Source organism: Ornithorhynchus anatinus, chromosome 8, assembly GCF_004115215.2.
Source record: "Ornithorhynchus anatinus isolate Pmale09 chromosome 8, mOrnAna1.pri.v4, whole genome shotgun sequence".
NCBI classification, from domain to species: Eukaryota; Metazoa; Chordata; class Mammalia; order Monotremata; family Ornithorhynchidae; genus Ornithorhynchus; species Ornithorhynchus anatinus.
Genome location: NC_041735.1, coordinates 31,392,048 through 31,464,136, shown reverse-complemented (window position 1 = coordinate 31,464,136; position 72,089 = coordinate 31,392,048). Strand labels below are relative to the sequence as shown.

The 72,089-nt window shown below is 45.9% G+C and overlaps 1 protein-coding gene and 2 pseudogenes across 1 annotated transcript; all 3 read right to left on the bottom strand.

Moving 5' to 3' along the window:
* ORNANAV1R-PS3162 (vomeronasal 1 receptor ornAnaV1R-ps3162 pseudogene) lies at positions 2,927 to 3,883 on the bottom strand (annotated as a pseudogene).
* ORNANAV1R3186 (vomeronasal 1 receptor ornAnaV1R3186) lies at positions 35,356 to 36,189 on the bottom strand. Its single transcript, NM_001253578.1, has one exon. It carries the CDS (start codon positions 36,187 to 36,189, stop codon positions 35,356 to 35,358), a length of 834 nt encoding a protein of 277 aa, NP_001240507.1.
* A 19,049-nt stretch (positions 36,190 to 55,238) lies between these two features.
* ORNANAV1R-PS3763 lies at positions 55,239 to 56,150 on the bottom strand (annotated as a pseudogene).
* Positions 56,151 to 72,089: the final 15,939 nt, after the last annotated feature.

Here is a 72,089-nt window from a genome sequence, read left to right as displayed (position 1 = left end):
GCAACAGAAAATGCAGTGGGTATTAAAGGCAACAAAGTCACTCCAATATGAAACCCCAAATGCTGTTTTTGGGTAGGGAAGGGGCCCACCTCAGCAGTGCAGTTATCCTCTTGGCTATCCTTTTTTTGGACCTTTTATTGGCTTAGTGTTACTACTGATGTTAGTGTAGGCCTTCCTATCCAAGGATCCCCTCCAATAGCCCTAAGGTCCTGGCTCCTGGTTACCAAGCCTAATTATGGGGCTTTTCTATACACTCAATGGCCAAGTGACGAAGACCTAGATGGTAATAACTTGGGCTAAATGAACTAGAAGCAGCGCGATTTAGTGGAAAGAGCCTGGGTTTGGGAGTCAGAGGTCATGAGTTCTAATCCTGTTTCCGCCACTGATCAGCTGTGTGACACCGGGCAAATCACTTCACTTCTCTGTGACTCAGTTTGCTCATCTGTAAAATGGGGATTATGACTGTCAGCCTCACGTGGGACATCCTGATTACCTTGTATCTCCCCCAGCACTTAGAATAGTACTTGGCACATAGTAAGCACTTAACGATTACCACCACTATTATTATTATTAACTAACTTCAAGGCACGGTTTCTTTTCTAATTTGCTTTGAAGTGGGCTCATCTCACTATTCTTCTACTACAGCCCAGCCCACACACTTCGCTCCTCTAATGCCAACCTACTCATCGTACCTCATTCTCAACTATTTAGCCACTGACTTCTCATCCACATCTGGCCTATGGCATGAAATTCCCTCCCTTTCCATAATCGACAGACAATTACTCTCCCCACTTTCAGAGCTTCACTAAGGCACATAATAATAATAATAATGTTGGTATTTGTTAAGCGCTTACTATGTGCCGAGCACTGTTCTAAGCGCTGGGGTAGACAGAGGGGAATCAGGTCGTCCCACGTGGGGCTCACAGTCTTAATCCCCATTTTACAGATGAGGGAACTGAGGCACAGAGAAGTTAAGTGACTTGCCTACAGTCACACAGCCGACAAGTGGCAGAGCTGGGATTCGAACTCATGAGCCCTGACTCCAAAGCCCATGCTCTTTCCACTGAGCCACGCTGCTTCTCACATCTCCTCTAAGGGCCCTTTACTAACTAAACCCTTATTTTCTCTTTTCCCCCTCCCTTCTTGGTCACTCTGAATGGCTCCCTTTATTCACCACTCCCTGCCAACCCAGCCCCACAGCATTTATGTACATATCCACAATTTATTTATATTAATGTCTGTCTCCCCCTCTAGAATATAAATTCACTGAGAGCAGGGAATGAGTCTGTTTATTGTTATATTGTACTATCCCAAGCACTTAGTACAGTGTCCTGCACACAGTAAGCCCTCAATGAATATAATTGAATGCTCTCCACATAGTAAGTGCTAAATAAATACTATTGAATGAAATGACTGGGAGTGTTGGGGAGGACAAACAGGCCCTTAAAGCATTGAAACAGTTGAACATGAAGCAAAAAGAAGAGGCAATATTGAAACTCCAGCAATAAGTTACTAAATAGGAGGGCATAGCTATATAGGAAAGCCAAGAAGGAAAACTGGTGGGCAAGGAAAAGATAAGGGGGTAAGCCACCCGTAAATTCAATCCTGTGGATCAGATCTTCCTGATGATTGAAGCTACAAGCCAATAAGAGGGGAGCAGACAAGCGAGCTAATCACAAGTGAATGTTAATAAAGCTAAGTGACGTTTTTATATTAAATGGAAAGATGAGAGCCCCACCCAAGAGTTCATACACTGATTTAGTATACAGAAAAAAACCATGAAAGAGTAGGGGTGGTGCTTGTGGCAGGGAATGGGAAGTGTTGTGAATGCTGTGACATTTAGGGGAATGGGGAATAATAACAATAATAATAAAAGTATTTGTTAAGTGCTTACTACATGCCAGACACTGTACTAAGAGCTAGGGTGAAGTCAAGCAAATCGAGTTTGACACAGTCCCTGTCCCACGAGAAGCTCACAGTCTCAATCCCTATTTTACAGATAACTGAGACACAGAGATGTTAAGTGACTTACCCAAGCTTACACGGCAGAAAAATGGTGGGGCCAGGATTAATAATAATAATAACAATAATGGTATTTGTTAAGTGCTTACTTTGTGTCAAGCACTGTTCTAAGCACTGGGGTAGATATGAGGTAATCAGGATGTCCCACAAGGGGCTCACAATCTTAACCCCCATTTTACAGATGAAATAACTGAAGCACAGAGCAGTGAAGCGACTTACCCAAAGTCACACAGCAGACAAGTGGTGGAGCTGGGGTTAGAACCCATGTCCTCTGACTCCCAATCCTGGGCTCTTTCCATTAAACCACGCTGCTTCTCCTAACTTATGACCTTCTGACCCCCAGGCCCACTAAGCCATGCATAAAAGACAGAAGGCAGAACTACTCTGGATCAGTCTGTCATCATCAACAGGATGTTGAATAACAGTGTGGAGATTCACTAAGCGATGATCATATTTAGATGCAGATGAGGTAAGTCTTTCTGGACTCAATTCTCACTTCATATCACAACTGGGCACACTCACTAAGTGAACAAAGAACTAGGGGAGATCATTCAAGCTATGTGCATAGTAAAAAGGGACTGTAAACTCATCCTCTAGGCTGTAAGTTCATCCTCTAGACCAATGAGCTTGTTTTGGTCAGGGAATATGTCTATTGTTAGTGTACTCTTCCAAGTGCTTAGTATAGTGCTCTGCATAGAATAAGCACTAAATAAATTATGATTGAATGAATGAAGGGAGCAAATGAAGGCTCCCCACCCAGTTCTCTCCCAAGAGACTCCAGATGTTCTTTTCTCTCTGAGGAATTGGGTGCCAGATAAGTGCAGATATCTGCTTCCTCCCTCTTTCCCTTTCACTGGAATATTTGTTTAGAGACTGTGGGATGAAAGTAGGATGAGAAGCTTTCCTATTGTTCATTTCTGGGATCCAAGAAACTAGCAGCACTTCTCAACTTCTTGAAAGCCCACTGAGGCCAAGGGGCATGAGGATCATTACTGATCAGCGCCAAAGGGCAGAATAAGGAAAAACAAGAACCTAGAAACATGTTAAGATCAAAGAGCATCCCCACATCCTTCCCTAACAAAGTGACAGTAAGATTAATGCCACTGTTGATGCAATAAAAGCAAACAAAGGAAATGACGAGGAATAGGATAGTATGGGTGGCTCTGGACTCTGAGGAGGATTTAGGAGAGAGCCTGGCATGGTGAATGTGCTTAACTCGTTTGCGGTGTTGGTGTAGCACAATCACCATGTAGCCACTAGCCCAACTCATAAGGCATACAAAGAAGATATCTCGCAATGTTATGACTGCTTTAAATTGAATGATGCTTGCATATGTTCCTTGGAGTGTATTTAAACAAGATTTCAGATTGTGAACTCTGACTTGGATAATGATATTTCTGATGGCTACTATATTGAACTTTATGTTCATTTCCACCAAAATGTTGAGAATCCAGAAAAAGACAAAAGATGGGAGGATGTAGTTGGAGATTCTGGGTTTGAGTCGTTTTCACCAGGAATTGCTGAGACTGATTGTGATGGCTTGGAATACACCCAGCGCACAGGTGGTACAGATGGACAGAGCTCTGGCCACTCTCCGGATGAACAAAGTGATCTGATATCCAATGGTACCTCCAAGTGGCTTCCAACCAAAGGCCATCACTATTCCTGAGACACACTGGGTAAGGAGTGTGATTATGTTGGCCATAGTTAGATGCGTAAGGATCAGGTCTCTGGGCTTCCTCCAATGGGGCTGAGCAACAAGGGTGCTGACATATACTAAGAGCAAAGTGGAATTGGCTAGGAGCCCAGTTACACTCTGAAGGAAGAAACAAATTGTGAAGATCAGGTCACTCCACAGCATTTCTTGATTTCTTCAGAACTGTAGAAGTCAAAGTGCCTTCAAAGTGAAATTCAAAAGGGCTTATTATGGTTATATTCTCAAATGATCCTTTTTTTCTGTATGCCATCCCAGCACATTCCCCAGATGCCAGTTCATGGATGAAGCTTTCTGTGAAATGGCATTTGGGAATGGTAATGCTTCATTTTAGTGTCTTAATGAGGTGGGAAACATATTCTTAGCTGTGTTTATTAGTAAACTGTGTTTTTTAGATTGGCGAGCAATTGTTCTTCAGCTTTCCAGAGCAGTCTGACCCTTATGAAGGCAGTAAAGGACCTTTAGATGAAATATACAATATGTTATTCCTAAACCATTATGAACAGATGGATATATATGCCAGTTTCAAGATCAACTCAGAATACATTTTTTTAGATCCTCAAAACTTATAAATGTGCTATGTATTTCTCTCACAGTCCAGGTAGGTTTTCTTTGCACATCACTTTTAATGTTCCCTGAGTAACTCCTCATTTCCCCACCTATTTACCATTGCCTCTGTGTCACCTTTGCACTTGGGTCTGTACCCTTTTTAACTCTTTGATACTGACCACACCCCAGCCCTATAGCACCTGTGAAATATTTCTTATAATCAATCAATCATTTGTATTTACAGAGCTCTTACTACGTGCAGAGTTTGGTCCTACGTGCTTTATTGGCTGCTGTTCACCTTATCCATCTTTGATTGTAATGTCTGCCTTGCCCCCGCCACCAGTCTGTAACCTCCTTGAGCAAAACTATTACATTGTGGTATAGTGTTCTGCTTATGATAAATTCTCAATAGGTATCATTGATTAATTGCTCAAACACAGAGGACTCTGACATTTGACTGTTCATATAAATAATTCATATATTTTGGAATGGAAGGTTGTTTCTTGTACAAATTGGGTATTTAAATGATTTATCTGTCAACTCAATTTTTGTCCTCTAAATCATATTGATTGATTGATTCATTCATTCATTCAATACTATTTATTGAGCCCTTACTATGTGCAGAGCACTGTACTAAGCGTTTGGAATGTAAAATTCGGCAACAGATAGAGACAATCCCTGCCCAGTGATGGGCACACAGTCTAAACGGGGGAGACAGACAGCAAAGCAAAGCCGAATAAAACAAAACAAGACAACAACATCAAGATAAATAGAATCAAGGAGATGTACACCTCATTAACAAAATAAATTGGGTAATAAATAATATATACAAATGAGCAGAGTGCTGAGGGGAGAGAAAGGGGGAAGAGCCATATTTGCAGACATCATCTCTACGCTGGTGTCTTGGATGCTGTATTTTGTAACAAGGTTGGCAGCGGGACTTACATACAGCTTGAGTTTGTCACTCAGTCAGTCAACCCTATTTATTAAGCACTTACTGGGGTGGGAGAAACCACCTACATACAGCTTGAGTTAGTCAGTCAGTCAGTCATTTTTATTAATCCATTATTATTATTAATCGTTTATTGTGTGCAGATCACTTTAGAGACTACAATGTAACAATATGACAGACACATTCCTTGCCCAAAGTGACCTTACAGTATAGTTTGTGGCCAGGAACAGCTAGGGCCAGACTGACATTTGTTTAGGGTAGTCCTCGAGGGGAGCAGGAAGGAGGAGAAGTCCCCTCCATGACCAAGTGGCGTTTTCCGACATGTCTCATACTCACTATCAGTCTTCATCTTGTGGCTAGTTCTTCTGAAAGCAAAGTTTACATTGGGTTTGCTGGGTGGAGGGGGGGAGATGGACAGCCCCTAGAAGCAGAGGGAGTAACACCCTGATTAATGAACACACAGGAGCACGTGCAAACACACACACACACACACACACACACACACACACTCTAGAAATTTTCTAAATCTGGAGCTTCTTAATTTCTGTTTCATGTTATTCCCAAACTTTTAATACCAAACCCCCTTCCCTCCTCTCCCTAGTCCAAATCTGCATAACGACCTCCTCCGGACCAGAAATCAGCAAGGCATTTCCTAGAGGCACCGAGAGGAAGAACTAGAACGGGAGGTGGTAATTAGCATCTATTTGGGTTAATCATTCTCACCATCTATCGGCTAATCGAGAGGACAAGGAAGGTGCCTGGGTGCTTCTGACTTTGTAGAAAGAAGTAGAGGATCTCAGAGGCCATGCTACCTCTTTAGTGTTGCCAACTCTCTGCAATTTAAAGGGCAGCACCCCCTTTAAAAGTCAGTTACACTGGCACTGGCTGTTTTGGGGAGGCGTTTTGTGAAGAACACCATCTTCATAACGTTCCAAGTAACGGTGATGTTGATAGGTTAAAATGGGGCATGATTCTGAGGGTTTGCTGAAGTTGCTCCACCCCAACAAACAAGCCCAAACCAGGGGCTGAAGCCCTATTTAGCCACTGGGTTAAAGCCTAGGTTAGCTCCTGGTTCCCTTACCATTCTTACCCCTTCTTTTCAGTTTGGTTTTTTTTTTTACTGACCTCTCCTTTGTCTCGCCTCCTTTCACTATGGTTATCCCCCAGCTGTCTCTTCTGTGTCTTCTAGACTCACACTTTACACTGCTTCCCCTGGGGAATTCATCTGCTCACCAGGCTTCTGTTATCACCTCAATGCAATGATCCTCAAATCTCTTTCTCTTGCCTGACTTCTCATCTGATCTCAACATGAGCAAGACTGAGCTCCTCATCTTCCCTCCTAAACCCGGTCCTCTCCCAGACTTCTCTATCACCATGGATGGCACGACCATCCTTCCCGTCTCTCAGGCCCGCAATCTCGGTGTCATCCTTGACTCGTCTCTCTCGTTCACCCCACACATCCTATCCATTACCAAGACCTGCCGGTTTCACCTCTACAATATCACCAAGATCCGCCCTTTCCTCTCCACCCAAACGGCTACCTTACTGTTACAGGCTCTCGTTATATCCCGGCTAGACTACTGTGTCAGCCTTCTCTCTGACCTCCCTTCCTCCTCTCTCGCCCCGCTCCAGTCTATTCTTCACTCCGCTGCCCGGCTCATCTTCCTGCAGAAACGATCTGGGCATGTCACTCCCCTTCTTAAACAACTCCAGTGGTTGCCTATCAACCTCCGCTCCAAACAAAAACTCCTCACTCTAGGCTTCAAGGCTCTCCATCACCTTGCCCCTTCCTACCTCTCCTCCCTTCTCTCTTTCTACCACCCACCCCGCACGCTCCGCTCCTCTGCCGCCCACCTCCTCACCGTCCCTCGGTCTCGCCTATCCCGCCATCGACCCCTGGGCCACATCCTCCCGCGGTCCTGGAACACCCTCCCTCCTCACCTCCGCCAAACTGATTCTCTTTCCCTTTTCAAAACCCTACTTAAAACTCACCTCCTCCAAGAGGCCTTCCCAGACTGAGCTCCTCTTCTCCCTCTACTCCCTCTGCCACCCCCCCTTTACCTCTCTGCAGCTAAACCCTCTTTTTCCCCCTTTCCCTCTCCTCCTCCACCTCTCCCTTCCCATCCCCACAGCACTGTACTCATCCGCTCAACTGTATATATTTTCATTACCCTATTTATTTTGTTAATGAATTGTACATCGCCTTGATTCTATTTAGTTGCCATTGTTTTTACGAGATGTTCTTCCCCTTGACTCTGTTTATTGCCATTGTTCTTGTCTGTCCATCTCCCCCGATTAGACCGTAAGCCCGTCAAACGGCAGGGACTGTCTCTATCTGTTGCCGACTTGTTCATCCCAAGCGCTTAGTACAGTGCTCTGCACATAGTAAGCGCTCAATAAATACTATTGAATGAATGAATATATTTCCATTACCCTATTTATTTTGTTAATGAATTGTACATTGCCTTGATTCTATTTAGTTGCCATTGTTTTTACGAGATGTTCTTCCCCTTGACTCTATTTATTGCCATTGCTCTCGTCTGTCCGTCTCTCCCGATTAGACTGTAAGCCTGTCAAACGGCAGGGACTGTCTCTATCTGTTGCCGACTTGTTCATTCCAAGTGCTTAGTACAGTGCTCTGCACATAGTAAGCGCTCAATAAATACTATTGAATGAATCTGCAACTCCTTGTATCCTTGTGCCTTCACAAAATCTCTATTTGGATGTTTTGCCAGCAGTTAAAACTCAACTTGCTAAAAATCAAACTCTTCACCTTCTCCACTAACCTCACTCACCACCCTGATGTTCCCATCTCAGTCAATATGACCTCCATCCTCCATGTCCCAGAAACCTGCTATCTTGATCTCATCCCTTAACTCTTTGCTTTCACTCAGACTTCAAACCTTGCCAGTTTTTCCTGGCCAACATTTCCAAAATCCTACCTAGCACTCCTCACATTCAAATCCAAAATCTGTTCTCCTTCAGGAAGATTTCCCAGATTGATTTCTCAGATCTGTGAGCCATATCATCCAAACTCTAAGACTTTTCAATTTTTGACCACGTGACTAGCACACACATTTTCATGCACACACACATACATATATTTCTGCTTCATTAATTTATTTTTTACCTTTGTATTTGCAAATATTTTCATCTATGCATCCCCCATTAGTGGGTAATCTCCTAGTAGGCATTGATTGTGTCACTTGGTTACTGTATGCTTTCCAAGCCCTAAATTTAGTGCACTTCATTAATTGAGTGCATCATTTGGTGAGCACTCAATAAATGTTGCAACTATTCCTATACTATTACTATCTCAACTATTGATCAGTTTTAATCAAGTAAAACGTTTACATGTAAAGATACTGATTTGGTATTGGAGTGATATGTAAATGCTTTTGTATACTAATTATAACAACTTAAAATAATGTAAAATAAATAATATTTTTAAAACTCAAAACATGCACGTTTACTAACAATTTTAGGAAAAATGTTGTAACACTTCTATACATGTATGTAAATTATATTTTATAAAAGTGATGTTTTGCACTGGGAGACTATTGAATTATTGCTGATAGGGCTATCTATGACATAGGTTGAAAACATACAACACATGTGTGTATTAATGAACAAACCCAAACCCTATCCATTCCCCTAATTTTCCCATCACTGAAGACAGCACCGCCATCATTCCTGTCTCACAAGTTCATAATCTTGATGTTATCCTGGTCACCTTTTCTCTTGTGCATGAGCTGTAAAACACTGCTGGAGGAAATCTAGAAATCAGGCCAACCTTATCTGCTTCAGGTTTATCCCAATTTGATTATTTTCATTTACTGTGGTATTTGTTAAGAGTTTACTATGTGCAAGGCACTGTACTAAGTGCTGGGATGGATACAAACAAATTGAGTTAGATACAGACTCTATCCCATGTAGGGCTCATAGTCTCAATCCCCATTTTAGAGGTGAGAAGAGAAGTAACTTGCACAAGGTCTCAGAGCAGACACATGGCAGAGCTGGGATTCAAACTCATGACTTTCTGATTCTCAGTCCCATGATCTGTGCTCTAACTCTGTGCTCTCCTCTGCTTGCAGAATTATTCCTCCTTCCTCATTGACACCCATACCCATTGCCTTTGCCAGTTTTTGCAGATGTTCACTTTCTCTTCAAACCCCGTTCCCCTCCCCCTCCCCCAGTCTCCCCCATCCCTTGCTTCCAATGACCTGGCCACCTAACTTATTAAGAAAATTGAAATTATCAGACATGAACCCCTTAAAACATCCCCTGCCCCTCCCCAGTCCCTCCCTTTACCCACTCCTTCTTCAACTCTCCCATCTTTCCCAGCAATACTTCAAGATAAGATCTCCTACCTTCTCTCAGAATCCATCTCCCTCCACCTATGCATCCAACGCCATTCCGTTGCCCCCCTCCCTTCTTCCCTTTCTAAATGCCATCTTCAACTGTTTGCTCTCCAATGGCTTCTTCCCCACTGCTTTCAAACATGACCATTTCTCCCCTATGCTAAAAACCCTCTCTTGACCCCACAGCTCCCTCCAGTTATGGCCCATCCTACTATTCCCCTCCAAACTCCTTGAGCGAGATGTCTACACCTGCTTCCTCAAGTTTCTCTCCTCCAGTTCTCTCCTTGACCTCCTCCAATCTGGCTTCTGACCCCTTCATTCCACAGAAACCTCTCTCTCTATGGTCACCAATGATCTTCTTGCCAAATCCAATGACCTCAGTTCCATCCTAATCCTCTTCGACTTCTCAGTTACCTTCAAATCTATAGATCCTCTCCTTCTCCTAGAATCTTAATCCAACCTCAGTTTCATTGACACTGTCCTTTCCTGGTTCTCCTACAATTTCTCTGCTGCTTATTCTCCGTCTCTTTGGCAGGCTCCTCCTACGCCACCCACCTCCTAACTGTGGATGTCCTTCAAGGTTCAGTTCTGGGTTCCTTGCTATACTCCCTCTACACCCACTCCCTTGAAGAACTCATTCACTTTTCATGGCTTCAACTACCACATCTATGTCCAAATCAGCATCTCCAGCCCTGGCCTCTCTCCGTTTATGTAGTCTTACATATCCTCCTGCCTTCAAGACATCTCCACTTGGATGTCCACTTCAAACTTAACTTGTCTAAAACAGAACTTCTTATCTTCCCACCCAAACCCTCCCCTTCACCTGACTTTCCCATCATTATAGACAACACCATAATCCTTCCTGTCTCACAAGTCCATAACTTTGGTGCTATCCTTGGCGTCACTCTCTCATTCAAACCACATATTTAATCCATCACTAAATCCTGTTAATTCAACCTTCACATCACTAAAATCCACCCTTTCCTCTGCATCCAAAATGCTACCACGTTAATCCTATCACTTATCCTAACCCTCTTTGATTACTCATCCTCTTTGCTGATGTCCCTGTCTCCTATATTTCTCCACTCCAGATCATACTTCACTCTGCTGCCCAGATCATTTTTCTACAAAAACGTTCAGTCCATGAGCTTCCAGTGGTTGCCCATCCACCTCCACATCAAACAGAAACTTCTTACAATGGACCTTAAAGCATTCAATCACCTTGCCCCATCCAACTTCACCTCACTACTCTCCTACTACACCCCAGACTAGAAACCTGGCTCCTCTACTGCCCATCCACTCACTGTACCTCAGTATCATCTATCTCACCACCAACCCTTCACCCGAAACCTGCCTCTGGCCTGGAATCCCGTCCCTTTTCATACCCAACAGACAATTACTCTTCCTTCAGAGCTTTACTGAAGGCACATCTCCTCCTGAATAAGCCCTCATTTCCTCTTTTCTCACTCTCTTCTGTGTTGCCCAACCCAACAGCACTTATGTACATATTCGTAATTTATTTATTCTTAGTAATATCTGTCTCCCCTTCTAGATTGTAAGCTCTTCGTGGGAAGGGAACACATCAGTTATATTGTTGTGCTGTACCTTCCCAAGTGATTAATACAGGGCTCTGCACAGAGTAAGCATTCAAAAAGTATGATTAATTGATTGTGATGCCAGATAAACTGTGGAAGTAATTTTCAAAGACTACCCACTTTAAAAAAATCTGGAAAATAGAACCTGAAGAATGAAATCCCACTGGGGTGGATCACAAAGAAAATATTGTTGCTTAAGGGCCCCCATATTTCTCATTCTTCTCTCATAGGGTTTTGAGGCACCCTACTCACTCTACCCCAAACTCCCCTCATCCCCTCTCCTGCCACCACTCTATGGCCAACTCAGGCACCATTCTGAAGCATAGAGGTCACCAGCGACTACTCTACTCCTGAGAACTAAGCACTCTTGCCTATGTTTTCCTCCATCACACGTCTTCCCAGAACCCAGGACTTCTACTCCAGGACCTACCATAGCAGATACCAAGATCTGGGATCTTTACAATATTCAATATATTCTTTATAATGTAAAAACAACAGAACTCCAGGTTACACCACCTTTCACTGGATCAGATATTGTTCCCTCCAGAACACTTAGTACTTCACTGCAGGCATTCTGAGGCTCACCTTCTTCTCCCTCTCATGAGAAGGAGTCTTACTCCTCCAGAGTCTGGGCCACTGGATTTCAAAATCCCAAGGATCCTCTCTGATCCCTCCCGATGCCCTGTGCCTTCTGCCCTCTGTCCATTCACGGTCCACAGTGTGAACTTTCCCTGTGTCCTACTCTCCCAGGCACACCAGCACACATCTTGCCTCAAGTTGGCCAAGGTTCCACTTCTTCCCAATCTGCCCCTCTTCTGCCTCCCTAATCCTTCTCTCTGATAGGTTAGATTTACACTTCAAGGTAGGGAACCAAGAAGTGGCTTCCTGAGCATCCTCCCTTTACTAAGTGGGGGACCAGTGGAATTGATGGCCACAGATGGTCATGAGGATGATACTGTTACCGTCAGAGGGGAGTGTGATAGAAAGTGCATCTTTGAAACACATTTAGATAGAAGTGCCTAATACCCTGAGATTAAACATGCCAGTATGAATTCATATGGGTAGAAAGATGTAAGAGGAGAGAGAGGAATATTGCCTATGGGAAAAATCAATAGTGACTCATATCAATTTGAAATATTATCAAACATCTCAAAAATATCAATATCAATACACAAGAAAGACCTCTGATAACTAAATTTGTGGTCCTTAGATTCTTCCAGTTTTCCAGAAATGACAATATTTAAATGACTAAATCACATTCATTTTCAAAGGCAAAGAATATCTTACAGAATTTTAATGGTTTCTTGTGCCATCAAGACTTCTCTACTTGGATTTTACACTGAAACTTCAAACTTAATATATCCGAAGCAGAATCCTCCATGGTCTTAACCAAAGTCCTGTCTTTCCCCTTACTTTCTATTACTGTGGAGAGCACCAATCAATCATTCAATCATTGGTATTTATTGAGCACTTACTATGTACTAAGTGCTTGGGAGAGTACAGTATAACAGAATAAGCAAACACATTCCCTGCTACATAACCAGCTTATCTTCTAGAGGTGGAGCACCACCATTCTCTCTGTTTCACATGCTGGTACCCTTTGCATTATAATAGACTTATCTCTCCCATTCTACCCATATATTCCATCTGTCACCAGATCCTGACAGTTCTTCCTTCACAGCATAATGATAATAATGATGATTATTATCATTGTACTTGCTAAGCACTTACTATGTGCCCAACACTCTTCTAAACACTGGGCTAGATACAGGTTAATCAGGTTAGACACATGTAAGTCCCTGTCCCACATGGGACTTACAGTCAAAGTAGGAGAGAGAGAATTTTATGGAGGGGATTTAATCTCATTTTGCAGATGCGGTAGCTGAGGCACAGAGAAGTTAAGTGATTTGCCCAAGGTCACACAACAGAAGCTGGGATTAGAACACAGGCCTTCTGAGTCCCAGGCTCACATCTTTCCATTAGGCTATGCTGCTTCTCTTAAGCGGAGCAACATCTGCGAATCTGCTCCTTCACCTCTAACCAAACTGCAAACATGCTGATCTAAGCACTTATCATATCCTGCCTTCACTACTGCTTCAGTCAAGTTCTGTCTCTCCCCTTTTCACTGTACTGTAGAGATCATTTTTTTAAAGCAACAGCTGAATCTATATCTCTTCAAATAGTTCCACCTTTTACCCAGTCACCTTTGCATCCCATAGAAACTCTTTACTGCCATCTTAAAGGCACTCAATCAGTTTGCCCCCTCCAACCTTACCTTGCTGCTCTCCTACTACACTCCAGCCCACTCATTTCATGCTTCCTTGATCTCATTCACCTCATTGCCCATCCCTTGTGCACATCCTCCCTCTGGCCTGAAACTCCCACCCCCATCATATCCAACAGACCTCTACCATCCCTATTTCAAAGCCCTAGTAAAATCATTATTTCCTCCAAGATGCCTTCCCTGACTGAACCCTCACTTCTCTCATTCTCCCTCCCTTCTCTGTTGCCTATCTACTTGACAAATGATATTCACCCCACCCCAAGTTACACAGCACTTGTGTAAGTATCCATCTCTAAATTATTTAAATGACTGCCTCCCCATCTTGTCTAAGCTCCTGGTGGGCAGGTATCATGTCCTACTCTCCCAGTGCTTAGTACAGTATTCAGCATACAGCAAGTATTCAATAAATTATTGAATTCCCTAATTGCTTTTCATCTTTGTCTCCCTCCCCCTCACTAACAATCACAGCCACCATCCAAGATATTTTTAAGAGCTCTCTGTGTTCAGAGAACTGGATATAGAACACAGATATTAACTTGGATTCTTAAACCAAATCTTCTTTGGGAGAAACTCTGAGAAAGGTAGTGGGATTAAGCTGTGCAAAGGGCACCACAGAGTTGGAGAGGAGCAAGTGGATATGTTGACAGCCTAAAAAAATGTATTTCCAATTAGACAGTGGGACTCAATGTTGGGGGAGGGAGGACTCTAGGTTAAAATAGCCTCTCCCTGAGATTTTCTCCTCTGTGTCAACTCACTGAATGTGACACTCAGAAGCAGGATGACCTAGTGGAAAGACCAATAGGCTGGGATTCCAAAGCACCTGGGTTCTAATCCCAGCTCTGCCACTTGTCTGCTGTATGACTTTAGGTTCTCCGTGTTTCAATTTCCTCATCTGTAAAATGACGACTCAGACTGCGAGCCCCATGAGAGACAGGTACTGTGTCCAACCTGTGCCTGGCACTTAGCAATTGCTTAATAAATACCATGGTTGTTATTCTTATCACAGCAGAGGAGAGAAGTTGTGCATTTCAGTCGACACAAAGACCCCATTCTGGAACTTTTCCCCATCTCACCCCTGGCACATAAAGTCCTTGAAAGCAGACTAGATTCACTCTGTTTCTTCCCCTCTCATCCTCTCACCACTGTCTTGTTGTGGACCTCCTCAAGATGGCGATGGTGAGGCCAGCCTCAAGCCTACGTCATGGAATCTGCACCATTGCTATAAAATACCTGCGCCATTACCTGTGCCACGTGGACTGTAAAATGGCCACGCCATGTGAAACTCCTCCACCATGTGCCACTTCAAACTTCGTGCGCCACTCTCGCGCAGACCGGTCGGGTGTCACGGGATCATGAAAGTGCTTACTGATTGGTTACTGTTACTATGTGTGCCTAGCCCCGATTGGGTGCCCTGTGTCAGCAGCGGGTTTCGCCGTACCAATAAAGCTGGCAGGGCGGCCCGGGATCGGGGTGCTGTGGTCACTCATACCCCACTGGGGTGAATGGGCCGCTCGCCACTTTCCTACTCTCCTGTTCTTTGACCCGTTCTCTTGGAGTCTTTCGTCTCTTCATCGACTAAACGAACCCTTTCTAATTTGTCTAATTTTTGTCGATAACAGTTTTGGCGACCACGAAGGGACCCTGTCATGTTGACTGACTGATTCCGCATGAGAAAACGTGGGACGGTGAGTTATCCCCGCTCTGACGAATGCCTACTAGGGAGAAGACTAGTCGACTAAACCCAAACCCCGCTTTTAGGGAAGCCTTGGTAGTCCTTTGGTAGGGAGGCTCTTAAATTTAAATTTTGGTAACGTCGAGGGGTCGAGGACCCGAGTGGACGTTGGGTAACGTCGAGGGGTCGAGGACCCGGGAGGACGTTGGGAAAACTCCTGCGCAGGTGGAGTCGAGGAGGGTCACGGACCCTGGCCGACATGGAATACTGAGAGCCCCAGTGCGGCTGTCCAGTGGGACTGTCCAAGAGTCCTCATCAGTAGGGCTGTCTGGACGAAATGGGGAGTAGTCACCCCGAGCCGGATCGCTGCGTTACCGTGTTTGGGAATAATGGAAGATGGGTTGCCTTCCCCAAAAGAAAAAAGAGAGAGAGAGAAAAAGATTTTTTCGATAACAGTTTTGGCGACCACGGAAAAAGAAAAAAGAGAGAGAGAGAGAGAGAAAAGAACATTTAAAAAAAAAAAGGCAGCGACCAAGCAGAAACTAATTTGGTGCTGCCCAGACTGGAAACGTTTAACTGATGAAAAGGGTCTTTACTTTTGGGCAGAGGGGGTACTTTTGACCCCTCGGCCCTAGAATCGCTTCTTACCTTTCTCTCCCCCCTTCGTAACTTTCCCTGCGCCCGCCGCTGCTCTTCTGGGTCTGCGGGGTCTCCTGTCTCTTGGCCCCTCGGGCCCGAATTTTCCACGTGGAGCGTGTTGTGTCGTGGCCTTGTCTCGGTCCTCGGATGGACCCGGTTATCCGTTCGATTAATGACCAGAACGAGTCGGGGGCTTTGAGAGGGCTATCCACACTGGCTGCTGCCATGTGCTCGCCCCCCCTGCTGCTGCCTGCCTCAGCTGCCCGGGCCTTTTCCTGGGAATGGTGGGACTGGCTGCTCAACTCCTGGGGGCATGGACCCCTTCTCTTTTGTCTTTTCTTTTCCTTGCTGTGAAGTCGCAGCCTCTGAACCTGGGAATGGTGGGACTGCTGCCCAGATCCTGGGGGCATGGACCTCTTATCTTTTGTCTTTCCTTTTCTTTACTGTGTAATCGCAGCCTCTGAATTTTGTGGTGAGATTAAGATAGGTCTAAAGAGAACTCATCTGGCATTCCACCTTCCCACCGCGCCCAAAGCTTTTTTTTGTTTGAAAGATCCACTGTTAATAGGGCTATTAATTCAAAATTGTCATTAAAAAATTTTGGGGAAAAAAAGAAAAAAAAAGGGCAAAACAAATTACCAGCCTTACAGGGGTTTTGAGGATAAAAGTCCTGTTTAATTTAAGAACTACTCTTTAGTTCTCAGGAAGAATTGGAGGGAAAAAAAAATATATTTCTATTAACTAATCTTCTCTGTCCAGGAAAGTGGAAAAACTTCCCCTTTAGAACAGTTCATCTTTCTCGGGAAATGCATTATTGGGTACCAGGCAACCCCTTATGAGGTAGACATTCCTCCTTCCCCTTTCGCCTAACTTGGTGGGTAAATAAACTCAAAGGAAAGTGACTTAATTTTTCTATGTAAAATTTGAAATATTCACAAGATTTTAGAACCAAAATTTGTACATGATCCTTGCCTTTTGAATTAAGAGACAGTCAAATGTTGTAAATTTAAGCATAGAATTGTTATTTAATAGCAAAGCTAACAAAATTTAATTTGCATATTTTGTAATAGGTATTCCGATAGTAGTTGACGGCATAGAGCCTTGGTTTTGTCTGTTTTTTTTTTTTCATCCCACTGTTAATATACTTGTAACTATAACTGTAATGCTGAAAGTTTGGTTTTGGTTTTTTTGTAAGTTCAATTCAGGTGCCAAATGAGATTTTATCCTAAACAATGGGAATAAGGAAATTATATGGGATTTTTAAATGTACATAGGTCTGATAAGCCAATTTGGGAAAAGAATGGGGTGAAATTGGAATTGTAGAATCTAATCATTTGACCTTCCTCTTTGAACCAAACTAATTGAATGTAAATGTTCCCAACTTTATAACCTTTGGAAGTACAGCAGTTGATTGAAATTGTATACTTTTTTTAAAGGTGCAGGTGCAGTTTCTTCAAGTTGTTTGTATAGCAAAATCTTCACTTCCTGAGCTTTGACAAGCCTGTTTATTCAGGAAGAGGTTGGGTACTGTCCTTAGTGGAATATTCACAAGGAGAAACTGCATTTGCATTAAGCATTACTGTAAGTTTGAAATGTATAGTCTTACCACAGAGCTTTTAGTTTAATCTAAACAAAGTTCATGTGGTGGTGTTAGAAAAATTCTTGAAATGCAAAGCTGAATAATTTTTGAAAGGCAAAGATGAGTATCTTAACCTGCACTACTTTGTAGTTGTACAAAAAGCTGTTTGGGAAGAAAGGTTTGGTAATTTTCATGTGTGTGGGTATGCTTTCTGATAAGGTGGGTTCAGCAATTCTGTCTTTGAGGCGGGGTAGGGTATTCCATTTTTCCTGGGAGCATTAGGTTTCTGTTGCTCCTGAATCCCTGAACTCGGCCTTCTCACCAAACTCTTATATGCCCTTCTGACAGCCGGGACCCCAGATCCCCTCCCATGGGATACCGAGACCCGGCAAGCTTTCGATCCTTTACGTTCTGCATTAGGAACTGCCCCTTACCTTGGGCTCCCTGATTATTCAAAACCTTTCCACCTGTTTGTGCCTGAGTGGGTTGGCGTGGTGTGTGGGAACTCAGATGTGTGGGTGGAACACCCCCTTTCTCCTGCCAAGTGAAACCACTAGGTTGACACCCCAAGCCAGGAATTCAGAAGATGCCCCTTGTCCCCATGCCAATCAAATAAGGTGTGGTGGAGGGTGGGGGTCGGGATTGGACAAGCAGAAGCTGGGAGCTGGAATGGCCTGGGAGGGCAGGTAATAAATACCTGCTCCCACTGACCTTTGGGATAGCAGCCCAGGACTTACAGCAGCCTCTCAAATGTCACCCCTGCCCAGAGTGTGGGATGCCCACTCTGGCTGCATTAAGAGAGGGGTCTTTGGATGGGTGAGTGTTCATGGGAGGGGCTAGGTGCTTCGCTACAGGAGGGTAATGCATAACTGACTTCCTCCCAAGTGAAAAGCATTCGTGGACAGGAGCTAGGTGCTTTTCCACGTGTGAGCAACACATAAGTAGATTCTTCCAAGGTGGGAAACGTGTGGACAGGAGCAAGGTGTTTCTCCACGTGCAAGCAATGCTAAATATACTCCTTCTGATAGGGATGCCCCAATACAATGAAATAATCATATTCTCCTGAAAGGGAAATTCAATTCACTGCATCCAGAATAATTAAATAATTATATCCTTCCCAAAAGGGAAGTTTAATTTGCCTCACAGAATAAATCTGTATGACTCAGCACTTGACTCTGGCCTCTTTCTCTCACCACTCTGATTCCTGAACCCTTTCCCAGGCAACAGGGGGCAGAAGGACACCAGCAGTTGCAGGGAGGCAGAGGAAGAGCTAGGCAAAGTTGATGATGATGAGGGTGATGATGATGTTGATGATGACAAAAGTGTTATTTGTTTAGAGCTTACAAGTGCAGGAGCAATGTGTTCACAAGGAAAACCCAGAGGCAATAACTGAGCATCAACCTGGAGTGCATTGGCTGCTGTACCAGACATCAGGTCATTCAGGACACTGGTGTGAGGAAATCTATTCTGCAGCCTCAGTCATTTCCTAGAGCCAAAGAGTTAGATTCTGCAGCCTCTGTCTGGTCTTCGTTGATTATTTGGTAGAATTATCACCTGACACAAGAGACTCTGGTTCAATTCCTAGTCAAGGCAATGATTTTTTTCTGAAATAAAGGTCCAGCTTCCCTGAGCCCCTATGGGGGGGAGGAGAGGGTGGATACTGATTTTACCTAGTCTCTCTAGATTTTCTTGGGCCAAGGACTGTTCCCAGCAGAAGCAGACTCCTCCCATGACCACAGTTACTTCAAAGACACAATGGATGGAATTGCTGCAGGGAGATTAGTTCCAGACAGTGAGAATCAACCCTGTCACATTGTCATCCCCCAGTAAAATTAGGCCCTAGTTCATTGTGGGGATCCCAGCTTTAGCAGCAACAGACATCCCAAAATAAAATCCATTAGCCCAGCAGGGAACCTTCTCTTAGAAATCGTGTTCCTATTCTTTGTTCTCACTTTTTTCTTGAAGGTTTCCATCCCAGCATGGCTTCGTGGAAAGAGCAAGGGCTTGGGAGTCAGAGTTCATGGCCACTTGCTCTGCCACTTGTCTGCTGTGTGACCTGGGGCAAACCACTTGACTTCTCTGTGCCTCAGTTACCTCATCAATAAAAGGGAGATGAAGACTGTGAGCCCCACATGGGACAATCCGATTACTCTGTATCGACCCCAGTGCTTAGAACAGTGCTTGGCACAGAGTAAGTGCTTAACAAACACGATAATAATTACTATTATTTCCCTCAGGAATTTTAGGATTTTAATGTCAGAACCTAGCCCTGCCCTTTCATTGTCTTGTCTTGTCTTGTCTTGTCTTGTCTTGTCTTGTCTTGTCTTGTCTTCCAGACTCTAGCTCAAGACATTGTTTGCCTCCATCAGTCTGATGTCTCAGTGCTTCAGGTTTGAAGTTTGCTATCTTTTATGCAACTGGAATGTTACATCAAGCTCCTCGTGGCATTTCTATAATCTCTGGAAAGGAAGTGATGTGAATCATTCCATCCTTGTCACTCCCATTCTCAAGATGTAGGGAGTTTATCTGCTCCTGGCTTAATACTGTCGCTCAAACTGCAGGACAATCCTGGCCCACGGACAATGTCCACATCATCTTCATGCCCAGCCTGGTCTAATGTGTTTTCCTTTGCACATTTCCTCATATCCAGCTGGTATCTGAGGTGCAACACCAATATTCTGGGCTTTTTGCTGTTCACATCTTTGTTTCCATTCAGCAGTGAAAGAGAAACAAAGCAGAATGAGTGAACCAGATGAAGCTTACCCTGTAATGCAGTTCACAAACACACTGACTTCCTTACTGGCAGGCTGGTGTACTGGCAGGCTGGTGTATTGAGCTGACCTAGGGACCCTGAAGCACTTTTGTTTATCAAGAAAGCAATCACCCATACTTACTATTCTGCCCTTCTGCCTGCTGAGCTCTTAGTTCCCAGTCTCTGGACTGTGAGCTCACTGTGAGCAGGGAATGTGTCTTTTGTTATATTGTACTCTCCCAAGTGCTTAGTACAGTGTGTTGCACACAGTAAGTGCTCGATGAATATGATTGAATGAATGAACAGTCTGATCCATCAACTACGCTCTTGTATGTTACATGAGCCTGGCATGACTATTCAAATGTGTCTCTTGCAATGTATCATTAATTTTGCCCCTGCACGTCTGGTTGCCTTGGTGAGGCTACAAGAGAATCAAGCATCTTACTGCTGCTGTCAATCCTATCTATCTATCTGAGTCTAGGGTAGCTCAGTTGGGAGAATGGAAGACTAGGGTGGTTTAACCCTGGACAGTTGAAGGTTACTGGTTTGGCTCTAACTTGAAGGATTCTCCAATTTTGTTTTTCTCTCAGGTTAGGTTTAGGAATGAAAGGGAAAATATTGAGAAGGATAACCTGTGACAGACATGGTGGAGAAAAGGTAGTGACAGGTTTACTATGGCAAAGCAAGTTAGGAAGCTAGGCTAAGATGGGCAACTAAAAATACCCAAGGAGGATAAAGTAGAAATATAAATCTAGCACATGCATTCTTTGTGGGAACTGTGAGAGTGAGCACAAGTGCAGTAAAGAAATTAGGACATAAGTCTCCATAGGTCCTTTCCCTCTCTGGCTCCAACAATTTGGGTTTAGCTGCGCGCTGTGGGGATGGATATTCTAGCTGTATTGTTGTCCTTGTGGTCCAAGGTGATTCCTCAGTCTAGAGAGGGGGATCTAATATGTTAATGTCTCCCCTCTCCTACTTCTGCCCCTGTTTATTCTGTGGCACATGGCGAGATCCTGAGTCGCTGCCTCTTTGGCGCATCTCCACAATGCTCAGCAGGTGACTCCATGCTCCCATGCGGTGTCCCCAGCCCCCTACCTGTCCTGTGGCTCAGCTCTGCTCTCTGACCAGCTCCGCTGGACCAGGACGAGCGCCTCATCTCAGACACACAGCGCAACACCGAGTTGTTGTGGGGTGCATCCCCCATCTCCAGTCCTGGAATGCAGCCCGCAGTGGTTCTTGAAGCTGTTGACACTACAGAACACCTCCACTCCTACCCTGTTGCAACTTTGAATTGACCCTAGCCCCCTGTATTTCCCCAACTCCTTGGCATTTTGGTGGTAGCCCCTGGTCTTCCACTCCCCCCCCCACCAAGTCCACATGGCTTCAAGATGGAGGATCAAGCCACAATACAGATATCAATGGACAGTAGGAGGAGAGACTAAGAGTGATGAATGGGAACCATTGGAGGCCAAGGGATGTCAACTTCCTGCTCAACTGCCAATGAGAAGCCACAAAACCCAACGGACAGCACAAAGACTAATGAGCGTTTGGCTTCTGTAGAGCATTTTCAGGAGGGCCAAGGGTAGTTGACTGGGTCAGCCAGGGGAGAGTTTAGAAAAATGACTTTATCTATTTAAAACCCTGCCTATGTAAACAGCCTGAGTTCGGTATCTGGACCACTCAGTACCTGAACTGATGGTCGTGTGCTGAACTCTCCTGGAAGGAAATGAGATTAAAGGTGCTTGACTTGGAGTGAGCTGTGGTCTCTGTCTTCTCTATGCTACACCTCCCTGGAGCAGTAGTATCTTTGGCGTAGTTGGCAGTGAACACTGGTACATCTGGCAGCTAACAGGAGGATGGAGCCTCTGGGACTTACATTTGAAATTGCAGAACACATGCACGAAATGCCCTTAAGATACAGTGAGTGCCCTGTCAGCAACCCCAAACGGGTTTTTTTGTGGGTTTTTTTAAGTTTTTATTGAGCGCTTACTATGTGCCTCGCGCTGTTCTAAGCGCTGGGGTAGATACAAGATTATCAAGTTGTCCTACCTGGGGCTCACAGTCTTCATCCCCATTTTACAGATGAGGTAACTGAGGCCCAGAGAAGTTAAGTAACTTGCCCAAAGTCACCCAGCTGACAAGTGGCAGAGCAGGATTTAGAACCCATGACCTCTGACTCCCAAGTCCGGGCTCTTTCCACTGAGCCACGCTGCTTCTCGCTGCATCTCGTTGGTGGCTTACCCTTTGGGAATGGGCAGAGGGGCTTGTGATCGAAAGGCGAAGGCAAAAAAGGAATTGGAGTGGTTAAAGTAGTGGTACTCCAAGCTTTTTTGGGTGGGACCCACAGTCCCTACGGAGGAAAGTGAATGATTTACAAGCACATATAACTCCTTTGAGGGTGTAGTTGAACAACAGAGGGTACTGATTCAGTTCTCAGTAACAACAGTATCAACTACCACTAAGGAGGCAAATCAGGGCAGGAGGGAGGTAGAGAATAAACGGAGGTTAGATTTGGAACTTCACAGGATGAGGGAGGAGTTGAGGATCCTGAGTGGGAAGAAACCCGAGGTGGGGATTTATCCAAATACACAGGAGGCCCTATGTTGTGCCTCTGCCCCAGTAGAGGCTTCGTACCCATCTACGACCAGTTCCCAAGGAATCCCGAGGTTCCTCTCCTGCCATTCAGTAATGGGGTTGGATTGGAGAACTTGACATGTCACCAGGCATGATGGGGGTATGAACGTAAGAAGTGGGACTCAGCTCTCCCCAGTTCATACCTGCTTGAGGGATGCTGAGGCATGTGCAAGTACTGATGGCCAGTCAGACAAGCAGAAACCCTCCACCACAGTCACCAAGAGGTGGTGGTCACATGCCTCTCGCTGCAGAAGAGGGAAGCTCTATCTAAGGAATTAAGGGCATCTCCTGGAGACTGGAATACCCTCAAATGTTGGTTGGTAAGGGGAAGACAAGCAATGGCAGAATACAGTTCTACCAACCAGGACAAATTGTGGATGGCTTTGTTAGGACCTAAGATGGCAGGTGTCTTGGGGGGCGGGGTTGCCCCAAACACAATAGAAATGATGAGAAAAACATGGTTTGGAATATGTAGCCTAAGTGCTGGAGTACAGAGAATGAGACTGCAAGAGGGGGACCATTCTCAGGCCCTGGTGGAAAGAATTTAGATGTGTGTTTGAATATCGGAAGATATTCGATCAGAGTCAGCAGAGATCATACCACACTGCCCAGAGGAAGGGAGGGTGGGTTCACTGGGCCAAACAGACTGGGGGTAATGCCTCATGGAAACATGGTCCAGCCTTAACGACCCGAAATTTAGGAGGTAAATGGAAATACAAAGTGGAGACTTGATAGCAAAATAATTACATAGCGGGATAAGACAGGGGTTTGGTGAGAAAGAAAATGGTAGAAAAGGAAGTAATGGTGGGAGGGTTGGGATGCACACCAGAGATGTAAATCCAGTTGCAGAATGCACTAACTGAACTTGCTAAGATACAATTACAGGCTGCTGAGAGGCCACAGGAGGACATTGAATGGGCCTGAGGGAGCCAACGTGACTTCCCCAATCAAAATGAGCACTCCTACTGGGAAGCATGAGTGAGAGAAGAGGGGCCCACTATCAGTATAAGGCCTGGAGAGTGGGTCTGTTTCTTAGAGGCATGTAGGACCCATTATTTTGCCAGAAACTAAAAATATTTTAGGTGCGGTGCTGGATAAAGAAGGAGACTAAGCAGTGGATGAGTAAGCATCTGAAATATGCCTGACACGGTCCCCGACCTGCTGCAACCAAAGGGCTGGTGGTAGAAGGGAGTTGTGGACCCCTGGGAGAGGATTCAAAACTATATGGGACCCCTGCCCCAGGTACCCGATGGGAAGAGTTTCACTGATTCATTCAATCATATATATTAAGCACTTAGTGTGTGCAGAGCACTGTACTAAGCACTTGGGAGAGTACAAGACAACAGTAGACACATTCCCTGCCCTTAACAAGCTTACAGTCTAGAAGGGGGGAGACAGACATCAATACAAATAAATAAATTACGGGTATGTATTTATATACATGGGTTGGGGGGCTGGGAGGCGGGAAGAGCAAAGGGAGCAAGTCAGAGTGACACAGAAGGGAGTGGGAGAAGAGGGAAGGGCGGTTGGTGGGCCGGGGGGAGGGGGGATTTAGTCTGGGAAGTCCTCTTAGAGGATATGTGTCTTCAAATAAGACTTTGAACGGTGGGGAGAGTAATTGTCTGTCGGATTTGAGGAGAGAGTGCAATCCAGAACAGAGGCAGGACATGGGTGGAGGTCCGCGGCGAGATAGGTGAGATGGAGGTGGAGTGAGAAGATTAGCACTAGAGAAGCGAAGTGTGTGGGTTGAGTTATAGGAGAGTAGCAAGGTGAGATAGGAGGGGAGAAGGTGATTGAGTAATGTTATGTGTGGCATACCATCCCTAGGAATCCGGACAGGTCGAATGAGCAAATAGAATATTCAAGGATGATTTGCAGAAGCTTTTAACAGGAACAGGAGGCAAGTGGACAGAGCTCCTGCTGCTTTCCGTGATGCATATCAGGAAGAAGGACACTACTACGACCTGGTCAAGTCCATACCAGTTTATGTGTGGACAAAGGATGCCTGGGTGGGAGCACCTATTTCAGGACCCACCAGACCTAAAGTGAGAAGAGCCCACTACAGTCAGCACAAGCCTTCCTGGAACAGATCCACATATTGCAGAATCAGGACAGTTGGTATTTGTTAAGCGCTTACTATGTGCCGAGCACTGTTCTAAGCGCTGGGGTAGACACAGGGGAATCAGGTTGTCCCACGTGGGGCTCACAGTCTTAATCCCCATTTTACAGATGAGGTAACTGAGGCACAGAGAAGTTAGGTGACTTGCCCAAAGTCACACAGCTGACAAGTGGCCGAGCCGGGATTCGAACCCATGAACTCTGACTCCAAAGCCCGTGCTCTTTCCACTGAGCCACGCTGCTTCTCAGGGAGCCTGGCAAGCAGAGACCCTGCAGAACAAAAGGTGACACCCCCCCACGCCCCCACCCCGAGGGAACACCACACCAGCTCCATCCTGGAGAGTAGATAATGGACTCGAAACTAGCATTTACAATCTTTTTCAAAAGGCCCCTTTATGATGATGTGTTGTACTGGCCGTGGGGTTTATGGGTTACTAGGGGTTCCTTGAGAACCTTGGTTTGCCCATGGATCACAGCTGAAAAATGTGCCCCCTGGCAATACCTAGTGAGACTACACTTTACGTGTTGGGTGAACAGAAGCGGAAAGCTAATTAGAACTTTATTAATATGTCTTTTGGAAATGAGGGAAGGGAATTTAGTGTAATATTAGGTTTTGGGATTTATGGGATAGGACTTAGAGTAAAAAGTGAGGGAGTATTACCCTTGCCCTCCTCAGGCTTGCGTTGCAGGGCAGAGAGGTGAATCCCAGGCTGCCTTTAACACAGAGCCCGGTGCCCAGAGCTTCTGCTGCCATGCCGCATCCCCAGAGTGCCATGGTGGCTTTTCCCCACCGCTTCTTGCCCTCCTTAACTCCAAATTACAGTCTGGGTGGAATTGGAAATTCAAGCCACTTTATAATTCCCATGATCCGAAGTGATCTCTCAGTGCAGAGAGAGGACTCTGACTGCTGACACTGCCCTTCCCCTACCACATCCCCGTGTGCCTGTGGCACACCCTGAGAGCCTGAGCCGGAACTGCTTTGGGACACCTCTGTGGTGTTCAGCAGGTGTCCATGTATGCAAGCGGTGCCCCCGACCCCTTACAGTCGTGGGGCCCAGCTCCTCTGTGTGACCAGCTTCAGCTGTCCAGGACTGGCAACTCCTTCTCAGACACAGACCCCAACACTGAGGTCTCATGACAAATCCCCTAGTTCTAGTCCTGGAACTACAGCAGCTCCTGAAGCTGCTGCCATTGCAGAACGACTCCATCCTTGCCCTAACATAGCTTGGGATACTGGCCCGTGTTTCCCCAGTGCCTTGGTATTTTGGGAGTGCCCCCTGCTCCCCTCCCAAACCCAGATCACATGTCTCCAAGGTGGTGGATTGGGCCATGAAGTGATGATCAACGGATCTTTAGAGGAGGGACTAAAAGTGATGAACCGAGCAATGTTCCTGTTCAACTGCCAATTGGAAGTCACGAAACTTGACTGTCAACATGGGGATGAATGAGAGTTCACTCCCATGGGAGCATCTTCGGGAAGACCAAGGGGATCTGACTGTCTCAACAAAGGGCGGGTTTATACAAATGTGTAAGCGGCCTACGCTCAGTATCTGGTCTTCTCAGTATCTGGATCATTGGTCATATGCTGAGACCTCCTGGTTCCTAATTTGGAGCAAGCTTTGGTCTCTGTGTTCTCTATGCTACATCTCTCTGGGAGTGGTAGAATCACCTTCACGGAAAATCCAAGTCAAGTGAAGTCAACGATGTTGGGAGAAGTTATAGTTCAGTTTAGACAACTTTGAGCAAAGAAAATAATAATAATAATAATAGTAATGATAATAGTTAAGCACTTTCTGTGTGCCAGGCACTCTATTGTACAGCACTGGGTGGATGCAAGCAAATCGGGTTGACCACAGTCCCTTGTCCCACAGTCTCAATCCCCATTTCGCAGATGAGTCAACTGAGCCACAGAAGAAGTAAAGTGACTTGCCCAAGGTCACACAGCAGACAAAGATCCAGGATTAGAACTCATGACCTTCTGACTCCCAGGCCCGTGCTTCATCCACTACAGCATGTATATGTAAAGGGTTGGTGGAGACAGAGCGTCAGCTAAGGAATTGGGCCCTATGAACTTTAGGAACTCTGGGTGCAGATTTGGGCACAAAGATTATCCCCTTCTAAATCTCCAATAGCAGCTGCAGAAGGGCCAGGTGCTTCCCACCGGCTCTTCCTCTTTCCATCCTGGCCCAATTCCACAGTTCCTAGTGGCATTCCCAATTTCTGATCTGTTAGGGTGAGGACAAGGGGCCATGGCTAGTCTCTGATAAACTGGATTCCCTTCTCTTTCCTTTGGTTTCACTTTCAAATTGGACTGCTAAATTGTAATTATTCATCTCCTCTCCTCCTCTTAACTTTACAATCCCAGTTGTCAGCACCAGTATACTCCCTACCTCTCAGGGCCATACTCTAGGTATTGTCTATCTGCTACCATTGCCAGAGAGGTATAACATAGAAAACATACGAACAACAGTTAATTTCAGGTCAGGCACCTTTATTCCCACTCACTCATGTTTCCTGCAGACCTGAATTTTTAATCCATTTATCATTTACATATCCCCATCTCAAAATACCCCTAGCTGACATGGCTTCCCCTGTATCTACCCTAGCTAATCCTACCTGTGCAAATCCTTAATGTACCATTCTTAATCCCTGAGTTGTCGGTCTACTTGTGCAACTGCTGATCTGGCAGAATGCTCCTTTTGGTCTCCAGTGCTATGTGTGATACACCTTGAATGTTCCTGCTGGTGTTAGCTAGTCTTCTTAGGTGACTCAAAGCCCGTTACTTGGTTTCTACTTCGTGGCTATATCCACCATCTAGGAACAGCCATTATGTCCTGTTTGAAGTCACTGTGAGGGAAAAGATGATGGGGACACATAGGGGCCTGGGGTTGATACCAAAACTGTGGGTGGGGGCACCATGGAGGAGTGGGGACCTTGGGCTGCTGGAATTGGTCTTGCAGCCCAGCCTGTTTCCAGGGTATTAATAATTTCCATTATGGTTGGGTTTAGGAGAAGGAGGGGGATAATTGGACTGAGGGACAAATAGTGAGACAGAGGAAAAGAGATAGAGAGATAGAGAGAGACAAACTTCTCACTCTAGGCTTCCAGGATCTCCATCACCTTGCCCCCTCCTACCTCTCCTCCCTTCTCTCTTTCTACTCCCCACCCCGCACACTCCGCTCCTTTGCCACCCACCTCCTCACCGTCCACCATTCTTGCCTATCCCGCCGTCGACCCGTGGGCCACATCCTCCCGCTGTCCTGGAATGCCCTCCCTCCTCACCTCCCCCAAACTAATTCTCTTCCCCTCTTCAAAGCCCTACTTAGAGTTCACCTCCTCCAAGAGGCCTTCCCAGACTGAGCTTCCCCTTTTTCCTCTGCTCCCTCTGCTGCTCCTCTACCCCCCCCTTCACCTCCCCTCAGCTAAGCCCCCTTTCCCCCCCTTTCCCTCTGCTCCTCCCCCTCTCCCTTCCCCTCACCTCAGCACTTTGCTCATCCGCTCAATTGTATATATTTTTATTACCCTATTTATTTTGTTAATGAGATGTACATCACCTTGATTCTATTTATTGCTATTGTTTTAATGAGATGTACATGCCCTTGATTCTATGTATTGCTATTATTTTTGTCTGTCTGTCTCGATTAGACTGTAAGCCCATCATTGGACAGGGACTATCTCTACCTGTTGCTGATTTGTACATTCCAAGCATACAATGCTCTGCACATAGTAAGCGCTCAATAAATACTATTGAATGAATGAACAAGGATAGAAATACGAAACACTTCCCCAGGGATTGGGTAGGGAGAGGGAGTGCAGAGATGAGCAGGAGGTGTGGAGATTTCTGGTGGCAGCAGAGGCTCAGGATGCCTGGGTTTTACAGAGTTTAATCAGAGGGGGAGGGGGCGGGGAACATGCGGAAGGTCTGCTGGTGGAGCCTGCCTGCAAAAGTACCATTATCAATTTCTAGTTCTTTTTCAATTCTCACATTCACTTTGTGGAAAAATTCTATCATCTTTTTCTCCACAATGTTTGCCAGTTCTACACCTTTCTCTTAATCAAAAATCTCTAGTGGTTGTCTATCAACCTTCACATGAGGCAAAAACTCCTCACTATTGGCTTCAAAGCTCTCCGTCACCTTGCCCCCTTCCACCTCACCTCCCTCCCTCCCACCTCATCTTCCTCCTCTCCTTCTACAGCTCAGCCCGCACACTCCACTTCTCTGCTGCTACCCTACTCATGGTGCTTCATTCTTGCCGTCCTGGCCATCGACCCCTGGCCCACATCCTACCACTGACCTGGAATGACCTCCCTCCTCACATCCACCAAACCAACTCTCTTCCCCTGTTCAAACCCTACTGAGAACTCACCTCCTCCAGGAAGCCTTCCCAGACTGAGCCCTCCCCTTCCCTCTGCTCCTCCTCCTTATTCCCCCTCCTCCCTCCCTCTGCTCTACCCCGTTCCCCTCCCCACAGGACTTGTGTATATTTGTACCTATTTATTACTCTATTTTATTAATGATGTGTATATATCTATGATTCTATTTATCTATTTTGATGGTATTGATGTCTGTCTACTTGTTTTGTTTCATTTTGTTGTCTGTCTCCCCCTTCTAGCCTGTGAGCCCATTGTTGGGTATAGTTGGTCTCTACTCATTGCCTTATTGTACTTTCCAAGAGCTAAGTACAGTGCTTTGCACACAGTAAGTGCTCAATAAATACTATTGAATGAATGAACAATATGAATATCTAAGTGAATATCATATCCTGTCTAGACTGGTATTCCAGATTTCTCAATGTTTTCCCTGTCTCCTTCCTCCCCTTCTACATTCCTTACTTCATTCTGCAGCCCAGATCAGTTTTTAAAAATGTCATTCTGCCCACATTCCCCCTCCTTTCAACAGTCTTCAGTAGTTATTCAATCCTGTCTACATCAAGGAGAAAGTCCTGACTATTGGCTTCATGACATTCCATTAGCTTTCTTATTAATTCTCTTCTCCCACCATAATCCAGCTCATACTCTTTGTTCCTTACAAGTTTAGTTTCTTACTGCCTCATTTTCAACTCTCCCATCTCTAACAACTTACTCACACTATTCCTTCTCCCTAGAACTCCATTCACCTCCAAACATACCACATAGCAGACTTTCATTCCCTTCTAAAATCCAGCCTTCTCCAAAAAGACTTCCTTGGTTAATTTGTTTTTTCCCCAGGCCATAGCCTTCCAATTACCAGACTTAAGCACTCACAAACCTTATAGAAATTTTGTACATCTCAGTTTTGCATGATCTACTATTTAAACAATTGCTTTACAGATGTCCTTATTTTCAGTGTCACTTTCTTTCCATCTGTAAATTATTTGGGAACTGCCTATTCATTAGATTGTAAGATTCATGAGGGCAGGAACCACATCTTCAATCACTAGTATTTATTGAGCTCCTACTGCATGCAAGTCACTGTACTAAGTGCTTGGGAAAGTACTATAGAATTAGTGGACATGATCCCTGCTCTCACAGAATTTGTGATTTAATAATAATGTTGGTATTTGTTAAGTGCTTTCTATGTGCAGAGCACTGTTCTAAGCGCTGGGGCAATCAGGTTGTCCCATGTGAGGCTCACAGTTAATCCCCATTTTACAGATGAGGTAACTGAAGCACAGAGAAGTTAAGTGACTTGCCCACAGTCACACAGCTGAGCCTGACAGGAGACAGTGGCAGAGCCGGGATTCGAACCCATGACCTCTGACTCCCAAGCCCGGGATCTTTCCACTGAGCCACGCTGCTTCTCTAGAGGGGAAGACAGACACTAAATTGAGTTACAGATAGGAGGAAGCGAAAGAATATAAAGATATGCACATAAGTGCTATAGAAGGGTTGGGAGTAAGTACCCAAGTATTTAGGTAATGTAGATGTTTAAAGTGGCAGCTGGGGGCATATATAAAATACCGAGATGAGAGATTTATTCAGGGAAGACCTCCTGAAAAAGATGCTATTTCAGAAGGGCTTTGGCAATAGAAGAGAGCAGTTGTCTACCAGAAGCATAAAAGTTGGGATGTAGTGGAAGAAGACTGAGATTAAATAGAGGGAAGAAAACTGATTGACTGTCTTGAAGCCAATGGTCAGAAGTATCTGCTTTATGTGTAAGGAAATGGGAAACCATTGGAGATTTTGAGTAAGGAAGCATACATATTATTATGATGTAGAAAAATGATCTGGGCAACGGAGTGAAGTAAGGACTGGAGATCAGGGAGAGACTGGAGGCAAGGACATCAGTGAGGAAGTTGATGCTGTAATCAAACTGGGATGCGACAAGTGTTTGGACCAACCTAGAGACTATTAAATGATGGGGAGGGGTAGTTCATGGAAATGTTTTACAGGAAGAACTGTCAGGATATATCAACAGACTGAAAATGCGTGCTGAAAGAGAGGGAAAAGTCAAAGACTATTCCAAGGTTACAAGTATAAGAGACAAGGAGGACGCCAGTGGTATCAACAGTAATAGGAAAGGTGGAGAAGAGAAATTGGAAAGGAAGATGAGGAATTCAGTTTCTGACCTGTTGCATTTGAAGTATCTTTGGGGCATCCTTATAGAGATGTCCTGGAGGCAAAAAGAAACCTGAGATGGCAGAGGCGAGAGGCCAGGATTAGTGAATCAGATTTGGGAATTATCCTTGTAGAGGTGGTTGAATTTGTGCAAATGGATGAGCTACCCAAGAAAGTGAGTATAGATTGGGAATAGAAGGGGAATACAGAATGGAGTCTTGAGGGACACTCACACACTGGGACGCACAGGAAGAGCTGAGGAAAGAGATTGAAAAGTGACCACAGAGGTCGGAGGAAGACCAGAAGGGAAATTTGGAAGAAAAAGCAAGCTAAATGGTAGTTCCAGGAAAGAGAAGTGATACACAGTCAACAGCAGCTGAGACCCTGAAGAGGATTAAAATGAAGTAGAGTCGATTTAATTTGACCCTATTGAATGCTTCTAAGCACTTAGAAATTGCTAGGTTGGTTATATTTATTTTTGATCGATTGCGTGAAAGGTGGTAAAGATTGGGAGTAAAGGATAGACAAAGAGGAAGACTTATATAGAGCCAGAGGAAGTACAGCTCAAAGAGTGAACAAAAGAAAGTGATAGGAGCAATTAGACACCTTGAACACACATGCGTATGGGCATACCTCTTTAGGAGGATCTTTTACTTGGGATGGCTCTTTAAGGCTGCAATTTTAGCCCTCCACCTCACAGCTTCTCCATAGTGTCTTTTGCTGCTGTTCTCAATACTATTACTGCAAGAAGTGGAATTTACTCTCCAGGGGTTTTGGGTACTGAGGGAGAATTCCATGGCAGCATTCATAGGGAGTAGACTCCAAAGGAGCAGGAGCAAGACTAGGAGAAGGATCAGTTCCTCCTGGAGAATGAGCCAGACTGGGGCACTGTACCGACACATGCCGGCGAGTTGCCCAGATTCTGGAAAAGGTAGCAGACCACGCCAGTCAGGCTTAATCATATATGTATATATGGGTTTATTTGGGGAAGTTACTTACAGGACAGCCCTGGGTGGCAGCAGGGCACAGGAGGGTTTATACCTCTTTGACGGTGGTTGGAACTGGATATTTTTGTATCTTATCAATGACAACTCATGGCATTACTCACGTCTTACCCGACCAGACAACCCCCAAAAACTTGACCAATGTACGGGGCCCCTGGATTTTGTCTGGGTTTTACCTCCCATCCTCGAGTTTGCAGGTGTGCCACGAGGGAGCTCGATACATCCTGTAAACACAGAAGTGCTCTCCGCAGTTAGCATGATGTCAACAATATAACGCACCCAGTGCGCGTCACTATGGAATGCGAAGCTTTCCAAATCTCTGGCCACCAAATTACGGCAAATGGTGGGGCTATGGACATATCCTTGGGAAAGAACTTGGAAAGTCCATTGCCTCCCTTCCCACGTGAAGGCAAAGTGGTCCTGAGACCCGGGGTCTAAGGGTACAGCTGGGTCCAGGGAAAACAAAACACATTACCATGGATTAAGGTACATTCTGTCCCAATGTCCACCAGGGCTAGAACCCACTGCTTAGTGCTGTGGGACCAATAAATCACCATCTCTGCATAGGGGCCTCAGGCCTCCCACCAGGGCCTGCATTTGGGGAAAACCATGGGTCCACTCCTAGGGGAGGGGCCGGGATAAGAACCAGCCCCCCTCTGCCACCACCCCTAGGGGAGGGGCTGGGGTGTGAATCAGCCCTCCTCTGCCACCACCCCAGGGGAGGGGCTGGGATGAGAACCAGCCCTCCTCCGACAGCACCCCCAGAGGAGGGGCTAGGACGAGAACAAGCCCTCCTCCGACCCCCCCCCCCACCTCCTTATACATCGCGGGGGTGAGGAGGAGTCATCGGCAGGGCCGAATCTAAGGGTAGACACTGCTGTAGCGGGCGTAGCCATTGTGCCCAGCTCACTATGACTGCATTAGGTTGTTGATCAATCTTAATCTAAGAGTCGACACTGCTGTGGCGGGCGCAGCCGTCTCGACCCTCTCACTATGACTATATTAGGTTGTTGATCAATCCTTTCTTGCAGGGTTCCCGCACGAAGAAGATCGCTCCACCTCTGTCTAGGGCTGACCCTTACGCTCGCCCCACCCCCGCTCCCGCGTCGGGGTAGGTTCTGGGGCCTGTCGGTCTATCCCGTGGACGGGACCATCCCGCCTTTCCTCCCGTCTGCTCCATCTCGCCTAGATCCGCCCCAGAATCTCGTTGGCGCACTCACAAGCCAGGCGGCTAGAGTCTCTCGCCCTTTCTGTTGGAACCGAAAGGCAAGCTCTATCAGCTCTGCCGGGGCGTACTCCCAAGCGGTTACATTGTCCTCCGTGCCATCCCGATCCCTTCCCCCATCGTCAGCAACGAGCTGTCCCTCAAACCTCGGCGTCACGGTGGGGCGTGCCTTCGGCAGGCACAGACCTGTGCAGGGTCGGTAAACATCCCCAGTTACTCTCACTTTGTCTTCCTCCTCCGTGCCCTCACTGTCCGCCTCCCAGGGCTACCAGGCCTTTGCATCTCACCCTGGGGGCGCAATAAGCATGCGCACCCGCGGGCGGGGCATCCTGCGGCCTTCTAACCGCAGAAACCTATATGCTAAATTCCCTAGTTATCTCCCCTACTCCTCCAGCCTTTCCAATAACTCGGAGGCTAGCAGGGTAGTAGACGTACTCACATCCCGTTCCTGTGCTAATTCGTCTCGTCTCTGAGCTATTTCACTTTCTAGTGCAGTAATGCGGGACTCCACCTGCATTTGTGCCTCCGCAATTAGTCTGACAGTCCACAAGAGGAGCCAGGCCACGACCTCAGCCCCTCAGAGCCATTCCTTCACTGGCGCCGTGCCCGCTGCCTCCATCAGGAGTTTTACTAACCCAGCGGGGATCTTAGGGCCCTCCCCATACTCCCGTGGAGGGCCCCACCCATCAATCAGTTGGGCTGTCTTCGTCCACACAGAAGTGGACGGCCATTCCGGGACTTCCCCAGGCAACGTCCCTTTCCCCATGCTTCCTTTTTCGGAATCCTGCCAACTATGCCAATTGTAACGACACATGTCATCGATTTGCCCAGATTCTGGAAAAGGAAGCAGACCACACCAGTCAGGCTTAATTATATACGTGTGTGTGTGTGTGCGTGTGTGTGGTTTATTTGGGGAAGTTACTTACGGGACATCCCTGGGTGGTGGCAGGACACAGGAGACACCCCATGCCCCCACCTAGCTGGGACTGCCCCTTTTTATATGCCACGTGACATCACGAAAAAGCAAAACAGCTTACATAAGGTGTTTACTTGCCTGGTCTGCGCTTGCCCAGGGCGCATACCCTAACAGCAAAGGTGCAGCAGTGTGCATGACTCGGCCTTGAGACTGTGGAGGGTCAGAGCCGGGGCACAATCACCCCTACAGGCACCACTTCCCAGCTACCCACCACCATTATCACCCAGCACAGTCAAGGAGGAATCAAAAAGCTATTCTCTGGGAGCATGAAGACTTGCTTCTGCCTGGACCTCAGGACTGCTGTGGTAGTCTCTGGACCATGCTACTGAGCAGAAGTAACTGATAGAGGCCAGGAGTAACCATCATTTTTCAGTAACCAACATGTCTGCTAACTCTATTTTATTGAACTCTCACAAGCACTTAGCATAGGGCTCTGCACATAGTAAGTATTCAATAAATGCCATTGATTGATTGATTGATCATGGTGATCTTTCCCAGAACTGGCTTTTTTCAGGTTGATGATGGGTGTTTCTAGCCTGGTTGGAACTGGGCAAGGGAAGGTTTTCCTGCAATTTAGCAGAATGCACTGTGGTGGAGAACAGGATCCTCCACTTATTTTGTGGTAGCAACAACAATCAATTTGTCATGCAGTACAGCCTATAACATTGGTCCATTGCTGCCCCAATTGGGTTTCTCTTCATCAGTAGGATGCCACATGAGGGTAAGAGGCTTCCCTGGAACCCTATGAAGGATCTGTGTGGAAAACAAGAGATTTCCTTTTCCAGAACATCCTTATTCTCCTGTCACTATGAATTAACAGGAATGGACTAAAGGCAGAGAAGGCGAATGACATAACTACATGACTGCTGATCAGCAGAGGAGACTTTTCTTCCCTATTGATTATGACACTCAGCATAATTGTCTGTCGTCCATAAAGGAACACATATAGAGTCACCAGGCCAATCACTCTCTTGGCTGCTCTGACCTCAGGCATTGCCTTAGAGGAGCAGTTGGGCCCATGCAGGTACTGGAACTGCCTATGGTGTCTACGCAGAACTAACACCATGTAACTGCTGGTAACACTCATAAGCCCTACAAAGAACAAATCCCGAAAGGAATACATAACTGTGATTAATACATTGATGTCTGCATTGACACTGACTTTTGAGCAATACTTAAGGTCCAACATGATTCCCAAACTGCTGCTGTTTTGAGGGCTTGTGAAGTTCATCAGAGTATCAAACTCTATTAGCATATTTAGAATCCAAGAGAGCACAAAGAAGCAGAGGATGAATTTAGGTAATTTGGGTTTGAGCCCTGCCCACCAGGAGATTCCAGGACTGATGCTGATAGCTTGGAAGACACTCAGGAGGCAGGTGGTGCAAATGGCAAGGCCCCGGGCTACTCGATATAGATAATTGAGAATTTTACATCCAGTGGCATCCAGGAAATTTCTCCTTCCCCAGGATGACATGGTCTCTGGGATTCCAAGGGAGAGTAAAATTAGGATGTTGGCTAAAGCCAGATGGGTCAGGATAAAGTCTGAGGAGTTGAACCTGGAGCTGGAAGATATCATGTGAGAATAAAATAGGAGGAGAAAGGCATTCACTAATACCCCAATGCTGATCTGTAACAGAAGCATGATCCCACATGAGAATTCGATAGCTTCCATTTTCATGAACTTTCAGTTAGATTCAAAGATGGTCTCCTGCAGGGCCACCTAGGAGGGATGAGAAAGAGAGTTCATTGAAACAGAATATAAACTTAAAATTATCCGACTTCATATGCTATTTAATAGTATTGTCACAATCAGCAGTTTCTCTCAATACAGCAGGAAAACATTAATTCCACAATTTAAGGATTAATAGTGTGGGCTTGCTTAAAAGTGATAAGGGTCAAAGTATTCTTCAATCTCTGCTTTTGATGCTATGTCAGGGTTAGGAGTTCTGTGACCAGAGTTGGAGTTAAAGTATATTTTCTTCCTAAGAAAAATCCAGACACACACCTGGTAGGGATTTTTCATTCATTCATTCATTCATTCATTCATTCAATCAATCGTATTTATTGACAGCTTACTGTGCACAGAGCACTGTACTAAGTGCTTGGAAAGTACAGTTCGGCAACAGATAGAGACAATTCCTACCCCACAATGGGCTCACAGTCTAGAAGGGGGAGACAGACAACAAAACAAAACAAAGAGACAGGATTACAGAGTTTGGGTGACACTGCTCAGACCACAGCCACTATACTCAATACCTTTGAAGAGGTTATTAGTCCTTCAAGACCAATGGTGAGACTTCATCATCATTATCATGATCATTATTATCTTCCCCTAAAATTCTGTTGTACACACTAACCAAAACCAATGACAGTGCCATGAAAGATGCCCTGGTGATAAGGATGTGTCTCTTCCAGAATCTGATGGATGATTTCATGGAATATAGGACAAATCACTTAGTCATTCATATTCAGAAGTTGTGTGGCCTTCATATTATTGTCTGTCTTTCATATTGATGCCTGTCTTCCCTTTTAGATGGTAAGCTTGTGTCTGGTAATTCTGTTGTATTGTACTCTCCCAAGTGCTTAGTAAAGTGCTCTGCACATACTAAGTGCTCAATAAATGCCACTGATTAACTGATTGATTAGTGGCAATGCTTCCAGTGATGTCCAAAACAGAAATCCTAAATTTCCCAACCAAATATTGCCCTCCCCTAAACTGAAGAAAATTCACTGAAGAAAATTCCACCATCCTCCCTGTCTTAGAAGACTGTAACCTTGGTTTTATCATTGTGACTCAATTCTATTCAAACTACATATTCGATTTGTTACTAATCTTCGTAACATCCCTAGAACCTGTCCTTTCTTCTCCCTTCAAACTGCTACACTGCTAATCAAAACATCATTTTCTGCCTTGTTTTCAGCTTCTTCTCTGACTTCTCGGCCTCCGATCTCTCCCCATTGCAGTGCACAGTTCGCTCTGCTAACTGGGTCATTTTTCTAAAAAAATTTTAGACACTGTCTCCCCATTCCTCATAAATTTCCCCTCAATCTGTAAATGTCAGTGTTATTACTTTGTTTAAGAACTGTACTAAGCATTTAGGAGAGTACAATATAAAAGTAGATATGGACAACCCCTGCCCATAAGAAGCTTTACAGACTAGAGGAGAAAACAGACATTTAAATGAATTACACATGGATAGGTAAGTAAGTATGGTGGGGCTGAGGAAAGGGTTGAGAAGATAGAGGAAAGGGGACAAAGGAAGAGTCATCGGGAATATTGGATATTGAAGTCCATTAGATTAGCAGTAGCGTGGCTCAGTGGAAAGAGCCCAGGCTTGGGAGTCAGAGGTCATGAGTTCTAATCCCGGCTCTGCCACTTGTCAGCTGTGTGACCTTGGACAAGTCACTTCACTTCTCTGTGCCTCAGTTCCCTCGTCTGTAAAATGGGGATGAAGTCTGTGAGCCCTGCGTGGGACAACCTGATTGCCTTGTATCTACCCCAGCGCTTAGAACAGTGCTCGGCACATAGTAAGCGCTTAACAAATACCAACATTATTATTATTATCATTGTTATTATTAAGTCCCCATGTGTCAATACTCCCTTTATTCATCCCCCCTCCCAGCCCCAGAGCACTTGTGTACATATCTATAATTCATTTATTAATATTAATGTCTGTCTACTCCTTTTAATGTAAACTCACTGGGGGCAGAGAATGTGTCTGTTTATTGTTGTGTTAAACTCTCACCAGCGCTTAGTATAGTGCTCTGCATACAGTAAGCACTCAATAAATATCATTGACTGATGATGAAGAATGAGAGAAGAATGTGTGAAAGGGAGAGAAATGTGAAAGGGAGAGAAAGGGATCAAAATCCTTCAAAAACTTGGAAGTGGGGCCTCGGAAGAGGTAGATTACTGTTACTAGAATCTGGAGTGCTAATGTCATGGGCTTCGATGGAAGGGAAAGAAAGGGATGGGGGAGGTGGAATAGTGCAAAAGCTGGATTGGGGAGAGAGAACAAAACCAACACCTCCTCCTTTCCCAGTGAGTTTGGGGATTGGATGGAGATGAGATCCCTCTAAAGAGAGCAGCAGAGGAGACCTTGTCATATGGGGAAAGCCAGGTTTCAGTGAGGCAAGGAGGAGCAGTTCTTGGGTCAGGAACAGGTCAAGGATGAAGGGAAATTTTCTCATAATGGAGTGGGGGTTCCACACACCGCACTTGGTTGAGGCCAGGGGCCAGAGGGGGGCTGGGAGGGGAATGTTGGGGGAGGGAACGTCCCCAGTGGAGGACTGGGATGGGCTACCTGGAGAGTGGGGATTGAGGTGTCATGGTGAGGTCAGGGAAGTATAAGGGTTTTAGCTGAGGTTATCAGCAACAATAACTGCCTAATCCAATGGTTCCCTAAGGATATTGTTGAATTATGTGCAGGTCCTTAGGTTCTTGAGAGTGAAGAGGCTAGTGTTTAGGAGTAAAAAGGGGGCTGCGTTGGTGTGAAGGCAAGCAACAGTTGATATGTAAAAATCTGGGTCGTTGTCACCTGGGTGACAGGCTGCCACACCTGATCTATGTTCTCCACTGAGGATATAGGCTGAGCTGCAGGGAAAGGGGGAAGAAGAATAAATGACCCCTTCTTGGCTGCAATTGTTTGGGTACGAAACGTCAGTATCCTGGCGGACAGATGTAGGCAGTGGTACTGATGTCTAATGTCTATGTGGGCAGTGACCATATTTACCAACTCTATCATACTCTTATGCCCCAAGTGCTTAGTACACTTCTCTGTACATAGTAAGTTGTAGAGAAGCAGCGTGGCTCAGTGGAAAGAGCACGGGCTTTGGAGTCAGAGTTCATGGGTTCGAATCCCGGCTCGGCCACTTGTCTGCTGTGTGACTTTGGGCAAGTCACTTAACTTCTCTGTGCCTCAGTTCCCTCATCTGTAAAATGGAGATTAAGACTGTGAGCCCCACATGGGACAACCTGATTCCCCTGTGTCTACCCCAGCGCTTAGAACAGTGCTCGGCACATAGTAAGCGCTTAACAAATACCAACATTATTATTATTATTAGATAATACCATTGATTGACTGATTGACTGATTCAGATAGGAGATAGAAGCTCTTTGCTTCTGTTGCTTTGCTCCCTGCCGCCTCAACCACCAATATGACCACTGAGGCTGCTGTTGGGATCCCTGTGACTCTTCCAGCTCTGGCTCATCTACATGCCCTGCCCATATGGGAGGTGTTATTATTGCTGTGGCAAAAGGTGGCCTGGAGGTTGGCTGAGAGAGAACAGGAATGTTATTATCCCAGGCCATTGTCACTGCAACCCACTACCCCAGGACATATAGCTAAAGAAGAAGGAGTGGGAGGAATTTAGGGGCATGGAGAAATTGCTGGTGTTGGTTGTAAACAAGGAAATATGTTATCAGAATTCCTACATGCTCAGCAACAGCAATATTGCCCACAACAGTTTAATCTTTGCACACAACCACAAAGCAACTCTTTCTCCAAATTTCAACCCGTGTCCTGATTATTCAGTTACTTTATTTGGTCCCCTAAGCCTTAACCTTATTTATCCCAAGTTCCCCCAAACAAACACTAGCCCATTAGTTCCTCTGTGATTGGAATCCTAATTACCTCAGCTCCCAGAGACAAATCATAACCCCTCCGTTCAGAATCCAAAGCTAATCACTTCTCAATGGATTGAGAGAAAATCATGTAGCCTCCCCAAATCCAGACATCTGTATATAGGCCTGAAATCCAATCCCTTGTGAGGACAGTACAGATGAATTAGCCTTACTCCTATTCCTGTTTCCTCCTACTGACCTAGATTTGTGGAAAAAGCAAGTAATTTTGCATAGTCAGAAGGTCAGGAGTTCTCATCCCAGCTCTGCCACTTGCCTGCTGTGTGACTCTGGGCAAGTCACTTCATTTCCCTGAGCCTCAAGTTACCTCATCTGTAAAATGGGGATTGGGACTGTGAGCCCCATGTGGGAGAGGGACTGTGTCCAACCCGAGTTACTTGTATCCACTCCAGTGCTTAGTACAAGTGCCTTGTACTTAGCAAATACTTAACAAATGCCATTATTATTGTTATTATTATTACCATTATTATTATTATGTGCCCCCTGAGTATCTTACAGTTTGCTAGCTCCTCCTGTTCAATTTTCAAAGGTCTTCAGGATCCGGAGAAATCAGAGTTGACCAAGAACCCTCTGCCTAATCCCAGGCTGATTCATTGTAGGAGCAGCCCCAATCCTGGGCCATTGTTTCCCTGGCAATGGTAAATCTCATTCCTCCTGCCTAGTTCATAAGGGGATTTTCTGTTCTAAATCAGAAGCTTAGGGGCAAGGTTCAAGCCTCCTCATGAGAAGGGAGCTTGTTCCTCGGTTTTCCAAATCTCTTCCTTTCCCTCCCAGTCTCCTTGATCCATTAACCAGGATGAGGATATTTGGAGTTAATCGAGACAAATCCATGACAGTTAATCATCAGAGCTGAAGATAATAGGGTCTGGAGATCTCATGGTGTATTGAAAAAGAACTTGTTTCCTGAAAGGACCATTACTTTCATGTAGTTAGAACAATGATTAAAACCATACATAGCATAATATAACTTCATATAACTACCACCAGCTCTATCAGTACCTTTTCTTTAGGGGTGATGCTTTCTGCTCCCCATTATTCACTGCTTATCAAAGGAACTTCAATATTTGTTTATCAATGGGACTTACACATTTTATTTGGCAGAGATTTGAGTCTGTTTCCTGGTTTGTACCTGACTTTCATAATTTAACCCCTGTCTTCCCCAAATTTCTTCTCCATGACTCTCCATGAGCATTTGATAGAAATTTTTTATCTGCCATTCTCCATCTTCAGGCCTGAGTTACATTTCCTGTATCCAGTACATGGATTTTATGATAGGGTCATTCTTCAAAGAAATCTGTGCTGCCATGCAGGTACCTCCCTCTGCCCCAGCCCTCCTTGACAGTCACTTCATAGGAACCCCTAATTAGGCCATCCATGTGGAAACGTTTCCTTGTACATATCAACATTTAAACTTACTCTTTTCAAGAACTTGGGAAAGGTCATCCTGAATAATGTTGACAGGCTTCTGCTCAGTAGGTTCTGCAAATGGGAAGATAGAAGACAAGTGGGAGAAGGTTCTTCTTAGAGTAATATATTACAACATTCATCCTGGAGCCCCAATCTTGTCTTACACTGTCGAGTCCTCTCCGACCCATAGCAACACTATGGACACTTCTCTCCCAGAACACCTAACTTCCATCTGCAATCATTCCAGTAGTGTATCCATAGAGTTTTCTTGGTAAAAACACGGAAATCATTCACCATTGCCTCCTTGAGCGCAGCAAATTTGAGTCGCTGACCTCGACTCTCTCCCATGCCACTGCTGCCCACTACAAGTGAGTTTTGACTTGTAGCAGATTGCCCTCCACTCGCTAGCCACTGGCCAAGCTAGGAATGGTATAACACTGCTTGACTCACCCTCCCATACTCAAGACTGGTAGTCGAGACCGAAACTCTCCAGATGTGACCCCAAGATGTGAAGCCCTAATCAGAAACTTCAAAATCCCCACAGGACTCCCAAATCCTGAAACCTCACTGCCAGAGAGATGGTTTTAATCTACTCACCCATCTCAGTTGCTTCTGCTGTGTGGAAGGGCAACTAACAGACAGACAGAGTCTGTCAGAGCAAAACCCCTCCCTTGGAGGATGAATCAGCATGTGTGGGCCTGAATGAATTTGTGAGCTTTATCTATTCTGAGATGTGGGCTGGGAAATTTCTGGAATTGCCCAGGCTCCCTTCTCTGATCTCCCAAACTCCCAACCCACAAAACTAGAACCCAGAACTCCCTCCCCAATTATAATTGTTAATTGACCCTTAAGCAGCACTGCTGGAGACATATGGCAACATTAGTGTCAAATCTTGCAGAAGCGGGTGCATTCCAGCTCCCATACAAGCATATGAGCTAAAGTTCACTTTCTGTTTTATTCCTTCTCCTCATTACTCGGCTCAGCATGAGAGAGGGAGAGCTGAGAGGGGTAGATTGTAGTGAGAGATCACTTAATAATAATAATAATGTTGGTATTTGTTAAGCGCTTACTATGTGCCGAGCACTGTTCTAAGCACTGGGGTAGTCACAGGGGAATCAGGGTGTCCCACGTGGGGCTCACAGTCTGCACCCCCATTTTACAGATGAGGGAACTGAGGCACCGAGAAGTTAAGTGACTTGCCCAAAGTCACACAGCTGACAAGTGACCGAGGCGGGATTTGAACCCATGACCTCTGACTCCAAAGTCCGTGCTCTTTCCACTGAGCCACGCTGCTTCTCTAACTTCCTCCCCACCGTTACTCCACCATCTTTTTGTGGTACTTAAGTGTTTGCTATGTGCCAAGCACTGTACTAAAAGTAGTGGTGAAATTAAAGATCGTTATGTTGGACATAATTCCTGCCCCAAAGGGGGCTCACAATCTAAGTTGGGTGGAGGAAAATTGAATCCCTATTTTGCAGATGAGGTAACTGAGGCACTTGACTTTGAATGACTTTCCCTAAATCACACATTAGGCATGTGGTGGAGATGGGGTTAGAATCTGCATAAGGGTGTCAAAATGAAACTCAGAATATGCCGTCCTAGACTATCTGGGGGCCGAGGAAGGAAGATCTCATCTCTGGAATCAATCAGTCAATCATATCTATTGTGTACTTATTGTGTGCAGAGCACTAAATTTAAATTTTGGTAGAGTACAGGATAACATAGTTGGTAGACATGTTCCCTGACCACAAGGAGTTTACAGTGTAGGGGGGACCTTACATTCTAAGGGCTCCCAGCAAAAAACTCTGAGTTCCACATTAATGCCCTGGAGAGAGCTGTCTGTATAGAACATCTGCTTCCTCCCCAATTCAGTCTAACAACTTCCAGCAGAGCAGGGACTCGAATGCTGGACTCTGAAATTAAAATCTACCACTCCAGCAGATAAGCTATCTCTGCTCTTGAAAGTAATTTCTTTCATGAGTGTTTCTCTGACTGATCACATGGCTCAGCCTCTGAATTTCTTTATGCATTTTTATCACACTCACCCTTATCCAAGTTGCTCTCAATTTTAAAAGCTGGAGTTGGACTGGAGCCAGAAGAGGACATGTTTTAAAAGGGTGTGGTAAAAGGCCGTGATGTGCATACCCTTGCCACGTTAGAGATACAACCATGTTACTGGCCTACTGTGAGACTGTGGATGTCACTTAACCTATTGGCCTCAGTTTCCTTATTTGTAAAGTAGGAAGATCATACCGGCTCTCGGTATAGGAAAAGGGACTAAATTTGATCTAATTTCTTGCATCTGTTAAGCAGTTTATACAGTGTAACTGCTAAGTAAACAAAGCAGAACAAATTTATTTCATTTAGAGGTAAGAATCGGCTTAGTAATTACATGTCCCTGGGATCTATTTAAGGTCATATTTTCTGATATTTAAAAATAATGATAGAATAAAAATAATTACAGTATATGTTCAGCCCTTACTATGAGCCAGGCACTTTTCTAAATGCTGGGTGGAAATTGGGTTGGACACAGTAGCTATCCCTTGTGAGGCTCACAGCCTCCATCCCCATTTTACAGGTGAGGTAACCGAGGTCCAGAGAAGTGAAACAAGCTGGGAATAGAACCTATGACCTTCTGAGCTCCAGGCCCGTTCTGCTTTTAGAAACCCTTGGGTGCAAGCTAGAGCCAAGATGTACTTCCCGACTGAAAAGACCAACCCTGTGACTGGTGAAGAAATAACAAAACTACCTATGCTAATAACAGGGTAGGGAGAGAAATAAGTGAAAAGAACATAATTCATTATAGAAATACATACTACAGAATATCATATAAATGTAACCACTATGATAAAATTGTTCCATCCACACAGCTCAAGGTGGTAGAACTAAACTTGGGGGAAGCTTCTTGAAAGAGGTGGAATTTTTCAGGTGACCTTAGAAGATTGGGAAGACTGTAGTTTAGCAAATTTCAAGGGGTTTTTGGTCAGAGGGAGGTGTGAGCAATAGGTCAGATGCGAGAGGGTTGAGAGCAAGGCACACTGAGAAGGTGAATTTAGGAGAAGCAGAGAGCTTCTCCCAAGTTCATTCTGATCACTTCAATACATCCAGGTCATTCATTCATTTATTCATTCATCCACTCAAAATTAATGTGAGTTGATTTTTATATTTCATGTTTGGTGGGAAATAAAAGGGTTAATGCTGAGATGTCCCTGATGGGAGGGCTGTTTCTAGGGTTTAAAAGGTAAAAGGTTGAAAGTATTTCACTCTTAGTAACTGCCAATAATGCAGGAGCCTTAATTTAATGGTGGAGGGTCTTGGACTCCATCCTCTCCTGGTTCTCCTCTTATCTTTCTGACCGTTCATTCTCGGTTTCCTTCACAGGCTCCTCCTCCCCCTCCCATCCTCTAACTGTAGGAGTTCCTCAAGAGTCAGTTCTTAACCCTCTTCTGTTCTCCATCTACATTAACTCCCTTGGTGAACTCATTTGCTCCCACGGCTTCAACTATCATCTCTATGCAGATGACACCCAAATCTACATCTCCTCCCCTGTTCTCTCCCCCTCCCTTCAGACTCGTATCTCCTCCCGTCTCCAGGAAGTCTCCACCTGGATGTCTGCCCGCCACCTAAAACTCAACATGTCCAAAACTGAGCTCCTTATCTTCCCTCCCAAGGCCTGTCCTCTTCCTGACTTCCCTGTCACTGTAGATGGTACGACCATCCTTCCCGTCTCTCAAGCCCGCAACCTTGGAGTCATCCTTGACTCAGCTCTCTCATTCACCCCACACATCCAATCTGACACCAATGCCTGCTGGTCTCAACTTTACAATATCGCCAAGATCCGCCCTTTCCTCTCCATCCAAACAGCTATCTTATTGGTACAGGTTCTCATAATATCCCGGCTGGATTATTGTGTCAGCCTTCTCTCTGATCTCCCTTCCTCCTGTCTCTCCCTCGTCCAGTCTATTCTTCATTCCGCTGTTCGGATCACCTTCCTGCAGAAACGCTCTAGGCATATGACTCTCCTTCTTAAAAACCTCCAATGGTTGCCTAACAACCTCCGCACGAAACAAAAACTTCTTACTCTGGGCTTCAAGGCTCGCCATCACCTTGCCCCCTCCCACCTCTCCTCCCGTCTCTCTTTCTACTCCCCAACCCGCACGCTCCACTCCTCTGCCGCTCACATCCTCACCGTCCCCCGTTCACGTCTATCCCACCGTTGATCCCTGGCCCACGTCCTCCTGCTGTACCTCAATTGCCCTCCTACCTCAACTGCGTTGAACTAACTCTCTTCCCCTCTTCAAAGCCCTACTGAGAGCTCACCTCCTCCAAAAGGCCTTCCCAGACTGAGTTTCCCCTTTTCCCTCTGCTCCCTCTGCTCCCTCTCTGCCCACCCCCATTCACCTCCCCTCAGCTAAACTCCCTTTCCCCCCTTTCCCCCCTTTCCCTCTGCTCCTCTCCTCTCCCTTCCCCTCCCCTCGGTATTGTGCTCATTTGTATATATTTATTATTGCCTTATTTATTTTATTACCCCATTTATTTTGTTGATCAGGTGTACATCCCAATGATTCTATTGATTGCGATTAGGTTGTCTTGTTTTTATCCATCTGTCTCCCCCGATTAGATTGTAAACCCGTCGCTGGGCAGGGATTGTCTCTATCTGTTGCTGAATTGTACATTCCAAGCGCTTAGTACAGTGCTCTGAACATAGTAAGCGCTCAATAAATTCTACTGAATGAATTAATGAATCCCATGATTCAATGATCATTCATTTATTCATTCATTCATTCACATTTATTGATGCTTACTGTGTGTGCAGAGTACTGTACTAAGTGCTTGAAAAGTACAGTACCACAATAAATAGACACAATCCCTGCCCACACCAGGCTGATGACTTCATAGATCCCTCATCCACTTCCTGCCTCTGGCCTGGAACTCCCTCCTCCTTCATATCTGACAGATGATCACTCCCCCCACCTTCAGAACTTTAATAAAGCATATCTTTTCAGCAACCTTTCAACCAATAATTATAATTTATTGACTGATTTGTGAGCACAGAGCACAGTGCTTCCCCAACTGAACCTTTTCTTTTCTTGCCCTCCCTTCTGTGTCATCCTTGGTTACATTCCACTTTCACTTTATTCATCCCACTTTCAGTTCCACAGAACATAGTCATTCATTCAATAGTATTTGTTGAGCGCTTACTATGTGCAGAGCACTGTCCTAAGCGCTTGGAATGAACAAGTCGGCAACAGATACAGTCCCTGCTGTTTGACGGGCTTACAGTCTAATCGGGGGAGAGAGACAGACAAGAACAATGGCAATAAATAGAGTCAAGGGGAAAAACATCTCTTAAAAACAACGGCAACTAAATAGCATCAAGGCGATGTACATTTCATTAACCAAATAAATAAGGTAATGAAAATATATACAGTTGAGCAGACGAGTACAGTGCTGAGGGGATGGGAAGAGAGGGGGGAGGAGCAGAGGGAAATGGGGGGAACAGAGGGTTAAGCTGCGGAGAGGTGAAGGGGGGCAGTAGAGGGAGTAGAGGGAGAAGGGGAGCTCAGTCTGGGAAGGCCTCTTGGAGGAGGTGAGTTTTAAGTAGGGTTTTGAAGAGGGGAAGAGAATTAGTTTGGCGGAGGTGAGGAGGGAGGGCGTTCCAGGACCGCGGGAGGACGTGGCCCAGGGGTCGACGGCGGGATAGGCGAGACCGAGGGACGGTGAGAAGGTGGGCGGCAGAGGAGCGGAGCGTGCGGGGTGGGCAGTAGAAAGAGAGAAGGGAGGAGAGGTAGGAAGGGGCAAGGTGATGGAGAGCCTTGAAGCCTAGAGTGAGGAGTTTTTGTTTTGAGCGGAGCTTGATAGGCAACCACTGGAGGTGTTTAAGAAGGGGAGATCGTCTCTGCAGGAAGATGAGCCGGGTAGCGGAGTGAAGAATAGACTGGAGGCGGGCAAGAGAGGAGGAAAGGAGATCAGAGAGAAGGCTGACACAGTAGTCTAGCCGGGATATAACAAGAGCCTGTAGCAGTAAGGTAGCCATTTGGGTGGAGAGGAAAGGGCAGATCTTAGCGATATTCTAAAGGTAAAACCGGCAGGTCTTGGTAACGGATAGGATGTGTGGGGTGAATGAGAGAGACGAATCAAAGATGACACCGAGATTGCGGGCCTGAGAGACAGGAAGGATGGTCGTGCCATCCATGGTGATAGGGAAGTCTGGGAGAGGACCGGGCTTGGGAGGGAAGATGAGGAGCTCAGTCTTGCTCATGTTGAGTTTTAGGTGGCGGGCAGACATCCAGGTAGAGATGTCTTGGAGGCAGGAGGAGATACGAGCCTGAAGGGAGGGGGAGAGGACAGGGGCAGAGATGTAGATCTGCGTGTCATCTGCGTAGAGATGGTAGTCAAAGCCATGAGAGCGAATGAGTTCACCAAGGGAGTGAGTGTAAATGGAGAACAGAAGAGGGCCAAGAACTGACCCTTGAGCAACTCCAACAGTTAAAGGATGGGAGGGGGAGGAGGCGCCTGGGAAGGAGACCGAGAATGACCGGCCAGAGAGATAAGAGGAGAACCAGGAGAGGACGGAGTCCGTGAAGCCAAGGTCAGATAAGGTATGGAGGAGGAGGGGATGGTCGACATTGTCAAAGGCAGCAGAGAGGTCAAGGAGGATTAGATTGGAGAAGGAGCCATTGGATTTGGCAAGAAGGAGGTCATGAGTGACCTTAGAGAGAGCAGTCTCGGTAGAGTGGAGGGGACGGAAGCCAGATTGGAGGGGGTCCAGGAGAGAATGGGAGTTAAGGAATTAAGGAATTCTAAGCAGCGAATGTACATATCTGTTATTTATTTATTTATATTAATATCTGTTACCTCTCTAGGCTGGGCAGCCAGTCCCCAGCCCTTGCAGGGGCCTGTCACCAGATTAAGTTTGCCAGCGGGCTTGAGTAACCTGGGCAAACCTCCCTACTGCAGCCTAATCTCAATTTACCTTCCTTTGGGCAGGGCTGAAGTTCCAAGTTCTGATCTCAATCCATGTAGGGCTCCAGTATTCAAATGTCTAAAGGACCCAAATCTTTGGGGCCTATGGGGGTGGGGGTAATTAATGGTCAATAGTTCTCAACTCTTCAGCAATCTGGAGACATGTGAGACTTTTCTTAGTACATTAATGCAGGAAATCCAAGTTATGTAATAATAACAAAATCATTTAAGCTGAATAACAGGCAAGAATTTATTTTCCTAGCTAATTTTTATGGGATTTTGTTCAGTACTCTCCTCTCCCTGGAAACTTTCACTATGGGACTAATCACTGGTCGGTGTGAAATCCTTTTTTCATCATCCTGACTAAATGACCCTACTTGATTTTGACTTGAGAGTTTGGAAAAAATACCAAAATTTATTTTTCTAACAATTTCTAATGCTAGCAATTGGCGGGGGTGACGGGCATGGGTGTCGATGAGGGAGGAGAAGAAGTTTTGCCTGGAGGAGGAGAGGGCAGAGTTAAGGCAGGAAAGGATAAATTTAAAGTGTGTGAGGTAGGCTTGGTGCTTGGACTTTCACCAGCAGCGCTCAGCAGCTCAAGCATAGGAGCGTAGGAGGCAGACAGAGGAGGTGATCCAGGGCTGTGGGTTAGTGGAGCGAGAGCGGCGGAGGGAAAGGGGGGCGAGAGAGTTGAGATGAGTAGAGAGGGTGGAGTTGAGAGCGGAGACCTGATCATCGAGAGTGGGAAGTGAGGACAGGGCGGCAAGGTGGGGAGAGATGCTTTTGGTAAGACGGATGGGATCAAGAGAGCGGAGGTCTCTGTGGGGCAGTAGCAAAGATTTGCAGGGGGAGGGAGTGTGAGAGATGAGGCAGTTGAGAGGGTTATGGTCAGAGAGAGGGATTTCAGAGTTGGTGAGGGAGGAGATAGTGCAGCGGTAGGAGATGACGAGATCGAGGGTGTGACTGAGTCGGTGAGTGGGCGCACTATGGTGGAGCAGGAGGTCGGCAGAGTCGAGGAGGGATAGCAGGCGGGCGGCATCGGGTACATCCATATGGATGTTGAAGTCTCCAAGTAACAGAGTGGGCAGAGAGAAGGAGAGAAGGAACGTGAGAAAGGGGTCTAGGTGGTTGAAGAAGTCGGAGGTGGGACCAGGAGGGCGGTAGATGACAGCGACAAGTATCTGGAGGAGGTGGTAGAGGCGAATGATATGGGCTTCGAAGGAGGGGAAAGAGAGGGAGGGGGGAGGAGGGATAGTGCAGAAGCGGCAACGGGGTGAGAGGAGGAAGTCGACGCCTCCTCCCTTACCGGTGAGTCTGGGGGAGTGGGAGAAGGAGAGGCCTCCGCTGGAGAGAGCAGCAGCGGAGACCGTGTCTTTGGGAGTGAGCCACGTTTCTGAAAGGGCGAGGAGGAGGAGAGAGCGGGAAAGGAAAAGGTCATGGACGAAAGGTAGTATACCTGTAATGGAGCGGGGGTTCCAGAGGCCACACTTGAAAGTAGCTGTGGGTGCAGCGGGGGGGAGAGAGCGGGGGGAGGGGAGGGTTTGGATGGGAAGGAGGTGGCGGGGCCCTGGACGGGGGGAGGGGGATGAGGGGTAGCGGTGGGACAGGAGGCCTGGGATGGGGCGTGGATGGGGAAAAGGGAAGGGGGGAGGGGGTGAGGAGGGGGTTTTGGTTGGGGGGAGAGTAGGGGGAGGGGGAATAGTGGTAGCGCTGGTAAAGTGGGGTTCTAGGGAGGGGAGGGGGGAGGAGGCAGAGGAGAGAGCGGGAAAGAGCTGAGCGAGGGAAGGGAAGGGAAAGGGGAGGATAGGAAGGGGCGGGCGGGGGGAGGTGGGGAGGAGGAACATGGTGAGGCCATTCATTCATTCATTCATTCAATAGTATTTATTGAGCGCTTACTATGTGCAGAGCACTGTACTAAGCGCTTGGGATGAACAAGTCGGCAACAGATAGAGACAGTCCCTGCCGTTTGACGGGCTTACAGTCTAATCGGGGGAGACGGACAGACAAGAACAATGGCACTAAACAGCGTCAAGGGGAAGAACATCTCGTAAAAACAATGGCAACTAAATAGAATCAAGGCGATGTACAATTCATTAACAAAATAAATAGGGTAACGAAAATATATACAGTTGAGCGGACGGGTACAGTGCTGTGGGGATGGGAAGGGAGAGGTGGAGGAGCAGAGGGAAAAGGGGAAAATGAGGCTTTAGCTGCGGAGAGGTAAAGGGGGGATGGCAGAGGGAGTAGAGGGGGAAGAGGAGCTCAGTCTGGGAAGGCCTCTTGGAGGAGGTGATTTTTAAGTAAGGTTTTGAAGAGGGAAAGAGAATCAGTTTGGCGGAGGCCAGAGAGGTGGGTGGCAGCACTGACAACAATAAACAGTAACAAACGAAATCGGTAATATAACAACATGATACAGTATGATACAATAGTGTTAATAAGCGGGTGATGACCAGGGTCGGGGGTAGGCTTGATTAAGGGCCGACCTGATCAAACTCAAAGTCAAGCGGCTGGTGAGGCCAGAGAGGTGGGAGGCAGCACTGACGACAATAAACAATAACAAGCGAAATCGGTAATATAGCAACATGGTACAGTATGATACAATTCAATAGGGTTAATAAGCAGGCAATGACCAGGGTCGGGGGTCGACCCAACCCGACCCGATCAAACTCAAAGTCAAGCGGCTAGCGGCCGAGAGAGTCCCGGAGCTCATGACCAAATGTCTCTGAGGCGGCGGCAGGGCCCTGAGGTTGTCCGGGGTGGGTTGCGGCCGTAGGCGGCAGCTAAGGTAAGGTAACACGGTGAGAACAAGGACATCGTCGCCGGGGGCGGGGGAGATGAATCACCTCAAGGGGGAAGAGGGAGTGAGGGCTTCCCAAAATGGCCGCTTCAGGCGTAGTTGGGGGGGGCAGTTGGGGAGCACAGTGTCCCCAGGGGGCACAATGTCCCCAGGCCCAAGCAGGGGGGCACAATGTCACCAGGGTCGAGAAGGGGAGCGCAATGTCCCCGGGCCCGAGCAGGGGGGTAGAATGGGAACTGGTGGCTGGGGGTCTGTGGGGGTGAAGATCCTTAGTGTCGGAGTTCCCGAGCGGGGGTGTGGAGGTCCAGGTTGGGAAGGGATGAGGCGGGCGCGGGTCAGGGTGGTCCAAGGCTCAGCTCCCCGGGGGAGGGAGGCGGAGGAGGCGCAGATGAGTCGGCGAGTGGCAGGCGAAGGTGGGGGGCTTGTCGGGAATCAGGGCCGGGCGGGCCAAGGCTGCGCCTCAGGGGAGCAGAGATCCCGAGCCCACGTGGTAATGGCTCCAAGGGTCCGGGCGATGACACAGCTGTGCAAGTAGCAAAGCCAGGACTTTAACCCTTGTCCCTGGACTCCTAGAACCTTGATCTTCCAATAAAATATCTCCTGTCATCATGTCTTAGTTGACTGGCCTCAAATGAGTGGTTCTTGTAATAAATATGAAATCTGAAGAAATCATTTCAGTTTCATCCTAAAAAGGACATTTGACATGACTCAGTTGAATGTCCTTGTGTGATACAGGATATGATCTGGGCCACTAAAGTAAGAACTGTCTTCCACATTGTTATCAGCATCTCCCAGTGAGATGAGATATACTGAAGGCCATCAAGAACATTCTTGTACGCTTAGAATCCTTCGAAAAGGTAAGAAGAGATGAAAGAAGAAGAGGGGGACTAAATGGATAAAAAGTAATGACCACTGGAATTGGAGTGTAGGGAAAAGGACAGACAGCTAAAGGTTAGTGTTCCTTTTTCCACTGTGAACTGACTCTGCTACTGAGACCCAGCATGACTCTGAGGACTTTCTTAAGTACAATGTCCTTTATTTTCCAATGAGTAAAAGGAGTCTGGTAACACATGATTAGGGCAGTAGTCTATTCCATGTTGGGAGGGACAGGAGGAGAGTGACTCTGACTGCTTCTTCTGGAGGGTCAGTTGTACTTCTTGGTCAGGGCGGGGAATGGCAAACACATTTGTACATTCCAAGCGCTTAGTATGGTGCTCTGCATATAGTAAGCGCTCAATAAATTCTATTGAATGAATGAATGCTCCCAGTGCTTGTTTCCTCCCTTTTCCTGAGGATTACAATCAATGGTATTGAATATAACCGATTTGGTGCACACATTCCTTGCTCACAAGAAGCTTACAGTTTAGAGGAGAGAGACATTTAAATGAACATATACACATGAATGTTGTGGGGCTGAGGGTGGGGTGAATGAAGGAAAAATATCTAAGTACAAGGTGATGTAGAAAGGGAGAGGGAGTAGAGGAAATGAAGTTTCAGTCACAGAGGCATCTGAAGAAGAAGGGATTTTATTATTAATAGTAATAATAATATAATAATTACAGTACTTGTTAAATACCATGTGCCAAGCACTGCTCTAAGTGCTGGGGCAGATACAAGTTAATCAGATTGGACACAGTCCCTGTTCCACATGGAGCTCATAGTCTTAATTCCCATTTTCCAGTTAAGGTAATTGAGGCCCAGAGAAGTTAAGTGACTTGCCCAAGGTCACCGAGCAGACACGTGGAGGAACTGGGATTACAACTCAGGTCTTTCTAACACCGAACCACGTGCTCTATCCAGTAAACGATGCTGATTATCTAAGAAGGATGAGGGAGTTGCAGGCCAGATGCAGGATGTGAGAGGTCAGCAGTGAGATAGATGAGATGGAGGAACAGTGAGTAGGTTGACTTTAAAGGAGTGAACACTGTGGGCTAGGTTGTAGTTGGAAATCAGAGAGGTAATATATGAGGGGGGAAAGGTGATTGAGTGCTTTAAAGCTAATGTTAAGGAGTTTCTGCTTGATACAGAAGAGGATGGACAAACACTGAAGGTTCTTTGAAGAGTTGGGAAAACATGTACTCAGTGTCTGGCTTTTTTTGTTGTTTTTTTTTTGTGTTGTTTTGTCTTTTAGAAAAATGAACCGTGCAAGAGAGTGAAGTATGTACTGGAATGGGAAGACACAGGAGTCAGGGATGTCAGAAAGAAGGCTGGTCAAGTGGTACTGGATGAGTGCTTGGATCCACATGGCAGCCATTTGGATTGAGAGGAAAAGGTGGATTTTAGTGATGTTACGAAGGTAAAAAAGAAGGGATTTGGTGACAGATTGAATATGCGAGTCGACTTAGAGCAATGTTTTGAAGATCATAACAAAATTACAGACTGGTGATACAGGGAAGCTGGTGATGTTGTCCACAGTGATGGAAAAGACAGAGGGAAGACAGAGTGTGGGTGGGCAGAGAGGGAGAGAAGGAGAAAGATCAGGACTGGAGTTCAGAATCATCCACATAGAGATGGTTTTACAGTGGATCTGTGGCAGAGAGGCAGAGATAGGGAAGACCCTTCCTTTACCCCACGGCTCCCTCTCGTGATCACCCTATCTCCCTCCTACCATTTCCTCTTCACATTTCTTGAGTGGGCAGTCTAAAATTTGTTGCCTCCACCTCCTGTCCTTCAATTCTGTCCTTGACCCCTTCAATCTGGCTTCTGCTTTCTTCACTCAATGGAAACAGCCCTCTCTAAGATCATCAGTGATCTCCTTCTTGCCAAATCCAATAGGCTCTATTCCATGCTCATCTCTATCGACCTTTCAGCTGCCTTTGACTCTGGGGAGAATCCCGTTCTCTTGGAAACACTAACCTTAAGCTGCCTTTGACTCTGGGGAGCATCCCGTTCTCTTGGAAACACTAACCTTAGTTTCACTGACATCGTCCTCTCCTGGCTTTCCTACTAGTCCTCTGTCCTCTCCTTTTCAGTCTCTTTCATAGGCTCCTCTTCTCCCTTCTCAAACTGTGGGGCATGCCTCAAGGCTCAGTTCTGGGTCCCCTTCTATTCTCCAGCTACACCTACTTCATTGGAGAACTCATTCGCTCCCACAGCTTCAACTACCATTTCTACATGTATGATTCCCAAATCTCCCTCTCCAACCCTCACTTCCCTAGTTCTCTTAAGTCTTCCATTCCTTCCTGCCTTCAATACACCTCTACTTGGATGTCCTACCATCACCTTAGTGTAACATGTCCAAAACAGAATCCTCATCTTTCCACCCAAACCCTGCCTTCCCCCTGTCTTTTCTACCACTGCAGATAACATGACTATCCACTCTATATCACAAGTCCCTAACCTTGGCATTATCCTTGACTCATCTGTCTCATGTCTGTTAGTTCTACCTTCACAACATCACCAAAATCCACTCTTTTCTCACCATCCAAAGTGTTTCCTCACGAATCCCAGCATTTATCATATCCCACTTGGACTCCTGCATCAACCTGCTTGCTGACCTCTCTTCCTCCTATCTCCCCACTCCAATCCTCACTTGACTCTGCTGCCTGGTCATTTAAAAAAAATCAGTCCATATCTCCCCACTCTTCAAGAGCTTCCAATGGTTACCCAACCACCCCTGAATCTAACTGAATCTTTTGCTTTATCCTTCTTTTGGCTTGAAACTTCTTCTGTCTTCATACATGTCAGACTACATCTCTTATTAAAATCACATCTCTTCCCAAAAGCCTTCCCAAATTAGTCCCTCATTTCTCCTACTTTGAAAGTCTCTGCACACAGTAAGCAGTCAACAAATATTATTGATTGATTGATTGACTTACAAAGCAACACAGTAGAGTCGAATGATACGGGGATCATTCCTGATTAGCACCAAAGGGGCAAGGGAAGCATAACATGCACCAAGAAATAATACAGGATCAAAAAGGCTCAAGTCATCCTCCTCCACAAAATTCAAAGCTAGGTTAATGCCACTGCTGATGCAATAAAAACAAACAAAGCAGGTAACAAGCAGCAGAATGGTACGGCTGGCCTTAGTCTCCGGGGAGGACCTATGAGTAAGGCTGTTGCTGTGAATGTGCTGGACTTGCTTGTGGTGTTGGTAGAGTACAGTTACCATGTAGCCACTGGCCCCACTCATGAGGTTGACAAAAATGAGATCTCGGAGTGTCTTAGCACTCAGAAATGCAATATTATTCAAATAATTTCCCCTGAGTATACTAATACAACATTTTCTATTGTTACCATTGATAGTTACTGTGATGTTTTTTATAGCTACAATGGGCTTTATCACATTCATTTCTACCAGAAGATTGAAGATCCAAAAGAAAAGAAAGGAAGGGAGAATATATCTGTGGGCACTGGGTTTAAACTGGGCCCAGAAGGAAGTACTGGGACTGATAGTTATGGCCTGAAAAACACTCAGGAGGCAGGTGGTGCATATGGAAAGACCCCTGGCTACTCTCCTAATATAAACAATGATCTGGCACTCAACAACATCCAAAATATTCTTCCACCTGAAAGCAATAACCATTCCTGGGGCAGCCTGGGTGAGAAGCGTCATGATGTTGGCCAAAGACAGGTGGATTAGGATGAGATCTGTGTTCTTTTTGTGATGGGGTTGAAAAAGGAACACACTAACATATAAAAGAAGCAGGATTGCATTTCCCAGAAACCCAATCCCAGTCTGAGCAAGGAAGAGAATTGTGAGGACCAGGTCACTTGAAAGCATTTTCTTGATTTCTTCTAAACTACGAAGTTCAGATGACCTTAACGAGAAATGGAAAGGACATAATAATGCTAAATGTCACTGCTCTGTAGAGTATGATGATAAAGAAAGCAATTCTACTTCTCTAACCTAACCTTCTCTAACCTAACAACGGTAGAATTCCAGTAATACTTGAAGTTTTAGAGTAATTCCAGATGATGAAAAAACCTTGTTTTTTCTTTACTCCTCTTCAGTTTTTCCAAAATGCTTTCCCATCAATTATTGTATTGCTACAATATCTCTGTGACATAGGGAGAGGCAAGTATTTTTTTCCCCTTTTCACATATGAGTTTGGCCCAAGTTCTCCCAACAGACAAGTTCCAAGCTGACACTAAAGCTCAGGTCTTCTGATGTCCAGGCCCTTGCTTCTTCATTAGATCACCACCCTCCTTCCCTACCAGATACCTTAATGAGAGAGAAATCAGCAGGTACAGGAAGAATGATGAACATATGAAATAATCCCTGGACAATGATCATTGGAACTCTAAAAAAAACCTATGAAAAATGCCAAGAGTTGTATTTAATTCACTGTGTGTTCAGATCATGTGAGGCAACAGTACATAAAATTGTGTGACAGAGGATAATTAGAATTTGTTTGAGATGGATCTAACAAGAAGCATGGTAACATGGGGGAGAAAACAAAAATGTTTTGAATTGAAAAGCACAGAAATATTAGCCTGCATTTGGAAAAAATCTATTTATACTGCCTAATTTTGTTTTAGGAAAAGGAAAATGAGAATGAAAAGAAACAGAAAGATCAATTTAAAATCTCAGTACTATTTAAGCTATATATTGTATATAATATAGAAAACAATTACAATTTTTATCAGTGGAATTAGAAAACTAGATCTAAAAGTAGATGGAGACAGACCATATTGAAGACTAAATCTAATGTTTAGTGAAACTGAGGTAATAGATTTCCCTTGGCTCAGAAGACTAAGCATGCCACAATTTTTCGACAGAACACAACTCTCCCCATTTTCATTTCCTTTATGTTACCTTCCCAGATTCAGCCACTGATCTTCCAATCAAGAGTCAATCAATCATATGTATTTCAGAGCACTGTACTGAGCACTTGGGAGAGTATGATTTAGCAGAGTCGGTAGATATGTTGCCTGCCCAGAAGGAGTTACAGTCTAGAGAGGGAGACAGACATAGAAATGAATTACAGATATGCATATGAATGCTGTGGGGCTGAGGTGGGGCTTATAAAGGGTACAAATCCAAGTGTAAAGGTGATGCAGAAAGGACAGAAAGTAGGGGAAATGAGAGCTTCATCAGGGAAGGTTTCTTGGAGGACTTGTAATTTTAATATGTTTTTGAAGGTGGGAAGAGTGGTGTTCTGTCCAATATGAAAGGCAAGGGATTCCCAAGCCAGAAGCTAGAAATGGGCTAGGGGATGGTGGCGAGATAGGTGAAATTGAAGTACAGGGAATTCGTGTAAATGAGTGGGTTGGGTTGTATTAGTAAATCAGCAGAGGAAAATAGTGGAGGAAAAGGAACTGAGTGATTTAAAGTCAATGGTAAAGAGTTTCTGCTTGATGTGGAGGTGGATCAATCACTCAATCAATGGTATTTATTGAGAACTTGCTGTGGGTAGAGGCAGAGTACTGTACTAACTGCTTGGGAGAGTACAGTACAACAGAGTTGTTAGAAATATTCCCTGCTCACGATGAGCTTACAGTCTAGAGAGGGAGACCAACATCTATATAAATAAATAATTCTGTACCAAAAGGCACATTTCCAAGTGCACAGATGATGAAAGAGAGAGATGAAGTTGGGGAAAATTGGGGAAGGTGTCTTGGAGGAGACATGACCTTGATGAACCTTTGAGGTTGGGGAGACTTGAGGCCTGCCCTATATGGGCAGTAAGGCAGTTCCAGGCCAGAGGGAGGAATAGAAAAGGGGTTGGCAGAGAATTCAACAATATTAAGGGACAGCGAGTAAGCTAGTAGTAGAGGAGCTCTCCAACTTCCACTTCAGCCCTTTGGTGCCCCCTCAACACTTAAAAATTCACAACTCCCACAGCACCTGTGTAGTTTTATATTCTCTATTACTTCATCCTATTTGTAATTTATATAAGTGATTATCTTCCCTTCTAATTTGTAAGATCCTTGATGACAGAAATCATGTTTACTAATTCTACTGTAGACTGCCAAGTGCTCAGAGCAGTGTGCTTCACACACTTGATATTCATGCTAATGATTCATGAAAGTATTTTTAGATACTATTCTATATGAATGCTCAGGTTTATAACACGTGACAAAAATTACATTTAACTTTAATGTGTCACCATAGTCCAAAATTAAGAAGAAAATTTCCAATTCATTATTGCTAAAAAAGATTAGTATAGTAATTAGGAGATTTAGGGTCTTAAAATTAGGGACATTGAAATACAGCTTGCGTATGATGTTCTAAATACATTTATTACATTGAACTGAAAGAAATAAAGGAACCCTGTGCTTACCTGGAGTTGGTATGTAGGGCATCCAAGTCATATTTTAAAGGGAACATTCAATTTCAGAATGCCGTGTTATGGATAAAAATTCCTGAAGGCTGATAAAATGATAAGATGGGAGAAAGAGTAGAAGTAATTGCCTTGTTTTGTTATAACTTACTACATTTTCCTCAGAAGTAAGTGTCATGCTTTTCCAATAAATACATTGGACAGTGTTAAGACTGATGAGGGAATTTCATTGAAATGTTTTCAATACTTTCCTGGAAATAAGCACTGTCCAGTGAAATAGTAGTCTAGATTTAGGCCAATACTAATTAAAATGAAGGCATCAGACTGAAGACCACATAATTACATTTGTTTCCTAGTGCTAGGAACTTTAAATAGGTATTTCATGGTTTGGTAGAGTGAGGTTAATGGATGAGCCAAGAGTGTTCCCAGGGGTATAAGAACCTCTGATTCTTGAACCAAGTGAGGCACAGAAATGGAAGAAAGAGTTTAGAGAAATAAATGAGGAGGAAGCAGGAATAAGAAAATTCAGATAGAAACTTTTGAAAGTATTTACAGGCAAATGGTATTTTAAAGTTATTTTCAAGACTGAAAAATGCCCTCTCCCTTCCCTTTTGATAATTGGAATTTATACAGTGGGGTTTATGTTGCATTGACAGGGTTGAAAGGATTTTGTCTAAGGAAGACTTCAAGGGTCCACACTGTGTCGAATAATAGGATTTTTCACTAGGGTATTAAGAGAGAAATCTTTTAATTCCCTGAAATTAATTTTCTCTTCCTTTTTACCACCATTCCCTTCTCTCCTTGATCTATTACTCACATTTCCTACAATAGAAGTAGTTGGAAGAGGTACTAGAAGCTCTGGTAATACCTAGAAGCTCTAGGTAGTACCTCCCTACTACACTTCCTTTCCAAGATCCTAGAACGAGTCGTCTACACTCGCTGCTTAGAATTCCTTAACTCCCATTCTCTCCTGGACCCCCTCCAATCTGGCTTCCGTCCCCTCCACTCTACCGAGACTGCTCTCTCTAAGGTCACCCATGACCTCCTTCTTGCCAAATCCAATGGCTCCTACTCTATTCTAATCCTCCTTGATCTCTCAGCTGCCTTTGACACTGTCGAACACCCCCTTCTCCTCCACACCTTATCTCCCCTTGGCTTCATGGACTCCGTCCTCTCCTGGTTCTCCTCATCTCTCTGGCCGGTCATTCTCAGTCTCCTTCGCAGGCTCCTCCTCCCCCTCCCATCCTCTAACTGTTGGGGGTCCTCAAGGGTCAGTTCTTGGCCCTCTTCTGTTCTCCATATACACTCACTCCCTCGGTGAACTCATCCGCTCTCACGGCTTCAACTATAATCTCTATGCAGATGACAAACAGATCTACATCTCTGCCCTGTCCTCTTCCCCACCCTTCAGGATCGTATGTCCTCCTGACTCCAAGACGTCTCTACCTGGATGTCTGCCCGCCACCTAAAACTCAACATGACCAAAAATGAGCTCCTCATCTTCCCTCCCAAGCCCTGTCCTCTCCCTGACTTCCTGATCACTGTGGACGGTACGACCATCCTTCCCGTTTCTCAGGCCCGCAACCTCAGTGTCATCTTTGACTCATCTCTCTCGTTCACCCCACACATCCAATCCGTCACCAAAACCTGAGGGTCTCACCTTTATAATATCGCCAAGATCTGCCCTTTCCTCTCCACCCAAATGGCTATCTTACTGCTACAGGCTCTAGTAATATCCCGGCTAGATTACTGTGTCAGCCTTTTCTCTGATCTCCCTTCCTCCTCTCTCTCCCCGCTCCAGTCTATTCTTCACTCCACTGCCCGGCTCATCTTCCTGCAGAAACGCTCTGGGCATGTCACTCCCCTTCTTAAAAACCTCCAATGGTTGCTTATCAACCTCCGCACAAAACAAAAACTTTTCACTCTAGGCTTCAAGGCTCTCCATCACCTTGCCCCTTCCTACCTCTCCTCCCTTCTCTCTTTCTACTGCCCACCCCGCACGCTCCACTCCTCTGCCGCCCACCTCCTCACCGTTCCCTGTTCTCGCCTATCCCGCCGTCGACCCCTGGGCCACATCCTCCCGCGGTCCTGGAACGCCCTCCCTCCTCACCTCTGCCAAACTAATTCTCTCCCCCTCCTCAATACCCTACTTAAAGCTCACCTCCTCCAAGAGGCCTTCCCAGACTGAGCTACCCTTTTCCCTATGCTCCCTCTACCCCCCTTCACCTCTCCGCAGCTAAACCCTCTTCTCTCGCCTTTCCCTCTGCTCCTCCCCCTCTCCCTTCCCATTCCCTCAGCATTGTACTCGTCTGCTCAACTGTATATATCATCATTACCCTATTTATTTTGTTAATGAAATGTACATCACCTTGCTTCTATTTAGTGCTATTGTTTTAATGAGATGTTCTTCCCCTTGATTCTATTTATTGCCATTGTTCTTGTCTGTCTCTCTCCCCCGATTAGACTGTAAGCCCGTCAAAGGGCAGGGACTGTCTCTATCTGTTACCGATTTGTACATTCCAAGTGCTTAGTACAGTGCTCTGCACATAGTGCTCAATAAATACCATTGAATGATTGTTAGTAATAATAACACTAAATAATAATAACTGTGGTATTTGCTAAGCACTGTGGTAGATAAACCATAATTAGGTCCCACATGGAGTTCATAGTCTAAGTAGGAGGTAGAACAGGAAATGAACCCCTATTTTGCTGATGAGGGAACTGAGGCACAGAGAAGGGATGTAATTTACCCAAGGTGACACAGCAGGTAGGTGGGAGAACTAGGATTAGACCCAAGTTCTCTGACTACCAGGCCTGTTCTCTTTCCACTAGGCCATGCTGCTTCCTTGGTAAAGAAGGCATAAAGCTGGGAAGAGGGATGGGATTTGCTTTGGCCATCCAGATCACTGAGATGGAATTCGACAATATGCCTTAACTGAGTTTTGACTGGACTCAGCGATCCTATTTCTGAATCTTTCCCTTTCTGTAGATCCTCCTCACTGAGTCCATTCCAGGCAGCCAAGTAGAGGACTGATCTTGGAGAGATAGTGAGAGCTCAGCTTCTCATAGAGGCTGATTCAGGGATAATTTTAATTACTTCATCAGAATGTCCCCAGGATCCAGAATCCCTGAGTTCATACTCACCCTCAACTATTCAGTTTTCCCTTCCCTCTCCCATTTAGAGTCAGGCACCTGAGAAGAGACTCACCTCGACCATTGTTTCCTCCCACCACACTGCAGAAAAGGGTTTGTCTTCTCTATGTTTGAAGAGGCACCAACAAGGGCAATTGTTATAGGGATGAGGTGGTGTGAGTTCATCTTCCCCCAGGGCTGTAACTACTGTGTCATTCGCTGTTGCTATGACACAAGCTAGAGTGAGAGTCTGGTATGTCTCCAAAGAAGAAATTTCCTCATTCTCCTAAATCACACTGACATCCAAAGTGATAAATTGAGCAAATAATTATCTAATTAAAAGAAATGTGTCAGTGTGGGAGGACACTGTCTTGAGACTTAATGAGAGCCAAAGCTTGGGAGTTATGCCTGGCACAGGATCTTAGAGTTAGTGTGATTTTAAGACTAGGCAGAGTCTAGGTAGAGTCTGACTCTAGGCAGAAAAAATATTGCTGTCTCTACGCAGATGACACCCAAATCTCCATCTTCTCCCCTGTACTCTCTTCCTCCCTCCAGGCTCGTATCTCCTCCTGCTTTCAGGACATCTCCACCTGCATGTCCGCCTGCCACCTAAAACTAAACACTTCCAAGAATGAACTCCTTATTTTCCCTCCCAATCCCTGTCCTCTCTCCGACTTTCCCATCACTGTGGAAGGCACTACCATCCTTCCTGTCTCACAAGCCCGCAACCTCGGTGTCATTCTTGACTCTGCTCTCTCATTGACCCCACACATCCAATCCGTCACCAAAACCTGCCAGTCTCACCTTCACAACATCGCCAAGATCCACCCTTTCCTCTCCATCCAAACTGCTACCTTGCTGGTACAATCTCTCATGATATTCAAACTGGATTATTGCATCAACCTCCTCTCTGATCTCCCATCCCTCTGTCTCTCCCTGCTTCAGTCTATACTTCACTCCACTGCCCAGATTAATCTTTCTATAGAAACGCTCTGGGCATGTCACTCCCCTCCTCAAAATCCTCCAGTGGTTTCCTATCAACCTTCACTTGAAGCAAAACTTCTCAGTCTTGGCTTCAAATCTCTCCATCACCTTGCCCCCTCCTCCCTCACCTCTTTTCTCTCCGTATACAGCCCACCCTGTACACTCCATTCCTCTGCCGCTAACCTTCTCACTGTACCTCGTTCTCGCTTGTCCCACCATTGACCCCTGGCCCACATCCTTCCTCTGACCTAGAATGGCCTCCCTCCTTACATCTGCCAAATTAACTCTCTTCCCCTCTTCAAAGCCCTATTCAGAGCTTACCTCCTCCAGGAGGCCTTCCCAGACTGAGACCTCTCTTTCTCCGTGCTCCTCCTCTCCTCCTTATTGCTCCTACTCCCTCCCTCTGCTCTATCCCCTTCCCCCCAACAGCACTTGTATTTGTACATATTTATTGCTATACTCATTTAATTAATGATGTGCATTTATCTGTGATTCTATTTATCTATTTTTATGGTCCTGATGCCTGTCTACTTGTTTTATTTTATTTTATTGTCTGTCTCCCCCTTCTAGACTGTGAGCCCATTGCTGGGTAGGGACTGTTTCTATCTGTTGCTGAATTGTACTTTCCAAGCACTTAGTACAGTGCTCTGCACACAGTACGCCCTCAATAAATATGGTTAAATGAACGAATGCTTGGCACAATTATTAATGTTAATGTTATCTGGTTTATAAATAATAATTATGTATCATACCATATAATATATCATATTACACTATATATTATCATAATATAACAATATTGCAGTTACATTATAATATAATTATCATATATAATATATGATTACACTGTAATCATAATATAACATAATATGTATTAATATAATTATATTATACATTATGTGGCACATAATAATATAGTATATGTTAATGTGAATATATTATATATCATATTTTATAATAATATATCATTATACATAATGATAATTATTAATGTTATCTGGTTCATAAATAATACTGTAGAATTGAAAACCACTGATGAGCATTGAGCCAACAGTCCTGGGTATATTGAGGTTGATTTTATTTTAACCTTACTTCACCTTCTGGAAAATACCCTGAGGGAATTGTGGATTGGACAGGGTTTGGTAGAAGTCAACATTCTATGTGACATAGTTTTCAGTGTGTGCTAATATGACTGATAAAAGATAGTGTGGAATCAACTGTCCTCTCATGATCCATAGCATTTATTGGGCACCTCTTTTGAGTACAGTGTACTGCACTCAGTGCTTGGAAACACTCAACAGAATAAAGAGACCTGGTCTCTGTCCTTATGGAGATTACAATCTAATAGGGGAGACAGAAAAAGATAAATTGCCAAATATATAATAGACAAAAGAGTGAAAGCATAGATACTATTGAAATGAGCTCATTCTATAATCCAACAGAGAGCTAGATGGTGGGATGGCATGACTAGAAAGATGGGAAGATAAGTTTAGAAATACCTCTTGGAGGAGGTGGCTTTTCAGAACGTAATTGAAGGTGCGGAAGTAAATGCTGAATTTGATGAGGGAGGAAGTTCCAAGTAGGAGGAAGGATGAAGAATGCATCAGTAATGTGGGACTTACAAGTGAGGTACAGTTAAAAATCCCATATCAGCTGCCTCTAACACCCAATCCAGATTCTAGTAACGGTCATCTACCACATTCCAGGTCCTACCATCAACTTCTTTAACCATTTTAATGGCTTTCTTACAATCCTTCTCTCTTTCTCCATGCCTATATTGATCCTTGCAGACTTCAATATCCACATAGATGTTCCCGATAACCCTTTTGCTAACTGTCTTCTATCACTCCTCAAATCCACTGACTCCCTGCTCCGCCCCACCTCATCCACTGACCAACTTGGATCTGCACTCCATCTTGTCATTTCTAGCCGCTGCACAGTTTCTACCCTCACCAACTCTGAAATCCCTCTAATTGACCACAGCCTTCTCACTTGTTTCCTCTCCCATATACATCCTCCCGGTAAGTCTATACCTTTCCCCTTCAGAGAGCTCTGATTTTTTGACCTCATCTAATTTTGTCAACTCACCATGACCCATTTAGACTATATGCCCAAACGTCCTTCCCTTGATGATAAAACTCTCTCTCACTACCACCCTCTCTACCGAACTCAACTCACCGCTCCCTTATCCCTTTGTTGATCTTACACCATGAACCCACAGCTCTGGATCACCTGCACAGTCCACCTCCTTTGCTCTTGTACAGGAGCCACAGAGCACTGCTGGCAGAAATCTAAATATCAGGCTGATTTGGACCACTTCAAGGTCATTCTTGTAAATTTTAACTCTGCTCTCTCCTCTGACAGGCAAAAATAATTCTCCACCCTTATTGACACCCATGCCCATTGCCAATGTCAGGTGTTCCAGACATTTAACTCCTTCCTCAGGCCCCCCATCCCTCCACCTCTTCCATCCCTTGATTCCAATGACCTGGCCACCTACTTTATTAAGAAAATTGACACTGTCAGGCATGCTTTCCTTAAAACCTCCTCAGTCCCTCCTCAGTCCCTCCCTGCTCCTGCCCACTCTCCAAATCCCCCATCTTTCCCGCAGTGTCTCTAGAAGATATCTCCTGTTTTGTCTCAAAAGCCACCCCCTCCACCTGTGCATCTGATCCCATTTCTGTGCATCTCATTCCACCCCCTCTTCTTTCCCTGACAGCCATCTTCAACTCTTCACTCTAAAATGACTTCTTCTCCACTTCTTTCAAACATGTCCATGTCTTCCCTATGCTAAAGAAAGCCCTCCCTTTACCCTATGGGACCGAGTTGTTTACACCCACTGTCTCAAATTTGTCTCATCCAATTCCCTCTTTGACTCCTCCAATTTGGCTTCCATCCCCTTCATTCCACAGAAACAGCCTTCTCAAAGGTCACCAGTGATGTCTTTCTTGCCAAATCCAATGGCCTCTACTCCATCCTAATCCTCCTCAAACACTCGGCTGCCTTTGAAATGGTCGAACACCCCCTTCTCCTGGAAACAGTCCAACCTCGGCTTCACTGACACTGTCTTCTCCTGGTTCTCCTCTTATCTCTCTGGCTGTTCATTCTCAGTTTCCTTCACAGGCTCCTCCTCTGATTCCCATCCCCATGAAGATGTCCTTCATGGTTCAGTTATGGGTCCCCTTCTATTATCCATCTACACCCATTCCCTTGGGGAACTCATTCACTTCCAAGGAATCAACTATCACCTCTATGTGGATGATTCTCAAATCTATATCTCCAGCCATCATCACTTTCCCTCTCTACAATCTCACTTTCCCTCCTGCCTTCACGACATCTCTACTTGGATATTCTCCTGTTACCTCAAGCTTAACATGTCCAAAACAGAACTCCTTGTCATCCCACCCAAACTTCTTATCTTCCCACCCAAATCCTCCTCATGACTTACCCAATACTGAAGATGGCACCACAGTCCTTCCTGTTTCACAAGCCTATAACCTTGAAGTTATCCTTGATTCCTCTTTGTCATTCAACACACACATTGAATCCATCTGCAAATCCTGTAGGCCCCACCTTCACAACATCGCTAAAATCTGCACTTTCCTCTCCATCCAAACTGCTACTACGTTAATACAATCACTCATCTTATCCTGCCTGGATTACTGCATCAGCCTCCTTGCTGACCTCCCTGCCTCCATTCTCTCCCCACATCAGTCCACTGCCCCGATCATTTTTCTACAAAGACGTTCATGACATGTTTCCTAATTCCTCAAGACACTGCAGTGGTTGCCTACCCACCTCTGCATCAAACAAAATCTCCTCGCCATTGGCTTTAAAGCACTCAGTCACTTTGCCCCCTCCTACTTCACATACCAGAGAAATTATTTTAATATTTTAACAACATTGCTCTGCATTCTGAGAGTCAGCACACCTCAAAATGTATTTTTGTGTTTCCTCATGAGCTGGACCAGTGGTTACATGGTTGTTATACCACGTTATTATCACAAACAATTCAGCCATACCTCAATATGCCCCCTTCTACCTCACCTCACTACACTCCTACTGCAATCCAGCCCACACACTTCACTCCTTTAATACTAACCTTCTCAATATGCCTCCCATATGTCTATTTCACTGATTACCCCTTGCCCACATCCTGCCCTTGGCCTGGAACACCCTTCCTCTTCAAATCCAACAGCTAATTACTCTCCCACCTTCAAAGGATTTTTGAAGGCCCATCTCCTCCAAGAAGCCTTCCCTCATTAATACCCCCTTTCCTCTTCCATTCCCCTCTGTTTTGCCCTGACTTGTCCCCTTTGTTCATCTCCCTCTCAACCCCATAGCATTATGTACACATCTGAAATTTATTTATTTATATTTCATTCATTCATTCGATCGCATTTATTGAGCTCTTCCAGGTTGCAGAGCATGTCTGTCTTCCTTGCTCTAGACTGTAAGCTCATGGTGGGTAGGGAATGTGTCTGTTTATTGTTGAATTGTATTCCCCAAAACATTTAGTACGGTGCTTTGCACACAGAGAGAGCTCAATAAATACGATTGAATGAATGAATGAAAACTAAATTTGGAGGAGTAAATTATGCATACTAGGATGTGACAGAATTGCTTGTGTTGTTAATATGGCACAACAACAATGTATCCACTGGCCCAGCTCATGAGAAACACACAAAAAAGACATTTTAGGGTGTGTTGACTCTCAGAAATGCAACGTTAAAATAATTTCTCCAATGTGTGCTAAACAATGTAATCATATACAGTGATTCTGAAATTTTGGCTACGGTGATTAATGATATATTAATTTCTACCAGCATATTGAGGTTAAGGTTCATTTCTGGATCCCCTCCAATTCACCTTCTACACTCACTCCTTTGGGAACCTCATCTGCTCCCATGGTGTCGACCACTATGTTAATTCATTCATTCTTTCAATAGTATTTATTGAGCGCTTACTATGTGCAGAGCACTGTAATAGAGCTTGGAATGTACAATTCGGGAACAAATAGAGACAATTCCTGCCTAGTGACGGGCTTGCAGTTTAATCAGGGAAGACAGATGGACAAAAACAAGACAACGTAATCACAATAAATAGAATCAAGGGGATGCACACCTCATTAACAACATAAGTAGGGTAATAAAATTTTATACAAATAAGCACAGTGCTGAGGGGAGGGGAAGGGAGAGGGGAGGAGCAGAGAGCAGAGGGGGAGCAGAGAGGGAGCAGAGGGAAAAGGGGAAGCTCAGTTTGGGAAGGGCTCTTGGAGGAGGTGAGCTCTCAGTAGGGCTTTGAAGAGGGGAAGAGAGTTAGTTTGGCAGAGGTGAGGAGGGAGGGCATTCCAGGACAGCGGTAGGAAGTGGGCCAGAAGTCGACGGTGGGATAGGCGTGAACGGGGGACCGTGAGGAGGTGAGCGGCAGAGGAGCGGAGCGTGCGGGGTGGAGAGTAGAAAAAGAGAAGGGAGGTAAGGTAGGAGAGGGCAAGGTGATGGAGAGCCTTGAAGCCCAGAGTGAAAAGTGTTTGTTTCGTGCCACTGGAGGTTTTTAAAGAGGGGAGTGACATGCCCAGAGCGTTTCTGCAGGAAGATGATCCGGGCAGCGGAATGAAGAATAGACTGGAGTGTAAAGGGACAGGAAAGGAGGTCAGAGAGAAGGCTGACACAATAATCCAGCCAGGATATTATGACAGCCTGTACAGTATGATAGCCGTTTGGATGGAGAGGAAAGGGTGGATCTTGGCGATATTGTTAAGGTGAGACCAGCAGGCGTTGTTGACGGATTGGATGTGTGGGATGAATGAGAGAGCTGAGTCAAGGATGACACCAAGGTTGCGGGCTTGAAAGACGGGAAGAATGGTTGTACCGTACACAGTGACAGGGAAGTCAGGAAGAGGACAGGGTTTAGGAGGGAAGATAAGGAGCTCAATTTTGGACATGTTGAGTTTTAGGTGGCGGGCAGACAGCCGGGTGGAGACGTTCTGGAGGCAGGAGGAGATACGAGCCTGAAGGGAGGGGGAAAGAACAGGGGAGGAAACGTAAATTTGGGTGTCATCTGCGTAGAGATGATAGTTGAAGCCGTGGGAGGGAAAGAGTTCACCAAGGGAGTGAGTGTAGATGGATGACAGAAGAGGGCCAAGAACTGACCCTTGAGGAACCCCTACATTTAGAATATGGGAGGGGGATGAGGAGCCCACGAAGGAGACCGAGAATGAATGGCCAGAAAGATAAGAGAAGAACCAGGAAAAGAAAGAGTCCATTAAGCCAAGGTAGATAAGGTGTGGAGGAGAAGGGGATGGTCGACAGTGTCAAAGGCAGCTGAGAGGTCGAGGAGGATTAGGTTAGAGTAGGAGCAATTGGATTTGGCAAGACGGAGGTCGCTCTTATGCTCGAGCCGCTGAGCACTGCTAGCAAAGGTCCAAGCACCAAGCCAACCTTATCCATTGCAACTTTATCCTTTCCTGACTTAACTCTGCCCTCTCTTCCGCCAGGCAAAACTACTTCTCTTCCCTCATTGACGCCCATGCCCGTCACCCCCGCCAATTGTTCTGGACTTTTAATTCTCTCCTCAGGCCCCCTGTTCCTCCACCTCACCGATCCCTCACCCGCAACGATCTGGCCACCTACTTCATCAAGAAAATTAACAAAATCGGTAGAGTGGAGTGAACGGACGCCAGATTTGGAGGGAGTCCAGGAGAGAGTTGCAGTTGAGGAATTCTAGGCAGCGAGTGTACACGACTCATTCTAGGAGTTTGGAAAGGAAGAGTAGTAGGGAGATAGGGCGATAACTGGAAGGAGAAGTGGGGTCGAGAGAGGGTTTTTTTTAGGATGGGGGAGACATGGGTTTGTTTGAAGGCAGAGGGGAAGAAGCCATTGGAAATTTAGTGGTTAAAGATAGAAGTTAAGGAGGGGAGGAGGGATGGGGCGATGGTTTTTATAAGGTGAGCGGGAATGGGGTCCAAAGCACAGCTGGAAGGGGTGGCACTTGCGAGGAGGGAGGAGATCTCCTTTGAGGATACTGCAGGGAAAGATGGGAAAGTAGGGGAGAGGGTTGGGAGGGAGGAGGTAGCAGAGGGGGAGGGGTTACTTTGAGGAGCTCGGACGTGATTGTGTTAATTTTCTTGATGAAGTAGGTGGCCAGATCGTTGGGGGTGAGGGATCGGGGAGGTGGAGGAACAGGGGGCCTGAGGAGAGAATTACAAGTCCGGAACAATTGGCGGGGGTGACGGGCATGGGCGTCAATGAGGGAAGAGAAGTAGTTTTGCCTGGCGGAAGAGAGGGCAGATTTAAGTCAGGAAAGGATAAAGTTGCAATGGATAAGGTTGGTTTGGTGCTTGGACCTTTGCTAGCAGCACTCAGCAGCTCGAGCATAAGAGCGAAGGAGGCAGACAGAGGCAGAGATCCAGGGCTGCGGGTTAGTGGAGCGAGAGCGGTGGAGGGAAAGGGGGGCGAGTGATTTGAGATGAGTAGAGAGGGTGGAGTTGAGAGCGGTAACCTGATCATCGAGCATGGGAAGAGAGGATAGGGAGGCAAGGTGGGGAGAGATGCTTTTGGAGAGACAGATGGGATCAACAGAGCAGAGGTCTCTGTGGGGGAGTAATATAGATCTGTATTACTGAGGGTGAGAGAGGAGAGTGTGAGAGAGGAGGCAGGTGAGAAGTTTATGGCCCCAGAGAGGGATTTCAGAGTTGGTGAGGGAGGAGAGAGTGTAGCGGTAGGAGATGACGAGATCGAGGGTGTGACCAAGTTGGTGAGGGGGCGAGGTGTGTTGGAGCAAGAGGTTGGCAGAGTCGAGTAGTGATAGCAGGCGGGTGGCAGAGGAGTCACCGGGTACATCCATGTGGATGTTGAAGATTCCGAGGATCAGAGTGGGCAGAGAGAAGGAGAGAAGGAAGGTGAGAAAGGGGTCAAGGTGGTTGAAGAAGTTGGAGGTGGGACCAGGAGAGCGGACATGACAGCTACAAAAATTTGGAGCGGGTGGTAGAGGCGAATGATATGTGCTTCAAAGGAGGGGAAGGAGAGTGAAGGGGGAGGAGGGATAGTGCAGAAGTGGCATTGGGGTGAGAAAAGGAAGCCGACGCCTCCTCCCTTTCCGGTGAGTCTGGGGGAGTGGGAGAAGGAGAGACCTCCGCTGGAGAGAGCAGCAGCAGAGACCGTGTCTTCAGGCGTGAGCCAGGTCTCCGTAAGGGCGAGGAGGAGGAGAGAGCAGGAAAGGAAAAGGTCAAGGTTGAAAGGTAGTGTACCTGTAATGGAGCGGGGATTCCAAAGGCCACACCTGACAGCAGCTGTGGGTGCTGGGGGGGGGAGGGGAGGGTTGAGATGGGAATGAGATGGCAGGAGCCTGGGGGGGGAGAGGGGGATGAGGGGTGGCAGTGGGACAGGAGGACTGGGATGGGGCGTGGGTGGGGAAGAGGGAAAGGAAGGGGGTGGGAGGAGGGGATTTGATAGGGAGGAGGGAAGGGGGAGGGGAAGAGGGTGACGCTGGTAAAGTGGGCTTCTAGGGCAGGGGAGGGAAGGAGGTAGAGGAGAGAGTGGGAAAGAGCTGGGCGGGAGGGAGAGGGAAGGGGAAGGTGAGAATTGGGAGGGGCAGATGGGGAGGTGGAAGGACTTGGTGAGGTCAGAGTGGTAGGTGGCAGCACTGAGAAGAATTAACAATAACACGAAAGCGTAATATAGTAATATGATACAATAAAATGTTATTAATAAGCAGGGTGATGCCCAGGGTGGGGTGTTGACTAAGGGTCAATCGGATCAAAATAAAAAAGCTAGAGGCAAGGAGAGTCCTGGGGCTCGTGGTCCAAATGTCTCTCAGGGCGGTGGGGGGAGCCCTTGAGGATGTCGGATGTGGGGAAGGGTGGAGTTGTTGCAGGGGTAGAGACGGGAAACTCATGGGGAGAGGAGTAGTTGTGGTTGCAGGTAGCAGCTAAGGTAGTGTTGTCCGGGAATGGGATGGGGAAGGGGGAGGGGGCGGGGGAAATCTATCATCTCAGGTCAGAGCAGAGGGGAGGATGGAGTGAGGGCTCCCTATAGGATGGCCGCTTCTGGGTGGAGACGGGGAGGGCGGTTGGGGATGTAATGTCCCACGGCCCGGGGTGGGGGGGGCGGCTAGGGAGCACAATGTCCCATAGCCCGGTGGTGGGGAGAGCAGGGGAGCACAATGTTCCAAGACTCTGGTGGGGGGGCGGGGGTGCTGGGGAGGACAGAGTCCTACAGTTCGGGTTTGCTACGAGAACGAGCTACGAGGAGGTGCAAGACCAGGGGGTGTTGGAAGTAAGAGGGTCAGGGAAAGATGGAGGGAGGTCTGGGAAGCCTACT

Bases quoted from the DNA above. Each gene is read 5' to 3' on its own strand.
- ORNANAV1R3186 (NM_001253578.1), bottom strand. From the start codon at position 36,189: ATGATATCTTCCAGCTCCAGGTTCAACTCCTCAGACTTTATCCTGACC.